Genomic DNA, 69,964 nt, shown 5'->3' with positions numbered 1-69,964 from the left:
TTGGAACTATATAACTGTCATCTTCTGGCCCACAAGGAAATGTGTCTCAGAGATCGTTAAACTAAGATGAGGACAGGCCAGCTCTGGAGTAGCAAAAACAATTCCAGAAAAATCTTACGGAGTTAGAGATGAGAAAGGACTGTAGAAATGCAATTAGATCCCTATCTCACACCATACATTTTACGAGTACCCCAGAGGGATTATAGACCTAAACACGAAAAAATACACTTCAAAAACTGTTAAAAAATAAAGGAGTAGAAAAAATATCTAAAATAAATAAACAAATAAAGCCCGAACCATAAAGAAAAAGGCATATCTATATATATTCCATTGCCTTAAATTTTAAAATTCTACAGAAACGCTTCTTTTACTGCTGTACAGTAAAAACTGCTGTTGGTGAAAGATTGAAAAACACGGGAAACACATGTAATAGACCAGGAATTAGTATGAAAAATACATAATGAGACAAATAAAAGTAGAAAAAAACATGAATTAATTGTCCGAAGAGGAAATCTGAATGGCCAACAAACAAGCAAACAAACCAACAAAAAGATACTCGCGCTCAGAGAGGGCAAATAAAAAGAAGAAGAAAGATGACTTCCCACCCATCATATTCATAAAATTCAGTCGTCGGGCTATCCTGACCTATCGGCCAGGTTGTAGGGGAAATGGTACTTTCACAAAAAAGTTGCTGGACATGTGAACTGGTAAAAGCATCTTAGAGAGAAATTCGGTGGCGTTCGGGAAAACATGCCTACCCTGTGTCCTAGAAATCACGCCAGACAACCTCCCATATAGTTGGATGAGGTTCCTGTACACAACCATGCCTGTCAAACGCTATTTGTAATAACAAAAGAAAGGGACATGACTGCAACTTCCTTCCCTACAGAAATAAATAAACAAGATGTGGTTTTCTCCTATAATGAAATGTCACATAACGATTAAAGAGTATAAGTAAAACTGATATGTGTCAGTGATCATAGATCTTCAAAACGAACGGTCGAATGTAAAAAGCAGATGCAGACTGATGGGATGTAGACGGGTGATGTACTCGTATATGTTGAAAACAAACCCAAGCTCTGCATGTGTTTTAATCAATGCCATATGTATCTAGGAAAAAAAAAAAAAAAGTTTAGAAATGGAATGATACGCGATCATTTTCATCCCTAGAGAGAGATGGAGAGGAACGGGCAAGGGCTTAGTGGTTTCGGGGTCATTCCTTAGCTAATGTCCCTCCTTGACTCCCCCTTCCCCTTTTCATTTCCTTCTTGAAATGCCGTGTGAGGGGCGGCTTCTCCCAGCGCCAGCGACTGGCCCCCACTGTCCTGAAGCAAGTGCTTCCACCGTTGGCGGCAGCTCGTTTGAAAAGAACCGTGTTCTCCTAGACACCACCTCTCGATGGAGCCACAGAGATTAAATCTAGGGTTCCTCGAGTAGGACTCTCCTTCGAAATGCCAAGATGGCTATCCTCTGTGTATAAGCTTTTATATCGAACAAACGTAGATGACTTTTGTGGAAATGCAAAAGCATGTGAACATCAGGAACTATCAAGAGGGAGGAGACATTACTTTTAAAATGCTCTTTGATAACGTAGAAGAAACTCACCACAGAGCGTTAGGCCCATCTCAGGTACCGAAGTTTTCTCTGGGCCTGGAGGCAAAGGAGCCCGTCCTGGGAAGGAGAGGTACATAATTGATGAACAATCCTTATCAGACTTGAAAAGACAAAGACACAAAGGGGAACCGGATGCCCGGTTAAGAACTGATACCTCAGCAGACACAAGAGGAAGCTACATTATCTCCTTATTAATGACACTATATATTTTATAAGGGAGTAGCAATGCCTTGCCAATTTCAATGACAATGTGGGCTAACAAAAGGACCCAAAGGCTGTTATGGGTAAGTTTATCCGAAAGGTAAAGACCTCTGGTGACTGCCTCCGCGGACATTGATGTTCGTGGGTTGGTTTCTTTTTCACCTGCTTGAAAAATGACCAACAGACAGGAAAGGCTGCTGGCATTCGGTTGGAGAGGATCGATGTAGCTGAGTTACCTGAGATGTTGGGTGTCATTGTGGGTCAGAGGAAAGGGGAAGGGAGCAAACCCAAGCTCAAGTTCCCACTGTTAGCCGTGGAACACGGCTTTGAACTCGACTTCCTAGAACGCAAATGTTTTCCATTGCTTGTTTTCAGCTTCACTGCCCTCAAAAAGACAACAGCACTAAAAATAGCTCATGACTGGTATCGATCGATCGAAATGGACGAGGGTTGCGATGCCTTATGGGTATATCCTGGAGGATACCTGCCCCTCCCATGGCTCTAACCAATCAGGCTCCGAGAAACATTTTGGAAGGTGACTTGACAAAACTCGCTCCTTCGGAAAGGTCTTTGGGTGTCCAGAGTTAACGGAGGGGCTGTAATCATCCTTGGAGTCTCTCCTCACAGCACCCCATCCTGTGGTCCCATCTTTGGAGAGTGTTCTCTTCTGAGAACCCCATTTCCCAACTCCACCAGGGGCTGTCTTACCCCAAAGCCGTTTCTCGTATGGCTTTCCTCTTCCTCTCACCAGCTTCCTGACCACCTGCCCCTCGTTTCAGCTGTGAGTCCATTTCCGAATGCCGACATCTCCCCAGTGGGTAAATAAATCTTCACGTGGTGGTTCCCAGAGAACGTCCTCAAATTTGGGGGTGTTGACCACCTACAGTGGGAAACAAATGATTTCACAACCTTTCCCTCATCACCCCCCACCCCAATTGCTGGATGTTTTATTTGTTTTCAACTAGAGTGAATTAAAATCAGTTTTGTTTAGAGGATTTCACAACACTCCTTGACATTTTTTGGAGATAGGATAGAGAAAGGCGGAAAACCCGAGGAAACCCTAAGGGCTAGGCAGCGTCTCTCGAGTTCCTGGGGCCTTTCCGCGGCGTTGTGCAAACGCGGTCCAGGGGGATAGAGACAGGGGTGCGGCAGGGTGGCGTTTTCTGTTTGTTGAACGGCTTGAGAAACCACAGAATTACATTTCTCCACTCGGGGATGGAAAAAAAAAAGTGTAAAGGGAAAACGTACTACCAACTCGCCTCGCCTGGGTACCCTATAGCCAGAAGAAAAGAAGTTCCAGCCGAGTCGCTGATAACGAGCCCCACGTGAGTGTTTTCCTGGGTCTTCGCGCAGTCTTGGGATTCCACCGCGTCCTTGCCTAAGTGAGCCCGTGGAGATTGCTTGGCTCCTCAGCTCTCGGGCTGCTCCCCCTTGAACTTGCATCTTCCAGATTAAGGAGAGACGAAGGTGCGCAGGAAGGTTCTGGATTAGAATCACAGTGGATACAACCTCTAGTGTCAGCCCTAGCTCTGACCCCAGCATTTCAGGTACATGAGGACTGGCTGGTTTCTCAAGAAGTTCCGTGGTCTGAGGCCCGCTGGAGAAGTTTGCTCTCCAAAACCCATACCTCAGTAATTATAAAAACTTATTGGAAATGTTTTCAGTATTCTCAAGCTGCAGATATGCCCGTATATTTTAAACAGCCCCAAAGGGATCCAGAACGGGGAAATGGCAGAGCTGGGGAAGAGGCGGCCTCGCGCCGAAGGCCCAGGTGGGAGCGTGCCAATGTCGAGTTATTGGACGAGATTTCTGAGCAAGAATCAAATATTTTTATCCTCCAACGTTTGTGGAAATTATTTTAGCAGGGAGCAGCGGTGGCAAGAAGACAATAATTTGTTTTCTCAAAGTCCAAATTAAGAAATCGTATTGCTCCATCTATGTTTACTGTCTAATGAAGAACTGAACCTTTTCTTTCAAATGTCCTGCCCCAAATATGAGAGCCCAAGAGATGGAGCTCTGTATTTTTAATGGCAGGGGCTTGAATACCCAAAGAATTGCTTAGTAATAATAGATCCGTGATCTCCAGCCTCAAATGACTTCCACATCTATAAACTCCAAGCCAAAAGGAGACACTCAGGAGGAGAACAGAAGGGTTTGTTTGGAGAGTACCGCAAATAATTAAAAGTTATGGGAACAGAGAAGAAAATAAGGCACGTTGATGAGAAACATCGGGATGAATTGGCATTGATTGTGCTGTATAATAGAAAATTTGCCTCAAATTTTCTTCCAACAGATGCATTGCAGGGTGAGTGAGGAATTAAATTTTATTCCAGGTTCAAATTTAAGTTTGGAAACGAAATTTGGGAAGGTATGCCTCATTTCACAGAAACGAAGCGACTCTCTGAATACTCTTACCTAAGGCATCCAGGAGGGCTGATTTAATTACCTAGTATCTGTAGGCTCAGAAAAATTGTTCTATTGGTTTCCAGTGTCAGTGTACGTTCAGCCTTTTTTTGTTCGCCGGCTGATGTGTTCTAATATTCTTCTCTGTGAATCTTTGCGTGTTCTGTTACAGTCTGGTTCTAACTGCTCAGCTCTTGAAAAAAAAAAAAAAAAACAGGCGTTTCAACAAAGCCCTTGCTTGTTCTACAGCTACAGAATATTAAAGCAGACATTCTGCTCATTTACGTTGCAACTACTAATCTTCCTTCAGGTCCTTAATAATTGGAATAAACACAGAGGCGACAGGAAGGTTTTATGTCTCCTTTTAAATGAAGAATCAGTTCGCATCGTCAATGCGGTACCGTTTTCTTAAAGCATGGTTTGGCTGCTTCGGAGCTAACGTTTTTCTCAGAAGTTCAGGCCCATGTTACCTTGCGACGAGGTGCACCATAGGTCAGTGAGCCGAGGGGCGCAGGCGCAGTGCTGGGCTGTGGCCGAGCTGACAGATGGGCAAGGCTCTGAGAGAGAGAGTCAGTCAGAGTGGTTTCCCCAGGCCTCCTGTGAGGGACCCGGGTCCCAGAGCATCTGCCCCCACCCTGGGCTCCACCAGCCTTCTCCTGCAGCCATATCATCCGAAGGCCACGCGTACCTCACGCCGTTGGCCTTCCTCTGCCCGAAAGTTCGACCCAGGATCCTGTTAATGTGTCCCGGTGTCCCTGCTCCAAGCCTCAGAGGGCCTGCTCAGGGGTGCCTGCTTGCAAAGTCATGCTCAGGAATCTCCGAAGGGCTGAAGATCAACTCCAGAGAGTGCCCGACCCACTGCCCACGGGGGTTACTCCTGTCCCGGGGCTCCCCTGGGCCCTCAGTGCCCTCACAACCTCCCATCTCGTGCTCAGCACCTACCTGGGCTCCATTCGAAGACAGAGCAACCCCGCGGAAGATAAGCGTCACAAAGGACGGTGATGGGGCATGCCGATGGCCCCCGTCCTGGAAGAGGGCCCGAACGATGCCCGGCTCATCATCTGTGCTCAACAAAGCTTCGTTTCGCATTGGACCAACCCTCCTGCGTTCTGTTTTCCTCTTCCCTTCCCCATCATCGGGAAAGAAAGATGTCCTCCCTCCTAGTCATGGGTGACCTCTGCCAGCCTAGTCATTCTTCTTTCCCTAAAACCTTGGTTTCCTTCCCAGAACCATCATCTTCTTCCTCTTGCCCTCAGCATAGTCCCTCTCGAAATGACAGACCAGTTCTCACCTTCTCCCCACCCATCCCATACCAAAGTTGGAACAGTTGTTTTTAATCGGGGTAAATAAAAGCGTTAGCACTTAAAGAAGGGACAGGTGCTCTCCTAAAGGAATAAGGGAAAATTTTATGGAAGGAATGACATCGGACAATGGCTTCGAAGTGTTCTTAAAATGTTTGGAATGCTTGCCGACATTAAAAAAATAATAGATTTCAGAAAAAAAAAAATCAAGATTTTTGCAGGCCGCTTATTAAAAATTAGAAGGTCTGGTGTATCTGCATCTCGATGGGTATCTGCTATTCCTCTTAAGAAGGCTTTATACCAAAGACAGGTGCAACGCATGTCACATCCTGCATACTCTTCCGTACCATGGCCTTGCCACTCTGCTGGCAAGGGACGGGTTCTAAATCCTCTCCCCTTGAATCAAGTGGCTTTTGTGTTTGTTTGTAAGCAACGGAATGGAGAGGAAGAGACGTTGCATGACTTTTGGAGCTGAGAACGGCACGGCCGCAGGGTGTCCACCAGTTCTCTTGGAACCCTCATTGTCTGGACACTCCTCTCAGCTACTTTCTCTTGGATCCCAACCGCCATGCTGTGAGGAAGCCCGGACTGCACGGAGAAGCCACGTGTAGGTGCTCTGGTCGCCAGTTCCAGCTAAGCCTTGGCCCTGAGTTAACCCAGTCCAGGTGTGAGAATACCTCGAGGTGATTCCTGCCTCCTGCTGAAGCTCAGGACATCACAGATCAGAGCCAGACCACCATTGCTGGGCCCTGTCCTAATTTTTGACCCACGGAATCCAGAAGATAATAAAATCGTTGTTGTAGATCACTGAGTTTTTAGGTAGATAGATAGATAACTGGAACATTATGTCCTTACATACCCACCAGCAGAATAGTTACTCATTACTTCTAATTATTTGGATCTTAGAGGTAGAAGGCACTAAAAGGGTTCGCCTATTTTATTTCTCCTTCGCCTAAAACATCTTTTCTAGAAGGATATCCTGGGATCCAAAAAGGTGACGATCGACTAGAGAAGGGAACTATTTCCATGGCTGGCATGCAGAAGTAATGCTTTGAAATTTTCTTTACAAAGATACTACCGGCTACGTAATCCTTATGGACAGACACGCACGCTGGTCCCTGTTTGTGCAGCTGAAGTTTATATTTATGCTGAACGCGGTTGTGGGTTGTTCACATCACCAACAGAGAGAAGAAGACAATGAGCCTGTACTGAACTCTGACTCCATCCTTCCATCAAATGCAACTGTCTCAGCTACTCTCACCCTCCCCCATAAAAACATCCCCACCATCTGGACAAATCCCACCTAAATTTTTCCAACATCCATTAACGCCATACTCCAGAACATTCAGACCCAGTCAGTGACGAAAGACCCTTTGTCGATGAAGTATTTACTGACGTATTTCTGAGAGATTAATCGACATTGGAATATAAAGAGGGGTCGGGCGCAAAATACCCTCTATCAAAATATATTTGAAAACATGACTACAAACGTTGTGCACATCCATTGCAGAAAACACAGAGATAGCATCGTAAATATTTAGGCCACATTCTTCTACTTTATTTTTTATTCATATAAATAGAACAAAAAAATTTCTAACACTCAGATCTTATTGTAATCCCCCATTCTACATTACCATGTTGTCCACATTTTCCACATTGCTAAATAATCATCCGTAGTTGTTTTATACATCATATTTTGTCGTATAGATGTATCATGATGTATGTAATCATCTCCTATTGTTTGAAATTTAGCTTGTTTCCAATTTTCTCCTATCATCCATAAACAGCAATGAGTATCCACCCTTGCCTACATATCTTTTCCCTTGCCCATGGTTATTTCCCAGATAAATGCTGAGATATGGGTTTACCGAGTCAAAGGTACTATGTTTTGAAGGTTATGAATACTTACTGTCAAATTGTCTTCTAGAATCACGTTCTCGCCCATAGTGGATAGGAACGTTCATTTCACCAACCCACACCAACTGCAAAACATTTTCTATGGTTTGATAAGTCAACAGTTGTGGTTCTTCGAATCCAACAATAATATGCCACTAGGAAACCGCAAAGCGCTGAAAATGGTCACGAGAGCAGAAGAAATCTCAGAACGCGGAATGGCTCCTTAAACGGAGGAGCGAAGTGAGACCCAGAAAAGTGAGCGATTTGCCCAAAGTTATGGAGATGATCGGTGGGCGTCTCATGGACACTGGCCTTGAGTGTAGGGGGCACCGGCGTGCAGCACAGTGACCAGGACTGGTTGCAGCGTTGGGTCAGTGGGTAATGACGATCCCAGGCTTACCTGACCCCCCCTCGCTCCTTTCATTTGAGAGCATTGCATTGGGCAGCTGCCCTTACCATTCTTGATGGACCTTGACAGCTAGAAGTTCTCTAGGGCCAGTTCTACTTCCTGTTTGCTTTTCAATATATATTCTGAGTCTGGTCATCCTTGCTGACAATGAGCCTCGTTTCAGGCTCAAAGAAAGGCTAAATTGTCCGTGAGCCAGAGCAACAGTCTTCCTGCAGGAGAGTGTGTCTCCTCAAGTCCACGCTGCATGACAGGCTGCAGACAGAGGCGGCCAGCAAAGGCCCGAGAGGCACTGTGGGTGTGGCCTCCGTCCCTTGACAGCCCACTGCCTCTTCTCTCAGGGCAAACCCCTGGGAATCAGCCCTGGCTCTTCGGGCATTGGTGCTTCACGCCACCACCCACAATCTGTGGACCGGTGTTCTCCCCTGATTTCTGTGACTCCCATCGTTCCCCCTCTTGGGGGTTTTTGCCTTACCGTCTATTTCGGTGTCTCTACTTTTCCTTTTAGCCTTGACTATGTGGCACCAATTTCAGATCATGAACTCAGAAACGTCCATTATTTTAGTTTTTGAAAGCGCCGGTTTTACATTCTGTTTCAAGCGCTCGCTTTGCCAGGTGCTGGGACCGGAGACGTGCATGAACGCGGGCTCATCTGCAGCCCTCCCCCGCTGCCCTGCTCTTCCCCCCCCGCCCCGGGGGCATGGGGCTGCCATCTGGTCACCACTCATCATTTTCCATGCACACGGGTACACCTAGAGGCTTCCGCCATCCCTGTCAGATTCCCGTCCTCAGCGGCGTATGGCACCACGGTGTCCTCCGGGGTCGCTCTGAGCTCCTGTCACAGCTGGCTCTCTCTGTTACTTCTCTGAGCTACTCTGAGGCACGTGAGAAACATCTAGCCACTCTCAGAACTGATGCGGGTGAAGGGAAACTGTGATATATCACTGCACCGTCTGCCTGGGGACATGCCACCCAGCTTCTCGTCTTCAGTACGCATGCCTGGCATGCAGACACCCTCTAGGCTCATCCCTTTCAGGAATCCTCATGAGAATTAATTTTTCCTGAAAAAAGAGCAGCGCCTCGCTCGTGGACTCCCCACACCCCTTCCCGTTTCTACTCCACACCCCGCTCCCATCGCATATCTACATCCCCCCACCCCCACCCCACCCTCGACCCCGCCCCCAACCTTGGCTGGATCAGACAAAACATGCTAACTTCGGAATGCCCCAATTTATAGAATGTGAGACGAAGCCGGTGAGCAGAAAAGGACTGTCTGGCACTAAACACGCCGTAGATACGTCGCACTATGATTGAGCCATCGGAGGATTGATTTTCAGCTCTCAACACAGAAATTCTTTCTGAGATTGCCCTCACCCAGCTCTGGTCTGAATCCCCTCTGAGCGTTCTGCTCTCAGCAGACCCCCGGGTGCCTCACGCGTAACACGGGTGAACAGAAATTAATTTCTACCTCTCTCGTTACGTTGTTCACCCCGACAGAATACGAATACATCCCCCACCTTCATCCCCTTGAATCTAAGGGCTACTCTGCCGCCTGTTGCTTCTTTCACGGAACTTTCTCTGACATTCTCTCTCAGCGACGGCTTCCTTCTCAAGTGTTAAGCACTTATTGCCACTAAGGCACATCTCACTGAGGACGAGCTGTGAGATATTGACTAGATCATGGCCTTCTAAGGGGTGGAGACTCTGCCTCTTCCACTGCTGTATCCCCAGGACCTAGCGCCATGCTGGGCACATAGTAGGAACCCATCAGATATTTCCTTAATAGACGGATTCTGTTTACAAGGCTTGAACCATCTCAAGAAAAGAGGGTGCACCTTACACCTGAAAATGCCTTGGCTCTGAGTGGGTCTTTGTGCATGATGGTGACAGTGAGGTGGGACAAGGGTATGGTGACCTTCCTAACATTGAGAAAGTGTTGATAACTTGTGGGAGTCCTGGTACGGCAACCCCATTACCAAAATACCCCTGATCTTCGAAGGAGGCCATATGAAGGGCCTCTATGTTAACGCCTTCCTTGACACAAACTCTGATTGCATTTACTGGGGACGCTGTAGTGTAACAGATTCATTCTACACATGTCTCAATCCACCAACCAAATAATGAGCGTGGGTTGAGTACCTAAGATGCGTCTAGCGTTGCCTTGGAGAAAGGGAGGATGGAAAAGAAATGGAGCTTGTTTCCGGTGAGGTGCTTGTCTCTCAAAGAGTGGACAGTCTAATTGGGGAACCGAGGCATACATACTCCAGATCATGGGAGGCCAAGAGCTAGGTCATGCAGTAGAGACCCAAACAGAGGGTGTAGCAGCTAAACAATTAGGAGCTGAGAGAACCCCAGAGGGGTCAATGAGAGCCTCCCAGACATGAGGGAGTTTGGGGTGACTCCTATGTTACTGGGTCCGTATTGCCTTGAGAAAGCCCTTGCGAGTGTCCGAACACTCCAAGCCTTCATAAGAGCAGCACTCAGCACGAGGTGTGCTTAGTCTAATTCACAACTTATCCATCTCATAAGCCTATCAAATACCGTTCTTCTTCAAACACCACTTACCGACGACATGGAAGTTAGGAATTTACAAATTTAAAAACATTGATCACAAACTTCTTTAATCACGTTTTCCTGATTATTCAATTAAAATTGCAAGTCTACTATATTGGATTCTTTCACGTGCTTCAAAATTTTGGATATTATCACATTGATAATGAAACTTTGTTACTATTACACTTAAAACAATGGCCAAATTACTGGTATCATAGACCTAAGTTTTTTCTTTATTATCTTGCCACTTATTTTTACTTTCATCCATTCCTGAGATTATAATGACTATACAAGGTAGTAATTTCTATGCCTTTGTAGGGTTATGATAATTTCTCAGACCCAAAATCGAAGTGTCACCTCAGCCTAGTCGAGGAAGCCGATTCTAGGTTCTATGGCAGTTGACTCTTCTGGGGATGTGGGGTGTGGTTACAACATCCAGGAAAATTCAATTCTGAACCTGGGTTTGTTTTAGAATTGAATTTTGGTGGCTATGGTTTCAGAATATCTTCTCTTTACCCTGGGACATCCACTCTTCACCACCTCCCACCCTGCTCTCCACCCTGGGGCCCTGATCAGTATGGGTTCATGGGTGGGATCCTGGGGGTTCTGCCTTCTGGTTGGGTTCAGCTAGCGGGGCGCCCAGCCTGAGACCAGAGGCAGGCAGTAGGGTGCACCACGGTCTGATTCTCCTGGATCAGTCCTGTCAAGCGGTCTTGGCCGGTTCCGTCACAGCTCCTCTCAAGATGGCCTGCTCCGTATGACCCTCACATTCCATGTTCTGGGGACCTGTCCTTCCCTGATGTAGTCGGGTCGATGGAAGGGCTGTGACAGCGCCAACCCCCACTGACCCTGGACTCCCGCACCGCCCCCGGGGTTCTGCTCAGCTGCCTACACCTTTGTAATTAGTTTCGGCTTGAATGAGCCCATTTTTTGTGCCCCCTGTTTCCTGTTGGGGTCCTCACTGGGGCTTTGGTAGAGAGCGAGATGCGTGTGGATTCCCGAGGGGGTTATCTTTGCCTGGAGGGCCAAAAGCAGGGACAGGAAGGCTGTCTCAGAGAAAGTGTGCTGGCTGATTCAAGACGGTGTTCAGTTTGGGCAACACGGCCCAGGTGGCTGACCTCATGGACCATCTTGTGGTGGACAGCCGCAGCAGTGAGCGTCAGGGGATCGAGGACAAGCTTGGTTCAGGGATCCCAATCATCCTTAAGGAGGGAATTACACCTTCCAGAATTATTGTGGACAATTAGTAATAAAAATATTTAATGAACCCACTGCCAAAGGAAGTCCTTAAATGCCAGGCTGCCGCTGGAGCTGTTGCTCGGTGGAGCCTAGTTCTTATGAAGTCGGCATCGTTAGCATCATTGCCCGGCTTTCGACGTGCTCCCTTAGGTGAGCTGGTGATCTGCAAGGTCATATCCGCATGGGCAAACTGGAGGACCAAGGCAATTGTGCAGATAATTCAAGCAAGAGCCTGGCTTAGCTTAAGTTCTGTAATCACCTGCAGAGCCTGTTTTTTTCAGAGTATCTCCAATGGCCCATTCTGACAAAAACAATTCTGTTTTCTGGATGATTGCCTCACTCTTTTGGCCGTGTGACTTCAGCCCCAGTGGAAAAGTGATATTTATCATGCTCTGGTCCTGGAGCCTGTGGAATCAATAAACAAGACATTGCAGTTGGGACTGGTAATAGCTCCCGCTATGCATGGCCAATGAATGAATGAATGAATGTGTGTGTGAGGGGGGATCCAGAATGTTCATGCTCCCTCTGCACGGCTCACCTGTTACCTGCTCCCCTCCCCACGGCCAGAATTCATGCAAGGCTTAGCAAGCCAGCCTGGGCTGGGCCCAGCCCCTCCCTCGTGGCTTCTCTCGGGTGATGGTCACCACTGCAGAGGTAACCTTTCTGAGTTCATTTAAGCAGCACAGGAACCTACCCCTGCACATATCTGCTTAATGAAGACCTTGAGCCAATCAATGGTGAGGAGAGGCGATTAGCCCACTTCGTGCCAGCCTGCTTGGCGACTATTACTTGGGCCATTAGCATGGTCAGGACACATGGGCAGCTGCCTTGGAGAGTATGATTTGAAAGGTGCGAGGAGAGACCCTTGGCTTTGCAGGTCGCCTGGAATTCTCCTGTTAGAGATGTATGTCTTTAGCTCATCCAATGTTTCAAGAGCCTCGTATTGAAATACTACCTCTAAGAGAAGGGATATTTGCTTAGGACCACGTGAGCGCAAATAATGAGGTCACGTCCTCCTCACACCTCCATGAGAAGGAGGTGCCGGAAGCCTCTCCATCTTACAGATGCGGCAGTCAAGGCACAGAGAGGTTCAGTAATTCGCCCCAAGCCACACGGCGAATCAGCACAGGAGCCAGGATCAAACCTGGGCAGTCCACTTGGGAGTCTGTGGCATACCTGGTCCTCTCTTCTGCCTCCTGGGGACAAAGTCCAGGCCCCTTCCGGTGGCGACAACGCAGGAGAAGCGGGTGCAGCACAGCTGGCTTGGGGCAGAGGAGAAATGAGGATGGAGCACAAGCCAGGAGGGAGAGCGAGGGGCCAGGGGCCTCGGGCACAAGTGTCAAGGTCGTCTCCGGACTGCTCGAGGAGACCCTGGACAAGCCCAGTTTATCCTCTCTGCGCCTCAGGTTCCTCGCCGTGACGTGGGAACGAGGACCTGTCCCTCTGGCTCGTCGTGAGGACGGCAGGACTGACCGACAGCAGGGTCCGCAGTTAGTATTCGTCGGTGCTCGGCGGTGCCGTGGGGCGGTGCAGAGCCGGCCGCCGGGGTCTCCGATGCGTGGAAAGGCGCTGTGTGTGTGTGGTGGGGGGGAGGTGTTGCCTAGACTGGGAGAAGGGTGGGGGACACTTCTCCGAGGAGATGGGAGATGGGCGATGGGAACTGGCACATTTGGGGTGGGGCGACGTGGGGTGGCAGAAGCCATTGGTCGTAGACGGGGAAAGGAGGTGACACCTTCGAGCGAGCTGGGCGTCTGAGCCCCCCAGGGCCATCTGAAGTGCCTGGAAGTTCGCTGTGTGTGACGGTCATTTTTGCACGAGAAAGAGTGTCTCGGCCAGGCCTGGCCACACATCATCCTGCTGGTGGCATCGAGCTTGTCACAGTAATCCAAGTGGCAAACATAATACGATTTCTTGTGTGTGTAATATAAGAATTTAAAAGTTGTATTTCTCTCTGTTGCTACTGTCTCAGCGGTCTGTGTGTGTGTGACCCAGATAATGCAAACCCCCAAAAAATGTCTTAGCTCCCCGAAGTGTGCAAGATAAACAGACCCCCGTGCGGCCGGCCGATAAGACACCGAAGACGTCATCATGGAGTATAAAGCGAAAGGGACTCTAACACGGACTTCGAGAGCGCGCTCCCCATCCTCCCGGGATTACGGCCCTCTGTCTCTTGGTTCCTGACTGCTCTGCTTTGAAGAAGAGGCCTCCGCTGATCAACCCTCACAGATCGACAGCGTCCAAGCCGGCACGGACCGGTCGCCGCTTAATACGTGTCTTGTCTCCGCCGGCACCGCCGGGTGGTCCGCTAGGACCGAAATCCGTCAGGATCTGGTATGATTAAACTTGTGTGACGCTCCGGCAACTATTTGTGTGTGTGTCGTCCTTGCTTAGTTGGTTTCTCACTGGACTCGTTACATACACGTATCTCGGACGATGTGCTCTGAGATGCTCATCCTGGCTGGGCCTTAGGGAGCGAGCTGAGCCACCTGTGCACACGTCCACGGAGAAGCTGGACAGAGCTGCTTCCGCTTCCCTCCCAGAGAGGAAGTTTCCCCAGGGGCTCAGTCCTCAGCCCTGGGGCTGGGAGTTTTGTCTGGTTGGTGGTGGCAAGGCAGTCAGACTACAGACTGCACAGCAAGCAAGTCGCTGCGGGATGCGGTGAGTGAGAACTTGGTGATGAAGATTCTTGGTGTGAAGAAAATGTGACACACACACACACACACACACACACACACAATGGGATGTTATTCGGCCACGAGAAAGAAGGACATCCTGCCGTTTGTGACAACATGGACAGACCTCGAGAGTCTTATGCTAAATGAAATAAGTCAGACCTAAAAATACAAATACCACATGGTCTCTCCTATCGGTAGAATCTAGAAAAGCCAAACTCTTAAAAACAGAGGGGAGAATGGTGGTTACCAAGGGCTAGGGCTGGGGGGAACTGGGGAGACATTGTTTAAGGGTACAGATTTACCACTAGTAGATAAATAAGTCGTGGAGCTCTGACGCACAGTGGAGCGATTCAGACAACAGTACTGCATCGTAAAGTTCAAAGTTGCTAAGAGACTTCATCTTAATTGTTCTCCCCACACACACAAAAAAGATAATTATATGACATGATTAAGGTGTTAGCTACACTACAATGGTAACCGTTTTACATTATAAAAATGTATTAAATAGACATGTCGTAAACCTTAACCTTACACAATGTTATCTGTCAATTATATCTCAATAAAAACAAAATTTTTTTAAAAAGAGATTGTTAGCTGGGGAAGATGGTTTTGTAATGTCATAAGGAGGCCTTGAAAGGTGACAAAGGCTGTTCCTTTGAAGTGAGGGTGTCAGATGCTGCACACGAGTTCAGGCCGATGTCCTGAGGCCGGCGGAAGGCAGAGGTGTCAGACACAGGCGCAGTTATCACGGACGGCGACTGACGGTCGGCGTGAACGAAGACAACTCGCTCCCCGTGCCCGCAGCCTTCTCCGCAGTCCTGGCGATGAGGCGATCCGCCGGGAATGAGGGAACATAGGTCGAAAACCGGCAATGCAGCCTAAGCCCGCGCATTTACGACTGGCGTTGCAGTTTACCGAGGATCTGTCGTACCCTATCTCATTTAAATAGAGACGAAAAATAGCCTCGGCGGGGAGCCAACGTTGCAGGGCCCGAGTGTTTACAGAAAGGTCTGTGTGAAAGGAGAAGCCCAGGCGGAGGAGAGTCTGCGGCCGCCAGACACCGGGGCCCTTTCATTCAGAGACGGTAGTAGAGAAATGGTATGTAGCCGGGCTCCAGGCCAAGGTTGGCTGGGACAGCCCTGAGCGAGGCCGATTTATCGGATCGGAGGTTTAAGTTCAGACGTGGTCAAAGTCCAGTATTTTCAAGGACAAGCAAACTGAACGTGGCCCAATGGCCGGGGCCACTGAGGTAGGATGTAACCCACCATTACGTGTGGTCACTGTGTCCCCAGAAACCCTACCGCATAAAAAAAAAGGCTCAGTGTGTGAGCCTCACTCATGTAGCATGGCACGTGGGGCACGTACGAAGGAAGACAGAGTTGCCAGCACGTCGAGGGAAATTCTTTCTTTAGGGAAAGAAAACAGATTATCTCAGGGCAAAATCGTGCCGGACCGATTTATTAGATTCCGACGCGATGATGAGTAGCCTTGTGGATGTAATTTATATAGAATTCAACAGAGCTTTTTGTCCCGTCAGGGGCTGCTATGAAATCCTACCTTTCCGGGACATCGGTGGGGATGTAAAGTCATGAAGAGAGAATTTAACTGATTTAGGGGACACAAGGACGGTGAGGACGCTCCCTGGAGCTGTGTAACACAGACGGCCCAGGGAGGGCTGCTAAGAACAGGGAGTCCCTTGGTACCGCGTCATCAAACCAACAGAGAGAGGGTCAAGGACGACGCCGGGCGAGGACCCGCAAGCGACAAACACACACTGACTGGTGTCTAGCGCTCGCAGCGCCTTCGGCGTGGACGGCCGCGTAGCGAGGCCCCGTGTCGCGTCAGACCCTGCTCCGGGGGCCTTGCCGCCAGCAACCTCGGCCCCCTCGAGATTCCCGATTTACACAGGAGGAACGGAAGCTGGGAGGGGGCTCCAGGGCCTCTGCTCTTTGCACCGTGAATTAAATTGCTAGGGTTCCGTGCAAAACACCCCAGACTGGGGGCGGGGCTCAAGCATCAGAAATTTACTTCCTCGCAGTCCTAGAGGCCGGAAGTCCAAGACCAAGGTGCCGGCAGGTGCGTTCTTGTCTAGGGTCCCTGCCGTGGCTGCGCTCTGTGCTCTTCACCCCTGATGAGTCTCCGTGTGTCCAAATTTCCTTCTTCTTATGAGGACACTGGTCGGATAGGATTGGGGCCCACCCTACCGGCCTCGTGTTAACTTACTCAGCTTTTTAAAGGCCCCGTCTCCGAATACAGTCAGATTTTGAGGCATTAGAGGTTAGGGCTTCGACATATAACTTTGGTGGTGGTTTGGCGGGGGGCACCATCTGGCCCAAAGCTGACAGCAAGTGGGGTGAGCTAAGGGGAAAACGAGAAGAGTACGGTCGGTCGTGGAGTCTAGTTAGACCCTGTCCCCGAAGCAGGAAGGGTGTATTTTCCCTGGAGGGTGGGGGTCGGGCCATGGGGCCTTCCACAGGAAGCAACAGGAAGAGCGAGGGGGTGCTCCTTCCTACGCCCCTCCCTGTCATTCTCAAGTGAAATCCTGAGTCTTTCCTACAGGCCGAAAGTGCCCAGTGGCTCTATTCAGGTCCCCTCGCCCTAGGGTCTAAAATACAGAGATAATGACAGCACCCTCCCCCTCACCCCTCCGCCCCCTCGGCCAGAGCGAGGCCCAGGAGAGCTCCAAACACGTCATTCCACAGCGCATAGTTGAGGTGGGGTGTGTGGCATGGGCTGAGGCCACTCGAATTCTTCTGGAGGCTGACATCCATGCCACCAGAGGCACGAAAAGCCTCTCTCCGAATTCAGTTCGTAGCAAAGTAAACAATTCCTCGCAAGTAAACAAGGTACCCATTGTGTGCATGGCCTGTAGGCCGGGGCTTCAAAGAGGCCTTTTGTTCTGAAGGATATTTTTAAAGTCTTCATTAGCTATAAACAGTTAAGTGAAAAACGCCTTCCCAAACACACAAATACCTCTCATAAAAAATAAAAAATAAAAACACCCACAAAATTTACGAATAACAAGAAATGTTCATCTGTGGCCCTGGCTTGTCGCCCGTCCGGTGGGTGGAGTTTAGGGAACATTCTGGGGTGTCCAGTCCTGGGTGAGGTTTGGATGTCCAGAGGGAGGGGAGCGACCGACGGAATTGTCTGCGGGGCCGTAGAACTCTCCCAGGCGACGATCCTGCCGGAGGAAGCTTCGAAGAAGTCAGGGCCGCGGCCTTGCACGGATCCAAGGGGCACCCTTCCCCCTGGCAAAGCCGGGCCCTTAGTCTGCAGTGCAGTGTGGCTGGTACCCCTGCAGGGGAGTGAGAGCGAGGCATGCTCTGTCGCTGGGCGCCCCCTCCCAGGGACACGGGAGACGTGGGAGAAGTCCCAGCATGTGTATTATCAAACCGGGGACATGACCCTCCCCCCCCCGCCTCCCCCAAAAGCTCTCACGGGTACCATGAAAACGACGGCTTGCACCTTGTCCCCGGGGCCCCGGCAGACCCCATGGTCCACCTGTCTGGAGGCTGCAGCAGGCATGACGCTGCTCAGGACGGGAGAAGCAGACGCTAGTGATGGACCTGCCACATCTCCATAAGCATCGCTGATGACTTCTCTGGGGCTTAGGAGAAGCTTCCGCTGCCCAGCTGCCCGTGGGCCGGTCAAGATGAAAGGAGCAGAAGTCACAGCCCTCCTTACAGAGGAGGCGAAGCTGAGGTCAAGAGAAGGAGGCCAATGCCCCGGGCCCTGCAAGCAGGGACAGGCAGAGCTGGGCGAGCGTCCCTCCTCCCTCCCGCCATTCCCCGTTGGAGGTGTCCCTGTGACTCCTGCCTCCTGCTGCTCTGGGCCAAGGTCTCCTCTTCTGCAGTGAGAATTTTAACTCTTCGCCTGAAAGCATTTACTCCAATTAGAGCGTAAACACATTAATACTGGACCTGGGATCAGAATTGTATTGGATCCCTTCCTAGGGGCAGATTTTGGCAGGGAGGAAGGGAAGACCCTGAGTTGTTCTCGGTGATGGGGGGAGGGAGAGGGGCTGGGGACCGGCAGAAGGTGGGCAGAGAGGCACCTCACACAAGTTTGCACACGTCACAATATTGCCTCCATCTGGCCTGGCTCGGATGGTCTGAATGACTCTGATATTATCCAGAAAGCTCAGGATGCTGACCAAAGACTTCTCCAGATGCTTAGAAGTTGTACTTCCAAGCATAATTCTTGGCTCTCCGAGAACCACAAGTAATTGACGACACCCCCTGCCTTTTGCACATCTTATCCTTTCCAGCTCCTGGACAGATAGATTTTCCTGTCTGTAGACGCGTTCATTCCAGGCGTTGTCATAATCCCGGGTTCGAGGAGCGCCAACGCAGTGTGGTCGCATTCACGCGGTCACCTGGCCCTCATTAGGGCCGTCGGAAGGCGCCAGCGCCTGGTTCGGCAGTGGGCGGGGTTCGCGGCTCCCCCGGCTCCCCCGCACGGGTGCCCGAGAGCTCTCGGCAGCCTTCCGTTGTTTGCGCGAAGGCCTCGGAGGACTCTTCCCAGCTCAGCCTCAACGTTTTCCATATGACAACGATGCCACTCAAAGCTCCGAGGTCCCAACAGGCAAATTTCATGACCGGCTTTGTTTCTCATTGGTTCAGGCGAAATAATAAGGCTTTTTGGGTTTTTTTGTTTGTTTGTTTGTTTGTTTTCTGCCAGGAATGTCAGTGTGTGTTTGGGACGTTGGCATTTTTTTTTTTTTACAAGGAGGCAGGGAAGCTAATTGGTAAGCGCCTGGGTGCCTGGGTGCCTGGAACCAGCAGTCAGAAAGGGCGCTTCAGTATTTCTCGTTCCCAGTGAGACAGGGATGGTGTGCCGTAGGGCGGGGTGCGGTGGGCCAACCGCAGGAGTCTTCCTGGGGGCTCCGCAAATGCCTCAAGCTACCAGCCAGGCTGGCAGGAAGCCCTGCTGGGTGACAGCACGTGGGGCCCGGGCTCGGGGTGGGGTGGAGGGTGCTATGGAATTCACCTTGCATTTCCGCAGCTGTGAGAACGTCTCGGCCTCTGCCAAAGCCTCTTGTCCCATTTTTCTCTTGCTTCATTGGGACATTTCCGGAACCAAATATATTTAACTAGTCCTCAGCCTCGGGAGGTAATTGAATATCCAAAAGCTGGTTCTTCCGTTGACTGATGACCGGGACCAGCTGAAAGACCCAATTTTGTAAAACACTATGCTCTAGCCATTTCTCTCATTATCTCCCCCTTTTATAATGTCTTCTTACTGAGATGTTTGAGGCAACGCGGATTCTGAGAATTTTTAGGATGCGTTCCAGTTTTTATCCGTCAGCGTCGTTAGGTTAAAATGGCTTTCCCTTAGGGCGTTTTGTTCTACTGTCCTTCGTCGTGGATTCTAAATTCTGCATCTCACTGAAGATGGCTGTTGTAATTGTTATTTTGAAATGGACACATTGCTGAGCTCCTGGATCTGAGCCTGAAGATAAACATGGGTACCCAGGGGCCTTGAAATCCACACCCGCAGCCTGCAGAGCCTCGCAGGCCGGTCAGAGCAGTGCCAGACTAAACAGAGAGCTGGCACTCCCTCCCTGGGCCGGCGCTTGGGGGGTTTTGTCCACTGGGCAGGAGTGCAAATCCTTGATACTCTCTGTTTCTTTATGTCCTTTGGCTTGGACCTCGGCTGTTGTTGGCGGCCTGGCGTCGTGCTGCCCTGGGATGCCGTGACATTTCTCCAGTTGGGCCTCAAGGGTCTTGTTCTGACTCAGCTGCATACTTCAGGGAGCAAGAAGGAAGGGCGACCCATGCTCTTGTTTCTTGGCGTCTGGAGTTGAGAAGAAGTGTCCTGGTCAGGAAGAGTCCCAAGCCCCAGGCCTTGGTCAGCGTTTGACCAGCCCAGTGGAGGGAGAATCAGAGAGGTAGGCTTTGGAATGGCAAGGAATGGAAACGCAGACAGTGGGTGTCTGTTACCCTGTGCTAACGGGTGTATGTGTCACTCAGAGTCATCGAGCATCTGAGAAACCGTACCTCTTCCCCTAGCTGGGCGCCCCAGACATGCAAACGTGTTAGCTCTGCGGCCATACACAGTGATTGGAAACCCGGCTTCTTCCAACACGGCAAAGTTCTCGCCTCACTGAGTGTGGCGTGCAGGCCTCCAGCACTGTCCCCTGGCAGATCCTGGCGCTGCGGGTCAGTCTTCTGGCCGGTGGCCGTCCGCGATGCCTCCCGCAGAGGCCGCCTCTTCACTCTTCCCTGCTCCTGCCGCCTTCCCTGAGAGCTTTTCATGTCCTTGTCGCTCTCTCCTTACCAGAAAGGCATCAGAGAGGGAGAGAGGGGAACCGTCTTATGCAGGGAGCTTCTTCTTTGAGTTCTTTCTTTGGTTCTTAACCTCAAGCAGTCCCTTGTCCCACCCAAGTGACACTGCCTCAGGGTGGCCTGCCTTTGGGGAACTGTTTTTCCACCGTCTTTGGAAAGCAAGCCCGAGAGGTGAGTCCATGTTCAAATGTAGAACGCACTCCTGAAAACAAGGGGAACCCCACACACGTGACCGGGATGATACGGGGGGACAAATGTGAAGGGTGGGTGCAAAGAGAGAAGAAAGGAGCTGGGATGGATGGGGTAGGGGGAGCCAAGTCATCATCTTGTCTTCGAAGAACCTCAGCTGGCTCGCGGGAAATGCCATCTTGGAGTCGTCATGGAAACTACAGGGCTATCATGTCAAGCCATCTTTGTTTGAGGGGGGCCCAAGGCAGGCTAATGGAATGTGCATGATCTTTTATGATAGTATCACCTCGCCAAGAATCGGCAAAGAACCTTATTCCAATGAAGCAAATTCAGTTCACTCCCAACTTTTGCTCCCTGAGGGCAGGAACCATGCCTACTCATCTTTGCATCTCAATGTCACGTACAGTTCCCGGCCCCAAGTAAAGGCATGAGAAGTGGTTGCTGGTCTGAAGGAGCTCAGGCTTGCCAGGGCCCAGGTGGGAGCGGCAGGGCCAAACACCAGGACAATCAGGCGTTGGGGCCAGGCCCATACGCGTCTTGAGATGCTGGGCTAAGAGGGTCCACAGACAAATAGGAGTCATTAGATGGTATTAAAATATTTTTCTTTGTCAACTTTAAATGAGAACTCATTTTTACAGATGAAACAATGCAAAGATGTAATGAGAAAAAGTTGCGTCTCCCTTTATTATACCTCTTCTTTCTTTCTGATCTTGGTAAGCAAGTTCCTTTTTCCTTAGAATTCCAAGATTTTACCAAGTTATATCTAGGTATGTGTCTTTAAAAAATAATTTTGTCTAGGATTTGGGACTTTCAATCTCTAGTCTTAAATCTTGTGTCAGGCCACAGAAATTTTCTTCTGTTATTTGTTTCAATATTACTTCTCCATCGTCTATTCTCTCTCTCTCTCTCTCTCTCTCTCTCTCTCTCTCTCTCTCTCTCTCTCTCCCCCCCCCCCCCCTCCCTCCCTCTCTTTTTATCTGTCTCCTCTTCTGGAACTTCTGGAACTCCTATTATCTGAATGTCACATCTCCTGTTTTGTTCTCTATGTCTCTCACTGTTCCCTCCTGTTTTCCATTTGTTTATATTTTCATATTATGAGCTGTTTCACTTGATCTAGACCTCTAAATCACTGCTCAGCAGGAAAGGCCCTATTTTCAGCTTATTTCCCAAATTTTTAAAATAAAAAAAATAGTTTTCTTTTAGTTTCAGGAAGTCTTTTTCTCAGACTCTACTTACATTCTCTTGCGCATGCTCAGTGCTTATTTCATTCAAGCATTTTCATCAGTCCTGTTCCAATTGGAGCCTCTTGGGTTAGAGGCTTGGTCTTTCCTTCCTCATCACAGAGACCCTTACATGCTCCTGATTTCATGGTCTGCTGGCAGGCATATCAGGAGAGGAACATTCATCAAGCAAAGGCAAAAATCAGCAGGCAACAGAAAGTTCAGCATTTTCTGCTCATAGGAGCCAGCAATAAACCAACTGGTCAACCACTTCTTTGTAGATCTGAGCAGGGCACCCTCTCTTTGAGCTTTTGGGATCAAGTTCTATATCTTAAAGAAGATGGAGGGATGAAAATTATGAGCACAGGTGAGAGAATTAATTTCAAGGAGGAGGGGAATATACCTACTTCTGACCCACAAGACTGGTAGGAAGGAGTTATAAATATAGATCCTGTATATCTGTCAGTTTGTGGGCAGTAAGTTAGAGGAGTTTATGTCAATGATAAAGATGGGCTTGGGGTGGCCATTTGAATGTCCCCTCTAATTCAAAAAGAAATAGCCACTAAGCTGTTGCCTTCAGCCTTCCAAGGCTTTTTCAATCTCATGGTCAACTTGAGCAATTAATAGTTAAGCATCTCCTCATTGTCAAAGACTGTGTCAGGTGCTGTGAGGAGCAAACGAGACTCAGAAGGCAGAGTTCCCACAGCTAGATGCTTCCCCTCTCCTTCAAGGACCAGTTTGGTCGCCACCTCCTCTGGGCCACGAGGATGCTATTGCTCCCCCTGCTCCCTCTTTGGGTCTCTGGAAAGATGCTGCAGCTGCCCTGGGGTCACCTCATCCATGCAAACATTGTGGTACAGGGTGGTTTGGCAGGAAAGGCCCATGGCTTTAGCTTTCCGGAGCTGTCCTTGGTTTACCTGTGGTGCAAGTGAGACTCAGGAGAAACCAAAGTCTCACTGGGGTAAGGAGAGATCTCTGTGAGGAAGGCCCAGGGAAAGTCGCGGGGGAGGCTGAGTCACCAGGAGTCACCACCATTGGCCTCTGACAGAAGGAGAAGACTGACCACATGTTCGCAGCCTTTGCCCACCGCTTCCAGCCTGGCGAGGCTCAACCAGCAGACAAGGGACATGGCCGAGGAGTCCAGAGGAGGCAGAAGTCACTGCGCCAAGGATGCCGTGATGTGTCCTCCACCTTGAGGTTCCAAAACCAGCACCACCCCGTACTCTCAGAGGCCATGACCACCTTGGGGCCAGGAAAGAGAAAGCTCAGAGACTATGAATTTTGGTTTCGTTTGGTTTGTTTCCTAGAAAGGCAGCATAATTGCGAGGGCTGTTTAAAATTTTACGATCTAAGTTATAAAGCAGAGCAGATTAAGAAATAATATTTTTTTCCTACTAATCAGCAGTGAAGACCCAGACAGAAGACCAATAAGTTTTAGATAAAATGAAGAAACTAGTTTTATTCCCTGCACATCCAGTTTATACGGGGAGTTTGAAAACACACACACACACACACACACACACACGCACTTTTTCGTCTCTTTTCCTGACCTCATTGGTTAGAAAATGACCTAAAATTCATCGGTGAAACCACAAAAAGACAAACAATCCAATTTTAAAAAAACGACTAAAGGACGTGAATAGACGTTTATTTCTCCAAGAAGATATACAAATGGCCCAACAAGCACATGAAGATGCTCAATGTCATTCGTCACCAGGGAAGTGCAAATCGAAACTACGAGACGCCACTTCGAACCCACTAGGATGGCAAGAATAAGAGAAAGGAGCTGGGGGGGATGGGAAGCGTTGGCGAGAATGTGGAAAAATTAGAGCCGTCATACACTGGGGGTGCAAAGTGTTGGAGTCGACATGGAAAACACTTCGCTCTTTCTCAGCAAGTTAAGCGTAGAATTACCGCATGACGCAAAAATTTCACGCCTAGGTATGTACCTCCTCCGATCCCCCAAATTGAAAACGAACGTTCACATGAAAACACGTTCACCAATGTTCATGGCACCTATTTCACAGCAGCCGAAAGCTTGAAAGAACCGAAACGTCCATCGACAGATGAACAGAACAGCAAGACGTGGTCTAGTCACACAATGGAATATTATGCAGCCGTGAAAAGCATTGAGTACTGATATATATTACGACGTGGACGACCCTTGAAAACATCATGCCGAGTGAGAGAAGCCAGGCGCAAAGGACCATGTAGTGTATGATTCTGTTGTTTTGAAACATCCGGAATGGACAAATCCACAGACACGGAGAGCAGACTGGAGGCTGCCAAGGGCCAGCGGGGAGGGAGGAAAAAGGATACGGAGTCTCCGAGTGCGGTGATGAACAGTTCTGGGACTAGCTCGTGGTGATGGCTGTGCATCGTGAAGATACTTAATGCCGCTGAATCGCACGCTCCAAAAGAATAAATTCCATGTTGTGCGTATTTTATCGCAAGTTTTAGAAATCCATAGGAGAAATGTCGTAGCTGAAATACCTACCCCGTATTAATAATAGCCTGCCTCCATGGGGTGCTTACTGCGTGCGAGGCATTTCGTGTGGCAATCCTAGGAGGTGGCATCATTATCCCCATTTGGCTGGCGAGGAGGCAGACTTAGAGAACTACGGTGACAGCCCGAATCCCAGGGAGTGTGGCTCAGGAACCCAAGCAACGAGATGAGAGGGAGGGAGGGGCTGCCAAGGTCTCCCTGCTTCTCGGGGCAGTAGATAAGAGCTCAGGACACAGCGCCCAGCTCACGATGGCAGAGGAAGCTGCTTCCTGGTGTCACTGTTGGGCTGAGCGGTAGGAGGTGCTATTCTGTTTGCTTCCTGCTTGGACTCTAATGTATGGGAAAACAGAGGTGGGAAAGGGAACCCAGCAGGAGAATCCCCCCCTCCTGAAGCCCATTGGAAGAAGCCCAAGGTCACAAGGACAAGCATCTAGGAAGGAATAGTTGGCGTCGCTCAGAGCATGCACAAAAAGCCTTCTCCTCCCCGGAGAGTGTGGGCCTGACCCCCAAAGAAGCCACTTCTCCAACGTTTCCCAGCCCTGGAGGCAGGAGTCCTCCCGCACGGGCACTATTCATTAGTTTCCTGTGAAAAAGGACCCAAGCAGGCCTGCTGAGAAAGAGCGATGGGAGACAGTGACGGCAGGGGTCCGCTGTGGGTGGATGGGACAGCTGTCTTCCAGAAAAGACCTCATGATGGCAGCCAGCTCTGTCCCTGCGAAAGCAGACTGGTGGCAAAAAAACTCCAGTTGAAGGACAAGCTTCCAGTGCAGGTGTGATGAGCAGAGAGGACGTGCCCTTGGCATTGGCGTGCCAGCCATGGGCCACCGTGCCTGGGTCCCCACTGAAACCCCGTTGGGCTCCCCTCCCGGGCGTCATCGTCAGAGCCTGCTCTTTGGAGAGCAGTGGAAGGGATTCTCCGTTTGGCGGTAATTGGTATCCAAGCCGCAGTTCCGTCGTAGGACGTCGCTTGACGCCTATCTTTGCAGACGCTTTCTGATGAGATTGTAACTTCAACCCCTTCTGGGTTACTAAACCAGAAGTGGCAAGGACTTGCCCGCTCTCGTGCCAACCCCTGCTAGTCCGTCATGCCTTCCTGGGGTACAGCGTTGAGAAGGATTCTGTGTGCATGTCTCAGGCTCAGTGGATAAGATAAGCACGGTCGACTCGTGATGCCTGCAACGGGCAAATCACAGAAGCACAGCCGTGGAGTCGGCTGATTCCCGTGCCGTTAGGTAGCAGACGCTGTCAGATGGTGGCTGAGCTGTGAGCTGAGAACATCCCATTCTTACAGGTGTCCGTGTGAAGGAGGACAGGGTGCTCACGCCCTGGAAAATCCCTGGAGGTGATGATCACTCCCTTCTGTCACAAAAGGGGAAAACAAAAAAAAAAAAACAAAAAAAACCACAATCCTATTTCTTCTCCATTATCTGGTGCTCCCGGGAAGGGCAGCAGTCAAGGGCAGTTTCCTCCCCTCTCACAAGGAGCAAACCGATTGTCGGCCGGAGGGGGCCTCCTCCTCCAAGGCCGCGCTGGAGCCCGGGGCAGCCGCCTCCACTCCGTCTGTTTCTCGTCATGGAAAGCTGAAGCTTCTCCGAGCCCAAGCTAAATACTGGCTGCGGCAGAATGTCCAGTGTTTTCCTTTCATGAGCCCCTGGTGAATTCAAGCCAGCGACCCACCTGCCAATTATTACAGTTCATTCCGTGCAGGCTTGACTCAGGAACGGAGACAGAGAGTTCTGTCTGCGGCCGGGGGCGCAGGGGGCGGGTGCGCGGGGCTGTGGCCGCCGGGCTGTGAATGCCCCCTGTGTGCGCCCGAGCTGGTCCTGGAGGCCACGGTGCCCTCCCTTGCACCGTGAGTCTGGCATCCAAGTGTGACTTCAGCGGGGCCTCCTGCTCTTTGTGTCTGCATCTGAGATCAGAGAGGTGGACGGTCCAGAAGTTTCCTTCCTCCTGCTACATCCACAGCCAGCCGCGTCCCCCTTAAAAACTCAGTGAGGAACCCCTGTGTTGATTTTTTTTTTATTTTCCAGAGAAAAAGAGAAAACGGCATTCAGCTTGTAACTGTGGGTTTTTTTTCTGTGGCCTGCTCTCCTACTGATTCGCGTAGAGAACAGTCACCCTTTGTTCCCTAGAAGCATCTTTTGCAGTGGCCACCGTCAGTCCCAGCATGGTCCTGCCTCCAGGTGACCTTGAGTCTGGTCGCTCCAGGCTCTCCTTCTAAATTCCTCCAGGCCTCCCTCGGTTGATTGGTTAGTTCATCCATTCATTAGTTCACTCGTTGCAACTGGGCTGGGCATCGGGGAGACAGTGGAGAGGGAGATGGATTTGCCTGCCCTCCGAAGGGGAGTAGACATTGAGCAAAGAATTCTATGATAATCAGGCCCCCTCATGGTGAGTGCTAGCGGTGAATGTCCGGGAAGCCACAGCCAGACGCCGGCCATAAATCCCAGCTCTGCGCCTCCACGGTGCTGTGAGTGCGCGGAAGACACCGTAGGGGCCCCGGGCACATGGTGCCCACATGCAGCGTGCAGCGAGCGAGGAGACTAGATCCGGACCGGAGGACCTGCTCTCCAGGAAGGGATCCCTCACTTCCTTGCCATTTAACCAAGAACGACCATCCTCCCTGCTCCCGCTCTTGCCCTCTGGCCCCTGAACGTTGTCCTCCCGTGACGGAGAAGGGCAAGCCACGTGCTACTGTGCCTGCCCACGGCGGACGCTCCACCAGGGCCGAGGATGGTGTAAATACAAAGGCGGTGAGACGCAGACCCTGCCTCCGAGGCGCTCCCCTGTGAGCAGGGTGGATGGGCCCAGGCACCAGTGAGCGCAGCGCCTGGACCAGGAGGGGCCGTGACCTCGTCCAGGCGGAGAGGAGGGGAGAGGAAATGGGGCGCACTGCGCCGCGTCTTGAAGACTGAGTTTTGTGAAGGAAGGGCATTTCGGTCACCAGGCCAGGGGGTCCGGAGGTACAAAGGGCACGAGTAGGTTTGGAGGGGATGTTTTGTCAGGTCGTAGTCTCCTGACTCTAGAACATTCGAACCTTCTTATTGACCCAAGCAGTGCGTGGGTGGCTGATTGGAACCATATGTTGGAACGAGCCTTCTGATGGGGTGAAAATGGCTGAGAGGAGCTGGCTGGGAGGAGACGGTGCCAGGCTGGTCCCCCTTAGACGAAAAGCTCTGTCCTCTGTGACTGACAGAAACAAAGGAGGCGGCCAGGCTGTGACTCCCGTGGCTCTCCCGTGCCCCTGAGACGTGCCTACCCTGTGATGTTTCTGGACCGGAAAACGAGTCTAAAACTTCATACCTGCCCAAGGTCCCAGGGGATCCTGTGCCCTGGCAACCCTCTGGCCTCAACTGCAGCAAATGTCTCCCCGCGGTGGTCCAGCTCCCAGTAGCCACCTTAATCACACAGTATAAATGTCTATTTTAGTTACATAAATAGAATTGTCTGCATTTGGATTCCGGGGCTGGCTGCAAGAATTTGTAAACAGCGTGGTGTATGTGTTTCACAAAAAGTTGCCAGGACACGCTCCTTTCCCACCGCCCGTTGTCCAGTTTTCCCTTTTATAGAGTCTGGCTGGGAAGGAGAGACAGAGCTTATTTGGGAATAGAAGACAATCTCTCGGGCAAATTCCTCTCCCTCATTCCTGCAACCACTACCTCTGCTTCTGAAATGTTGAGGTCTGGTGCAAAATTAAGACTGCTCCTGAGTTATGAGTCTCTCCTAAATGCTAGCTTCTCATAAATAGAAACCTCACGAAACACAAATCTGGGGAGATTTTATTCCCAGAAGGGTAACGGGGAATTTTGAAATTTGAGGCAGGTCTAGAAACTGTCGCCGTCAGAGCCAAGGTCCCATGTTGGCATCACGACCTCCCCTTTGCTACACCTTCCTAAGAGCAGCTTTTCTTTTTAGTCTTTCTTTCTTTTTCTTTTTTTTTTTTTTTTTAGCTTCAAGCAGGGGCTTCTATGGTTCTAGACTGAAGACTTGGAATCACAGACAAGTGGTAGATTCAAGGGGGAGAGAGGTATCCATTCCTTTCTTTCATTTAAGAACCATTAATGAAGCATCTATTTGAACTGGATGCTGTGTTTGGCACTGCGGGCCTTGGGAGATGTGTAATAGAAGCTTTCAGCGTCAAAAACTGCAGTGAAAGGTACAAACACTAAGAGTCACTTAGATGGATTTGGGATGGCAGAGGGAACTGAGTTTACTTAATATATGCTTGCTGAATGAATGAATAAATAAATAATAGGTCTGTGGTTGAGAAGGAAGCCTGCTACAGTGGTTGAAGTTGGATATTAATCTTACCTTGATTGCAAATTCACTTTTACTCGACTTAAAGCTAAAAAGTCACAAACTGTACCTCTTCGCCTGAGACTTAAGGGGCCTCCGAGTGAGCAGGATGGGGAAAATATTCCTAGGAAAAGTAGCACAAGTTGGTTGTCCTACTTGGAGAGTCGAAGAAAAGAACTTCAAAAGAGCTCGGAAGAATAAAAGTTTTTATATAGGAAATAGCAGAATTAGGAAAATGAGAAGCCATCGGAACAGGAAGCATATGTGAAACGCTCGTCTTTCTCCTTTCATGTTTTATATGGGAGAACAAAGAAGCAGAAAATGGTTTATCCTCACAGAAAGAAATAGGGGAGTCAGGTTATGAGGCACTGGGCATTAGCGAGCAAAACAAGAGAACTTCAGCTCTTAAACGATCCTCAGACAAACTCAATAGTAGACAAAGCTATGGGAATGTTTTAACTTCATTTCCACAGAGGACTGCAAAGAAATTCATGGTTTTTCATCACTCAAAATGCTGGAAGGGTCTGGAACAGTTATCAGTGCTTCAGGAGCAACTACACATGGAAAAGTCGAAGTCAGAATGAGCGGCAACATAAAACAATTGATGTTTAGTGGAAAGGTTCTATGTTCTACCTAGATGCTATATATTTCTGTGCTTTTTACTGTTAAGTATCACCCTTTTAGAAAAATGTGCAGCTGTTAATATTTAGTGATGTGACTTTTAAGAAAGCAGGAATGTCTGCTATTCTAATAAAGAGCTTCGTGTGCTGGAAATGCTGTACGTGACCTGGAAGCGTGTGCCGTGGTGTGTGTGAGATTCAGCCCATGGCTTCTGCGAAAAGTCTAGCGGGCCCACGGTTTGGAAAAAGCTCAGCTTTGGCACCACCTGGTACTGGCTACCCAAGCGTCAGGTATAAAACCCTTGAAGAGAGAGGGACACAGCACCGTGCAAGCTCAGAAAATGACAGGAAAGTCCACGTTAGTCACCAAAACCAAGATTTTAGGCATTGTGTACCGTGGTCAGTTGTGCAAAAGAATGACCTAGATCCGATTCTTCTGTTCTACATCTTTTGAGTCTGAGATTATGACGCTTTGTAGCCGTGGTTTCTCACCTGTCAGATGGGGCTGGCTCACAGTGCCGGCCTTGCAGGTCGGCATAAGTAAGAGAAACGTGGTGCGTAAAGTGCCTTGCACATTGCCTGGCACACAGTAGGTGCTCAATATATGGGAGTGGCTGAGCTAGTAGCAATGGCTGTTGGCATTATTGACAGGCAGGGGGCAGGGTGAACCTGGGAAAACCGGCAGGAAGTAGGCTGTAACTTCAGACCGTACTTGAACTTTGATGCTGTTAGTAATTTCCTGAGAGGAGACATTGCAGTGGTGCATTAAGAGCCATGGGAGACTCCCAAAGTGCAACTGGAGCCTTATTTCTTCAGCGGCAGTGAAGCTCAAGGTCAAAATTCCTGGGCAAGGCTTTCCCCCGGGGCTTGAACCAGGCTCTCAGGTTCTGCCCAACCTTTGAAAAGTTTCCAGAAATGTCACAGGGAAGAGACAGCTCTGCCTGAGAGTGGGCAGGCAGGAGAGGTAATAATAGTTGGGGAGCTGGATAAAGGGAGACACGACAGTCAGCTCTCTTCTGAGCATCTTGGCTCCTCCCTGTGTAGAATCCACGGGCTGGACTACAAGGCACCACATAGTTCGAATGTTCTAGGGTCCTCGGGCTTCATAACTGTGACGCAGAGCTCTGCTGGGGACAGCACGAGGCAACCAGAGTTTTTGCTCACTGCTAGTAGGAATATAAACTGGTACAGCAGCCCTGGAAATGAATTCAACAGTTCCTTATCAAACCGAACGTCCATCTGCACGGGGCCAGGCAATTGCAGTCTTGAGCGTTTATCCCAGGAAAAAAAACGAAAACGTATGTTTACGCCAAAACCTGTATATAAATGTTCACAGCCGCTCTATTCACAATAGCAAAAAATTGAGAACCCAAATGTCCTTCAGCTGGTAAAAGGTCAAACATGGCAGAGCGGAGCCGGGCTCGGCCATAAAAAGAAACCAGCTGTTGACTCAAAAACCTGGATGGATCTCTCCGCACTGTGCTGAGCGGAAAAGAGCCAGTCTCACGTGATTATATACTGTAGAGTCCCATCTAGAGAACATTCTCAAAATGACAGGGACCCTTCTGCACCTTGAATGCGGTGGTGGTTCCTCAAATCTACGTATGATAAAATTGCATCGAACCACACACACACACACACACACACACACACGCAGGTCAAAACGCTGAAATCTGAATAAGATCGTCTCTGGTCTAGTTACCAGCTCCGCCTGGAAGTCAGTTTCCCGGTCTTGATATGATTCTGTGGTGCCATAGATGTCGGGCATTGGAGGGGAGCTGGGGGAAGGGTACAGGGGAGTCAACATTTTTGTAACTCCCTGAATCTAAAATGATTTCAAAATAAAAATGATAATAGTAAAAAGAAAAGCATGGAACAATTGTGTCCATTGCACTCTGAAATAAAAATGAAAAAAGGAAATCAGCCGGAATCCTCGCGGGGGGCTGCTGGCAGTGTGACCCGGCAGCGGGGGCGGGGGCTCACCCCGCAGCCCTGGAGCCCCCTCCTCCGACCCCCGAACCCCGGACCGCGGACGCAGAGCTGGGCGCCTCGCGCTTCCCGGCTTTGTGAGCCGAGCGCGCTTGGCAGCGCTGTGGGGACACCGCGTGGTCGTCGTGAACAGCGCAGCCTCTGGGGTAGATTTTTTTTTTTTCTGTGACCGGGGCAGATGGGAAGCTGATTATCAACACCCTGCAGGGTCAGGCTGGAAAGCCACAGACACTAAAGTGGTGGCCGGGAGCGCTCCAGGAGTGGAGGGCAGGTCCCCCTGGACGCTCAGGAAAGCTGTGCGCTCTGCTGGAGATCGCTCATCTGAACCGAACTTCTTCGTTTTTAATTTTATTTCATGTGGGGTGTCGTGGACCGCGGCCGTAGCGCTGTAGGACAGATCCCTACAGCGTTTTCACCTAGAAACACCCCGTGTCCACCTCCCTCAGCTCCCAGCGACCTCATTCCATGCTCCGAGTCTCTGCGTCTGACGATTTGAGATCTCTCCTGTCAGTGGAATCATGAAACATTTGTCTTTCTGAGACTGGCTTATTTCAGTCAGCATTAGGGCCTCCAGGTTGTCACATATCACCGAATTTCCTTCTTTTTTAAAGGCCGAATAATATTCCACTGTATGTATATGCCCTGTTTTCTTTATCCGTTCGGCCGCTGACCGACACTTACATCGTTCCCACGTCTTGGTGTGTGTGAACGGTGCTGTAATGAACATGGGAATCCGGAGATCTCTTCCAGCTCCGGGTTTCAATTCTTTTGCATGAGTGCCGAGGACTGAGATTGTCGGAGCCTGATGTAGTTCCACTTTTAATTTTTTGAGAAACCTCCATACTTTTTTCCGTAGTGACTCATCATTTTGCATTTCTACCAACACAACAGTGAGCAAGGGTTCCGGTTTCTCCACATCTTTATCACCAGTGGGTGTTTTTTCTTTTCCTTTATTTTCTTCTCCTTCTCCCCCTCCCCCTCCCTCCCTTCCTTCCTTCCTTCCTTCCTTCCTTCCTTCCTTCCTTCCTTCCTTCCTTCTTCCCTTCCCTTCCCTTCCCTTCCCTTCCCTTCCTCCTCCTCCTCCTTTTCCTCCTCCTCATCCTCTTTCTTCTCCTCCTCTTCCTTCTTCAATAGCCATCCTGACAGGTATGAAGTGAAGCAAATTCTTAAAGCTACCACACTTTGGAACCCAGGAGAGGCCCGGAGAGATTTTTCTCCAAGATGAGGAAAGGAACCTTGGGTTTGTTCTAAATTTTCAAGGAGAGGGAAATCTTAGAAAAGACTTCCTGAGGGAGCAGGTGGGTGCTTGGGTTTGGCGGGTGTCTCCCACTGAGGCCAAGCCTGAGTGTGCCAGGTGTCAGGAGGGCCAGGAGTCTGCGGCGATGGGGTGATGGGTGATGGGCTAGGGGCGGTGTGTGTTCCTGGGGAGTACATGGGGGGGGGGGGCTCTTCCTGCCCTGGATACTCTCTGTCCTGGCTTCTATTTCTGAATCAGACACAAAGTTCCGCAGGAGCCACTCCACCATCTACTTAAATGCAGGGCCTGGGGACGATGACAGATTTTGCCAAGTTCACTGGATGCACTCACCGGAGCCTGGGTTCTCAGCAGAGACCAAACGGCAGGCCTGGTTCTTGCTAAAACTGGAAAGTAGACAAAGTTGTCTCGTGAGACCCCCCATCCTGCTCGCCTGTCTGGGTTGACCTGCTTTTCCCTACGGGAGCCCATGGGCCTCCCACAGCTCCGGGGGAGGTGGGGATGAAGCCCCCATGGCTGTTCCTCAAGCTCCAGCCCTCCCTACTCGCCTGCCTGTCCACTTAGAACCGCCTCCCCCCCTCCACCCCGCACCTGTGGACTGCAAACTGAGGATTCTTTTTTGTTTTAGATTCTGAAGGCGATGAGGAGCCAGGGGAGAGTTTTAAGCAGGGGAATAGCGTGTTCCGATTTATGTCGCTGGAAGATCATGCTGGGTGCTCTTAGACGTGGATGAATGGGGCCAACGAGTGGGAAGCGGGTGGGGGGGGGGCGTGGCGCTGGAGGGCCGCGAGCAAGTCACGACCCCGTTAGCCGTTAGCCGCGAGCCAGGGGGGTCCGAAGAGCGCAGGCTGAGTTGCGATGTGTTCTGAAGTGTCGAAATAAACACGAAGCCACCGGCGCAGTCAGAAACAAAGCTGAACCTGCTGCTCGGCAAGCGAAGGAGACACGTTCGAGGGCGCGGGAAGAACGAGGGTTCGGGCGACAGAGCGAAAGTACCGCAAAGAGAGGGAAGGTTCTGAGAACGGGCGCCCGCTCCGCTCGTGAGATGCGCCGCACGTAGCTCTTCTCTGCAACTGGCTGCGATGCTAGTGTGTGACCCCGAAACCCAGGCAGTTTTCAGAGAGGTCGGGACGGGTTTCTGTGGTTCTGGCCGGGCTCCGCACCAGAGGGCAAATTCACGCACCTGTCCTCAAGACATGGAGAGGATTCTCTTTGATGAGAGGCAGTCAGTGGTGTTTGCTAGTGGTCTGGATGTGAAAGGTGAGGAAAAGAATCAAAGCTAAGTCCTGGGTTTCCGGCCTAAGAAACTGGGAGGGTGGTGGGGTCTGTGATTGGCTATTGGGGAGCAGCAGATTCGGTGAGAGACTCGAGAGTGCTTTTGGACCTTTGAAGGTGAGCAGTCCATTAGACGTCCAAATAGAAATGTCACGTATGTGTTTGGACGTTTGAGTCGGAAACTTGGAGGAGGGGCGGGCTGGAAACTACAATGTATAACTCAGCTACATAAACACGGAGTTATCAGAAGTCAAGTTAATTGGGGTATAGTTTACATTAAATTACATGTACCCATTTTTAAGCATACGTTTCAAAGAGTTTTGACAAACAAACACACCCACCACAATCAAGATATTAAAAGATTCAGCTACTCCAAAAGTTCTCTCTCTCCCGGCCCCGCCCCCAGGAAACAGCCGATTTGCTTTCCATCACCACAGATTTTGAGTACTTCTGCACTTTTTTGGGAATTTCTAGAAGTGGAATCATATAGTACAACCTCTCTTGTGCCTGACTTCTTTTGCTCAGATATTGTTTTTGAGATTCATCCACGTTTGTTCCTTTTTATTGTCAAGGAATTTTCCATTGAATAGATATACCACAATTTGTTTACCAATTTATCTCTTGAGGGCTTTTTTGGGTTATTCTCAGTTTTTAGTTATTATAAATAAAGCTGCTACGAACATTTACATGTAAGTCTTCGTGTGAAGATATTTTTTCATTTATCTTGGGTAAATACCTAGAAGTGGGATTGTTGGGGCCTCATGAGAACTTTCCAAGTCACTGCCCAACTGTTTCCAATTGGCCATCCCATTTTACATTCCCAGCAGGAGTGTATGAGAGTTCCAGTTACTCCACATCCTCATCAGCACTTGGCATTGTCAGTCTTTTTGAAATGTAGCCATTCTAGCAGGTGCGTAGTGGTATCTCATTGTGATTGCGAGTTACATTTTTCTGATGACTAATGATATTGAGCCATCGAGGGTTATTGGAAGGAGTTCAAAGATAGCTTAAAAAAGATGGGGAAAAAAGAAATAATTATTAACTCCAAGAAAAAAGAACAACTTTTTATGTAGAAGAAATGTACTGATAGCTCACTGCTTGGGTCAGCTTGGGTCATTGAAGGACAAAATTTCTATCATCATAACAGCGCAGGCTCTGAAGTTGGATTTAACTCTCAACAGTGATGTAATTATGCTGGGGGTGGGGGGGTGGAGGTAGAAAGAGGATGCAGAGGTGGTTACCTAGGCAACAGGAGGTCAACAGATAAAGCCTGTGCAGGATGTCTCCTAGCAGGACTGGCTTGAGGCAGAGGGACACTCACTGACCTAAAGATCTCCAGAGACAATGACCCCACTTTCTGCGCTCCCCATTATCTGCCACTAGCAGCTGTGTTCTACTTAAGGAGTCCCCAGCTGGTCGGTTTGTGTCCGTACTGGTGTTTTAAGACCAGTAGTAGCTCAAAAGGCAGATTCGATTCTAAACTGTCTTTCACAGCTCTTCTCTTTTGAAGAAATTTGGGGTTTCACTCGGGCTGGATATCCAGTTTTAAATCCAACAGTAGATTCATCTTCCCTGGGCTTTAAAAACATATCCATATGTAGGTAGAGGCGCTCCGGAAGGGTGTGGGCTGCGAGGTGGTTTTCGAAGAGAACATTTGCTTTGGCGCACCTCGCTTCCCGGGTGGACATACCATTTCACTCCTTTGTTGGGGACCATGCAGAGTGACCCTATTGAGAGCCCTCTGCAGAGGTCAAGGATATGGACAGCACGACACAGCACTGACCGCCTTCCATTTTCTTCTCCTGCCTGTAACTGAGACTTGGTTCTTATTTACACTCTGCTCCTGCATTGCCACCTCATTCCGGTCATGTGACTTCTGTATCAGGGCACGGAGAAGAGCTATCTGAAACCGAGCCATTAAGGAGCTACCTGAACCAGGTGCTAGAATGTTCTTTTCCTTGGCGAGGTCAGGTGAAGCTCTCTTTCTCACTGCCGTAACCTCTCTCTTGTTTCTCTTAAAAGTAATGGCAAAAGAGAATATGTATCGGGCACTCGCTCTCTTAGCATAGAGCAGATTCTCAGTGCTCCCTGGCCACCGTCTCCTCTAGTTTTTATGACAACACAACGAGGTAGGAACTCGTGTCCTCTCGGCCTTACAGACGAAGGAAGCAAGGATCAGGACCCCCGAGTAATATCCCCGCTGGTTTGTCAGCCTCCAGAACCAAGCTCTCAGCCTCCAGGACCCGTCGCCTTCCCGCTCTGCCCCTAATTAGCAAAGCGCAGACTTGCCCGCTGTTCTGACGCCCCTGGTCTTTGCAGGAGGAGAATGCAAGCGAGACGTGAGGCTCAGCAGCCCAGGGCTGCTGGGGAAGTGAGGGAGACTCGCTCCATTCCCTGTTTCCACCAGCAGGTGGCACAGTCGCCCCAGTTTCCCAGGGAGCCGACCCAATGACTGACTGGCTTCAGTTTCTTTGGAGGCATTTTGGGCCCAGCTGGACCACCAAACTGTTCCTTTCTGGCGGGTTTGCCTGATCTTGTTCAGCGACGGCCATCAACCAGGACAAACGAGGCCACGAGAAGCTGGAGCCGAGTTCTAGAGACCCTTGTATGTCCTTAGATCACACCTAATACGGTAACTACTACACTTTGCAGACAGTTTCAAATCCTAGCCATGTTCCTCTTGCCACCCAGTGCACTTAAACGCACATTGCTCAGAGCACCATCTCAAGAGGAAATCTGACTGTAGAACGTGGTCTACTTCACACAGCGACACGCTGGGTCGGTGGCCAGCCCTGCGACCGTCAGGTGACGTCGGTGGAGGTAACGCCTGCCGCCGCCGTCCAGACTCGAACCCTGGCTCTGCCTCCGTGCCATACTCTTGATCCCGCTTCGCCTGGATTTCTCGGCTGCCAGGGCCACGGTACCTTCTACGTCGGGTTGTGGCGATGATTACGTGACGCTGATCAAAGCATTTGAGAAGAAGCTGCCGCGTAGTAAGTAGTCAGTAAGTGTCAGCTCGTGTTAAGCTCCACCGTGGCCAGTCGCAAGGCCCCCCACTATGATAGACAGGGACCTTTCGGTAGAGTTTACTGCCCTCTTTGGAGATCTTTGCACACGTTGCCGGATTTGCTTCCAACTCTTCCATATAGCACTTTTCTTGTGACTAGTTTCTATTTTACAGGATGATGATGCTGTTATAAACTCTTTTGGCAATTGTCGCAGAGAGGGGTAGTTAATGAAATTTGAGGAGGTGGTCAGAATAGGGTCACCGGCCTTGAATCACGTTGGCCTTCTCCTTAGCCCACAGCAACCCCCGCCCCCCTGGGATGGCCATGTTCACCTCAGCTCTCTGCGACACTTTCTCTCCACACAGGTTCTGTAGGGGATGGGGCTGTCCATGAGCCTCTTCCTGGAGAGGGTGGCTCTCTGTGCCCAGGCAGGGTCCTGGCTGGAGCTGGCATCGTGGGGCCTGAAGAGAGAACTTGGGCCACTTCTGCTCAATGCCGGACTCCAAACAGGCACACCCCATCGGGGGCCAAGGTTAGTTCTCAACTGCTGGTCAGTATTTAACTTTCCACGTAAGATTAGATTAAACATTAGGGTCATTAAAAGCCCAGGATTGCAGATTGCGGTTGGCAAGGGCTTAGCTGGCTGCAGACTGAAGGTACCCTGGCAGCTGAGGCGAATGCGCAGCTCTGAAGGGAAGGTCCGAAGCCTGGCTTTATAGCAGGGAACGTCACACTGCTCACGCTCTGCATTGGTAAGTTTCTGTTGCAAATTCTTAATTTTTTGAGGAATTAAGTAATGAATCTATCTAGTTCCTTTTCCAGATAATTATAAAATGAATTATTTTCCTGGTATGAGACCTGGCCTTCCCTCCTTCCCTCCTTCTCTTCTTTCCTTCCTCTCTCTCTCTCTCTCTCTCTCTCTCCCTCTCTCTCCCTCCCTCCTCCTCCTCTTTCTTCTTTTTTTGGTAGCATTTTCCTTACTCGTTTCTTTAGCAATTGACTTTGGATGAAGATTTTGAAAGTTTTGTATCAGAGTTTAATAGTAAATGTAGATAATCATTTTTCTCTCCCCTTTATGTATGAATGAAAGACTCTGCTGCCTTTTGCAAGACGGGGTGGTGCTGGTGATTCACCATCTTTCAAATAAAGAGAACTTTGGATGTGGGGATCAAGTGGGCACTGTTCTTATAATCACAGCTAAAACTAGGGGGGTCATTATGTGTCCTGTAGATGGTCTTGGTCTCATTTCTTTTCCCCAGTAGAGCCAACCAGCCACTGGCGACAGACACGGAGAGTTATAGGAATGTGTGACCTCTGGTAGAACAGAGTGGATTATGGGCACTAGGCTGGCGGCTTGGGTTTCTTGGTCCAGCACTGTGACCGGCGTGTAAGCCCTGTGGCCTTGGACAGGTGATTTAAGCCCTGTGGGCTATAGTTATTTCACTGTCATATGAGCAGGCCAACTTCACGTTTTTTTTGAGCAAGGACTAGTTATTGAAAATGCCTGAAATATTTAGAGCCCCATGTATTACACCGAACCATATGAAATTGTCAACATTCCACCATCTTTCACCAATACAAATGGCAATTTCAAATGGTCCAACAGAACCTAAATGATGGTTGCCTTCACATTGCTAGAGTAAACACCTGTTCTACTTAGAGGAGGGATAGGCGTGTGTTCCGAATATGCTCGGTGTCCCTCAGCCGATTCGTTATTCTGGGTGTCAGAGCCGTCAACCCATCCGAATGTGTTTCGGCATTCCCACCAGCGAGATCGCTTTCACGCGCTGTGGTTTGGTTACGTCCTTTGGTTTTGGAACAGGTAACAGACTGCTCAGCTATGGCTCAGGTGACAGTGTTCAGAAAGGGAGTTCACCCTGGACTGGACGTTTCCAGCCTGGCTGGGCGCAGCACTCAGGCACTTAATCCCTGCAGGCCGCGGTCACTCCACGGTTAAGTCTTATCAGAAAAGCGTCTCCTGATCTGCTCGGCAGCCGGCTTTTGCCCCCATTAGAAGAGCTGAACAAACAAGCAGTGATATTAGCTCTCGCAGCCCGTGCACGCTGCCATGCCCACACCTTCAAGCGAACCCAGCGACTCCTGTGGAATTCGCCGCCGAGGTCCTTCGGCTCTCGGATACTCTGTTGCAGAGATTTTGGGGTGGGCAGAGGTCTTAGGAGTTCCCTAAAGTGAATGAGAGCTTTGTACCTGCCTATGTACACTTTTCTGGGGAGAAATCAAATCGTTTTATTTTATCTTTCAAGGGATCTGTGAGCCCCCTTCCCTTCCCCACCCTGCTCCAGTAAGAGTCACTGTTCCAGTAGTTTCCAGTTGAATCCCACAGTTCACAGGAGAGGAACATTTATTCGTTCACCACTTAAAAGGTCTGCCAAGATCCAAGATGCGTAAAGCAACCCCTGCTGCGGCGCACGCTCGCCTGTAACTGTGATTCAGATGACTTCCGCTCTCGGCATCGGCTTCCTGACGACGACAGAAGCAGTGTCAGAGCAGTTTCCCACGCCGCGTGAATGAGCACGCGGGAAATGGGGAATCGATGACAAGCAAGCGAGCGAACAAGGCCGTTTGCAGAAGAAGCGCAGAAAAGGGCTCTCCCACCCAGACGGGGAGGTCGAGGAAAAGCTGGTGGATGAGGTGTCCCCCTGACCTGGGGCTCCGAGGTGACAGGGACATGCCACCATTTCTATGCACGAGTCAGGAGATACTCAGAGGCTTCGTTCTGCAGAAGTTGCGTTTCGTTCCCCTTTTGCAGGACAACTCAGGGAAAGTCATGCAGAGGGCGGAGGTGGCTTCGGTGCTCTGTCCCCTCTCGGGGCCCATCCCCCTCCCATGCAGTACCTAAAGCGCTCCATCCCCCTCCCAGCTGTGGAACATTGAGGCTTCCCTTGAGGTGCCCTGTCCTGGATGACCTCGCTGAGCGCCAAAACATGCTTCTCCTGTGTCCTTGTTCTTACAGAGTCCCGCAGGGACAGGAGACTAGTGACTGAGCACTCCTCGCGAGTCAGGCACTGGCCTGGCTCTTTTGCAGGTGGCGAGAAGTGAGCCAGTCGCTTCGACGGCGACGTTCACAGAACGATGCTGATGGTGAGCGTGGCTCGTCCTACGCTCGTTCCAGATAACACTGGGACCTTCGCGTCCTCCTCTCAGAGGAGCCGCTGGTGGGATCGCGAGCACAGGGGCCCGGCCGGCGCAGGAGCTGTCCATCCAGTGGGCAGGTGCACGGAGGAACTCACGGCACTTGGCAATCTTCAATGCCACCGCCTCTCTGAGGGAGCCTGGATCCAAGGCAGGGCCCAACGCATACCATAATTGCTTCGACAAAGCGCTGTCAGATAGGCAAAAATAAGTAGAATAATTCCAATCCTGACAGCATGTCAGAAAGAACACCACAGTGGTCTACTTCTCCCCCTGGAAGAGGTTCGCCACTTCCTCCTCTTAGTTCCTCCGGCTCGACAGCGGGGCCCCTGCCCCGGGCCAGCTCTCCTCAGCACCCATGCCTGTGACCCTTCTCCACCTCGCCGCCAGCCCTTTATTTTGTAAACTTAGCTCTCTGGTTCTTTTTTTTAGCCATTTCTATGTTCTGTCCATTTTTTTGATTTGGCTTCACAAAAGGAAACTGAATTCTCTCTAGAGGGTACAGCAAGGGGAATAGGTAAGCTGGCAACATGGCAGTTTTCTTTATGGGATGAAGATGTGGAGAAGGGTTGGGAGAGACAGAGAGAGCGAGAACCCTGGCAGGTGACGTGATCCTGCCCCACCACATCTCAAGACTAGCCCTGGCAGTGCAGAGGCTGGGGGCTGGTTGTCTTTTGAAAAATGGAACAAATATAAACTCCCCCACGAATGAGTAGATCTTGTCTCTTCAAGGCTTAAGGAGCCGGTGGTCAAGTCTTGAGTCAAATTGAAACCAGCCCAGCTATACTCTTTCGCTGTGGACTGTATCGTGTTAAGGGGGAAAAGCACGTCTCTGTTACATTGCTTAGAAAATGTGCTTGGCATGTCCTTTGGGACAATCTTGTCTAGTTTTTAAGTTTCTTTTCAACCCACTAGGCTTTGTGTGGAGGGGAGAGGGAGAGGAAGATCTTCGAATAATAGAACTTAAAACATCAGATTGAGAAACGTATATTATCCTAGTTACGGCAATGCTCAATGAGGGCAATGTGGGGAAGGCGTGTTCCGTGGGAGGAAGCCCTGGAAGTGGATTCGTGCCCCTTTCCCAGGTGGGAAGACCTGAAACCTCTCTTTCCGCAGGAGGGAAGGAAAGACTCACGCTAACGAGAGGGGACGCTGCTTTCAGAAGGGTGCTGAGCAAACCCACTCCGGTCGTTTGGGCTTTTAGTGGCCGGGTGGACCCGCAGGTCGCCGCCGGGCACGGGCTTGCATCCTGCCTGTATTCCTCCCAGGTCTGCTCACACCTGCCTGCCGTCTGCGAACCACACTCACTCCATCCACCTCGCTCCCTTAACGCTCTGCTCCTACCTGGAACGCCGCCTTGCGCTTGTTCGCGTCTCTGCCGTCTCTGCCGCTGCGCTGGGCTCCCTTCCACACGCGGAATTCTCCTGTCCGTCATCTCTGCGTTCTCAGGGCCCAGCCTGTGGCTGGCACATTAATTTATTCAGTAGACTCCCATGGCGTGACTACTGTGTCTCAGGCTCAGTGCCAGACATTCGCTATATCGAGGCAGACAACGGTGACGTGAACCTTGCTCATACAGACAGACATGGCAGTTGGGGAAGAGATGAGACCATCTACCAATAATCACACACATGCACACACACAACCAGCGATATATACGCATAATTATTACGTATTTGTCCCAGAGCGGGAGGACATGACCGACCCGGAGGAAGGACAGTGTGACCACGTGGTCCTGAGGGGGGAGTCATGGGGGAAGGGGTCAGAGGCCAGGCCAGGTAAACCTGCTAAGGAATTAAAATTTTATTCTGAGAACAACAGGAATGTAGTACCTCATTTTCAAAAAGGGGCGGGGGGAGGGGAATGGTATGATCCCAGTTTCCTCTTTAAAAAGAGCACGTTGACTTGTGCAGGCCAGGGAGGGACAGATGTGACCCCAAGGAGCTGGTTTTGGGGAGGGCTGTATCGCAGTGCATGGTATCCTCCAGGTGAGGGAGGCTGGCGGGCCGTGACAGCGAGGAGGGAGAGGAGAGCTGGATTTGAGCCACAGGAATCACCTCTCCGGTGGTTTCTTTGTATCACTCGCCTAACAGGCTTCTTTCAGCTGTGGGTGTACACACTCATCTCCTGGAGATACTTGGGAAGAAGAGCCCCGCCTGGGCATGGGAGATGGCACCACCTGCCAAGGCTGTCCACACCCTCCTGCCATCTTCTACCCCAGCACTCTCTAAACACAAGGCACAGGCACCAGTCATCACTTCATTCAACTGACGTTCGCTGAATGCCTGCTATAGACAAGACGTTATACTAGCTATTGTGAGGTTACTGTTGCATCTAAATACAAAGTAATGCATGATGAGTGATGAAACTTTAGAACATGAGAAAAGTATAAAAAAGAAAAAAATTCTTCATTAAGCTACCACCCACTATTAACGTTTTGAACTGTTTATTTCATTCTATTTCCAGCCTTTTTTCCCCCTATTTTCATATGCATGTATACATTGATACATTTATATATATGTAAATTGGGATCATGCCATATGTAGTTTTATATCCTCTGTTAAACTTAATTATCAGATATCACACATATAAAAATGCACTTGAGACGTTTAAAGGATCACGAAATGTTCACTCAATCAATCACTAGCCAGGTTAAGAAGAAACAATACTATTTCCCCCCTCACATGCTCCTCCCTCTACCCCTTAAAGATCACGTCTAAAAGAAATTCTTGTTCAACTGTTTTCCTATTTAATTTGCAGCGGGAGAGAAATATGCTTGCTTTATCCAACCTGACGCAGACACTGGAAGATGTCTTCCAAAGGATTTTTATTACTTATATGAACGATTGGCGCAGGAACACGACGGAGGAGCAAGAGGCCCTGCAGGCCAAAGTCGACGCCGAGAACTTCTACTACGTCATCTTGTACCTTATGGTGATGATCGGGATGTTCTCGTTCATCATCGTCGCCATCCTGGTGAGCACGGTGAAATCCAAGAGACAAGAACACTCCGATGACCCCTACCACCAGTACATTGTGGATGACTGGCAAGAGAAGTACAAGAGTCAAATTCTGAATCTACAAGAGCCCAAGGCCACTATCCACGAGAACACTGGCGCGGCAGCGTTCAAAATCTCTCCTTGATAAGCGAGAAAGGCACGAAGCCAACCTCTGACATCCCAGTATGAAGAGATGCCAGTGCCGTGAGCAGATCCCGATTGTCGCTGCTTGGAAGACACTAAGTTCCTCGCTCTCTGCTGAGAATTTTCATGGAGATCATGTGGTTGGTTGGTCAATTAAGACAGGCAACATTTCAATCTGAGTGATTTACGCTTGCTCGTCGGAACAATATTTTATGCTGAAGGCTTCTTTTATTTTCCGTGCAATGTAGTTGTCATTTTATTCAATATCGATAGTGAAAATACGGCCAAATTTGAAGTGATGGTGGCAGTCAGGGTAGAGAGGGATTTAAAAAGCACTAAATCTTCTTTCTTATGAAACATTATTTTGTATGTGACTAAATTTATAAATCACCCAGATGTATAACTCAGAAGCTTAGGTTCAAAATCTATCCTTTGCTCACTAGACTGATATAGGGGCATTTATTGATTGATTCATGAATTTAGAGTCTAAAGTGACAATGAACAGAACAACAGGATTACCTTATGTATATTGTTATCCTGGCATTTAATTTATTTGGAAGTCTGAAGACAGAACAAACATTTCGCAGGGGCAACCAGTCTACACAAGAGAAGTAGAACCTACCCAGTGCAAACATTTTTAGACGAGATTGGGCATGTTCTGGGTGGTATGGCTGTAGAGACTGCAAACATTTTTAAAAGAGCATTTCAAGTTTTACAGAAAACTAACTTTTAAAAGTTCTTGTTGCTATAGAAAAAATAATAAAAAGTTATAACATTACTTTCTAAACGACTTACTCTTTTCGATTTTATTTTCTCTTTACAATTACTTAAATTTGAAGAGACTAAAGGTACAGAAAGTGTCTGAATTGCTAATGTTTGTTGAAAATCTAGACAGTAATTGCTTAATAATTTGCACCATGGGGTTCACAATATCATAGAATGTCAGGTCTGGAAGGCACCTTGGAGATCATGACCTTGTCAGATCATTTCATTTATAGATAATGAATCTGCAGTCCACAGACTAGGTGACTTCATTGGTTAATTTAATAAGCAACATTTAATATCTATGCCTTGAGTCCCTAACCTAGACCTGAGTTGTACAGGGATGGATGAGACTCCCTGAGCCGGAGAAACCTACTCGGCAGAGAGGAAGTCAGATACGTAAACGACATGATGCTGTACTGTGACAAGGTTATAACAGAGATCAACTCAAAATGGGCAGAGCTAGAGGAGGGACAGGAGGGCAGGCCTAAGTCACAGTCTACTCTCTCCGAGGAGCCGAGAGTAAGAAGTCAATGGCAAGAAAGATGTACAAGGATGTAGCTTCATGCCTCCTAGTTTATCCTTTTCTCCTCCTCCATCTCCCCATCTATTCAGCCCAAGCCGAGCAATTGTGAGCTAAGCCTCAAGTCTCAGGGCACTAAGACAAAATCGAAAAAAGGAGCCCTTCTTCAGGCATGCTTGTAGGATGTCTTATATCTACTGCGAGGTTCACCTCTTTAGCGTGAGATATATACAAGGTATCTATTTCCTAATAACAAGCATGAACTTATGCTAAGAGAAGCATTGAATGCAATGTTAAGGAAAGCCATTCATATTCCAAGAACAGATGTAGCAAGAGTGGCTTCCTTCTTCAGATCAGACACCCGGAAATGCTGCTGCACACAGAACATTCATCTCAATGTGCCCAAAGCAGCGACCCAGGCTACAAAATCTGTGCCTTGGGTCTGCATCCAGACAGGGACCCAAAGTTTCCACCAGGTGACAAAGATTATCTCCTTAACCAAAGTCTGGTCACGCTCCTCTGAGCCCTCAGAGAGCCTTCTCAACTAGGACTCAACCTTGGCCTTGTAAACACTGCAGGCTCTTGGCACAAAGTATTTCACCCTCCTCCCCACGCTAAGAGACTTAAAACAAACACCAACATTGTTTCTAACAACTCAAAACTGCAACCCTAAGATGACTCCAGCCCCCTTTAAAGTGTTTGCTCAACCTGCCAGGGGAATTTACTATGTGTTCCAGCCAAAACCTGGTGATAGGCAAATCAGCACCCCCTCAATCCCCTCGTAGAGCAGTTACTTTAGAAAGTTTGCGATTATACATCCTTTCCTTCCACTTTTGAGATGTCAATCTCTTACTACCTAGAAATGTCTTCCCTCTGCAACACCAACGTTCAAGGAAGTAAACTCACCCTAGCCTGTGGGTACCTTGGGGCAGGGCCTGAGTGTTCTCACACTCTGCACGGTGTGCTAAGCGTTTGCTAAATGAAGGAATCTGGGAGCCCCGCACCGGGGCACCCTGCCGCCAGCTCAAAGGAAACAGCATGCATTTAGTCAGAGATGGGTGCTAAATTTGCAAATTTCTTCTGGGGACCCTCAGTTGCAGACTGCACGAGCACCCAAGGAAGGCGGGACAGCCGAGGGGAAGGGGTAAGGGCCCCGCGACACCCCGCCCAGATCAGATGTATTCTGAATGAGGCCATGCCCTGAGCTTATACCACGGAAGACCGGCGGGCGCACTGCGCCGGCGCGCGGAGCGGTGCATTTCGGGACATGTAGTTCCCCCGCTGCATTGTGGGAGTCGTGGTTTGCGTTCCCGCCGGCGCCGGATCCTCCGCGGCTTGGAGTTGTACGTGGGTGACGTCTGGGTCAAGGTGATCCTTGGACTGGAATCTTGACGGTTTAGGGGACGCTGGGGTGTCAGGCGGCTGGGCCCGCGTTCGCGTTTTCTGTCCAGGATGCACGGCCACCGCGGCCCTGAGCCGCGGAGCGTGCGCGCCTGGTCAGCTCGTTCAGGCACCGCGCAATCCGCGGACCCAACGCCGGGGGCGGTGTGTTCAGCTGCACGCAGTCGGGGCGGGGCCCAGAGTTGGTTCCGGCCTGGTGGTCTCCGAGGAGTTTGGGGCGACGAACGAATGTTCTGGACGCCCCGTTCTATAGAAGGGTGGAGGAAGCAGTGGCCCTTATCCTCGGCTCTGAGCGTGACAGGTGGTGCTCCGCAAGCGTCCGGGCCAGAGAGGACCTGGCCTGGCCCTCCCCGTTACCGAGGACCTGAGGCCTAGCCCCTCTGCCCCAGGGACTTGGTTCGGGAAACTCCGGCTGACCCGAACCAGGGCTCAGAGGTTGACCAAGTGATGCTCAAGGTTCAAGTGGAGTTCCCCCTCCTCGCACCTACCCCTACTTCAGACGACTGAGTGAAGGAAGGGTTTAGGTGGAAGGGGTAGAGACTGGGAATGAGAACAGCTTCGGAAAGCACGTACTAAGGACACAGCCTGATGAGTGGCTGGAATAAGCTTAAGACACCAAGAGAAAGAGGCCACCCTTGAGTTTGCTAGGTGCGCCAAGAAGAAAAGGTAGATTGTGGACAAGACATTATCCATTTTGCATTAATTGGCCTGACCCAAATAAGCCAATAGTGTTTCTGTTTTCAAAGAGAAATGTGGCAAAGGAAAAATCAAGATATTTTTGCAGTAAAGGAAATAGAAGTATTTCTATCTAAGCCATTATTATTTTTGAGTTCTAAGCTAAGATTGTGGATAGTTCCAGAAGTTTAAAATTTCCTGCACATTGTAGAGTTTATGCCTCTCAAAACTATTCTCGTTTTGTTGGCTTTTGCTTCAGCCCTCAGATACCCGTTGCCTTCTCTTTCAAATATTGCACAGGGTGTACCTATGGCAGCGGAGCAGACAGCCAGCCTGCTGATAGCCTTAGTTTTCGCAGTTGTACTCATTTGCTGAAGCCCTGCAGGGTGCTATACAAAAATGGCAGAGTTGGAGCATGTAATTAAGGGAGATGGGGAACAATGATAACTTGGAGGCGGTGGCTGGGGATGAGCTAGATTGATAGGCGCTCTCATCTCCCATCCTCACTGCGCCCTTCCCACGACTTTGCAGGTTGTCTCGAAATGTTTCTTTCCTAAAGAGCTTGAATTTTATCACTCTAGGTATGAAGTCGAGATAGCTGCCAGTGTATTTTTACAGTCAGCTTCTGTGGCATCAGAGAGAACGGTGACTTACAAATTCCAGGGCTGCAGTTCTTCGGATTCTGATTTTAAAAATGAGAACACATTGGTTCGAAGAGGTTAACGACTTGCGCCAGGTCACGTGGCCTGCCGTAGGTGCCACCAAGAATAGAGTCCAGATCTCCAGTGTTCCCGGTCCTCTGGTTGTTGCTTTTCATGCCGTGCCCTGCTGTCCCGCAGGGACTGCATTTTGCCCTGGATGCCGCTCATTTATGTTCTTTACCTTGGCATGTCCATTGGGGGAAGGAGAGGTATTTATCATAACGGTAATGGGTACCATTTATTTAGTGCTTTCCATGTGCTGAGCATCACGCTTTACCGCCCAGTCTCTGAAGGAGACTTTACAGATGAAGCTGAGGCTTAGAGAGGCCGAGTGACTTGTCCAAGGTCATACCACTAGTAAATGTCGTACAGCGGGTCCTCCAATAACGGGGTTTCATTCAAAGTCTTTTCATTATAATATTGAGATGTCGTAGGAACTTAACTCCTGTTTATATCAATTAGCCTGCGGTAAATTGATTTTATTATAAGTTGCAGAACCTATTGACCACGTTAAGTGGAAACTTAATGTATGTGTTTGCCAGAGGGCCAGGCTGTTGCATGTTCTTTTTAGTGTCTTTCCTCCTGTAAGCTTTTTGGACCTGTTTGTTATCCTTGATTTGAGAATCAGTATCTTATATCAGTTCATTAGGAATATAATGTGGCTTCAGAAAATTAGTGGGGAATAGCCAAACTGACCTGCTATATTTGTACACAAGAAATAAAGGAGTTGTAAAAATTAAACTTAAACAACCTTAAAAGTCTTATTTTAAAACATGGCTAATTCCTGAGATGATTAGAGATTACTCAAAGTGAAAATTCTAGCAACAGGTTATGACATGTTAGGAATGTATTTCTTCAGTGCAGATCAGAATCTGCTCTTGGACAAACAGGCCATTTACACAGGGGTAAGGAGCACCTTCACCCGCTGTCGTCACATTTAAACAGAATTTATGGTGTAAATTCCTATCTTTACCTTATCTGACTTTGAAAAAGTCCTGGAAAAAACTTGGCTATCTTGCGCCAACTGCCAGCTTGTTTTCAAGATACTGTGACCTTGAATAGATGAGGTATGAACTTTTTGTATTTAGATACTATTATAAATGAAAAGTGTTTATAAAACATTTTCCCCGAAGTTCATTTTATTATCATTCGAATGGCCTGTGAAATTTCCTGCTGCTTTTCTTAATTCTGATTGTAAGTACATTTAAAGAAAAACATCCCCATGATTTTTGAGTGTGAAGCTCTCTGCTTGCGTCAGGATAAGACCCTAGAGCCAGATCAGAGGGGTCGGATCCCAGTTCCCCACTGTGTGCCCCCGGACCCCTCATGTAAACTATTCTCTTGTCTTCGAAGTGGAGACAGTGAGCTATACCCCGCAGAACTGGGGTGAAGACTAAATGAGTTAGCGCATCAAATGCACCGCAGCCTAGCTGGGTCAATAAAGTGAAGTTATGATTAGAATGCTGTAAGTCTCCAAATTTCAGAAAAACTAGGGCTTCTGAGCCCATCTAGTTGCCACTGCCTTTCTTCATTTACAGAGGGGACCCAGGTCCCAAGAAGGACGTCATTAGAGGGTGTAGGTTCTTCATCCAAAGCTCAAGTCGTCTGTTTCTTGGGGCGTGCGTGTCATAGTCTAAACGTAGTGACCTAGGACGCCTCAGAGCAAATCCCGTGCTCCCGACATGTCCCTTCCTGCCTCACCTTCCCCTCAGTCTCCCTCACGTTTTAGAGGGAATTCTAGATATGAATTGCTTTCCTAGGACAAATTTTTCCCTATCATGTCCTCTCTTCCCTCCAGATATTTTTTTTAAACCAAGATTTGCTTAACACTCAGAGGCCCTGAGAAACAGTCAGTCACCCACAGACCGGCTCCTGTCCGGGGCAGGAGACGGTAGAGGAACCGGTTTTGGAACCGGGCTCTTACACCCCCAGATGAGCGGAGTGGAGCACGTGTCCCCTTAGCAGCAGCACTGCCACCTCTGCTTGGGGCTGAACTCCCGCCCTGGGCAAAGATCCTTCGAAGGGATCATTCTGCTCAACAGGAGCCACGCCTGTCTCGAGCCACCCTCACTCAGGCCCTCTGCTGCCCACCAGGCTCTGGGTCACCTTGCGGCAAACACTTAACCCTCCACTCTGCAAAGCTTGCCCTCTTTCCCCCTGCGCCCTCCCTCTCCATCAAAGAGAAGTCTTCCTGAGGCGGGCTGCTCCAGAAACGCAAGCTGACGTGTTTCTTCCCTTCCCCGCCAGGCCCACGAGACCCGACTCTCCGGCTCCTTCCCTCGCGTGTGTGTCTGATTGGGCCTGCGTCCTCCGGGAGTGAGTTCACAGTCGATCCAGCATGAACTGGAAGGTAAGGACAATTTTAACTATTTATGGCTTGGGTTTTTTCTTTTCCCGATTGTAAAAATTCAGAAATAAGTAGATTAAACCAGGAGTCATAATAATATTAATATTTTATTTTACGTTAAAACCTATAAGGGCACGTTTACTCACCAGACTTCTGGAGGAAGGCTAGGCTTTTCGGTGGGCATCAGCTGACCTCAGATCTGCCTCGCTTTTCTTGCAAAACCATTCCTTTAAAGTTTTACCTACAGTTTCACATTTTGGTATCTTTAAAGTGGATTAAGATCTTATGAAGCAATCTACATGTGACATCTTTCTAAATTTTCATGCTCTTCTTCCCTAATCTTTTACATTTGGTGTTGCCAACAAGCTTTTTTTTTTCTTTCCCAACTCGAATTAGAAAATGCATCGAAAGCATTCAACTTAGTTTTCAGGGAAAAATCTTCTTTCCATAGTCACACTTCCTAAGTGTTGTGTTTAAATAAATTATCTACTATAACACCGAGTACAGCTTACAGAGGGGACCCAGGTCCCAGCTTAGCTCGGCTGGGGAATACACACGACCGAGCCTGGTAGAACGTTAGCTTCAGCTGCTGGGAGCAGACGCTCAAGGGCAGCTGAAGAGTAGCCCGCGAGCCGCGTGCCCTCAGTGGGCTGCCGGCACCCGCCGGCTGGCTCCCCGGAGCGAGAGCGATCGCGGCAAGTCCCTGAAGTAGGTGGGCTGAGGTGGAGGTGACCGAGAGAGCCGCCACGGACGTCTGCTTTATTGTCGGTACTCCGAAAAGCATAAAACCAAATAAAAATTACGCATGATCATACCATCCAGAGAGAGCAACTGTGAACAATTTTGGTGTATTTTTTGTGTATATATAAGTGTCGTGTGATTATTTTCAGATTTAGGATCACGTATGTAGTTTTTCGATTGTAAGCATTTCTTTGTTCAGAACATCTCCTGGGTTTCTGTTGCAAGGAGAACTGGACCGGTCTGGAAGCAGCATCAGTGAGCTAGGAGAGCACAGACCCCTCCTTCCCCAGCTCTCTGGGCCGCAGGGCTTGGGGGCCCTGCAGGCGGGCCGTGGGGACCGTTCTCCAGGAGAGAACCGTTCTGGTTAAGGAGGCAGAGTGAGGGTTCTGTGCAGAGGCTGAACGTGTAGGGGTGTTTCTTAGCCTGTCTTCGGGTTCCGGGCTCACAGTGGAAAGGCTGGGAGGAAAGACAGGGCCGCGAGGGCGGGTGCGGGGCAGGAGCAGAGAGCGGTGTGGGGGGAGGGCTAGGGAGGGACTTTTACCCTGTGCAGTGCTAAGGTCGGCAGGCCCTGGCAGCGGGAGTCCGAGCCCACGCCTGGCGCCCTGAGGCCGTGCTTCCCACACTTAAGAGTGTAAAGCCACTGTGAGGACTGGTTAAGGCCCGGATGTGGCCCCACCCCAGAGTCTGATGGGCCAGGTCTGGGGTTCACAGTTCACGAGCGCCCGGGCAGTGCACAGAGGGCGTTTCCTCTTCCGTTGTAGAGGACCCACTTGACCACGCAGGTAAGCCCTGCTTATGACAGAAGGAGCCCTTCCGGGGTCAGGAACAAAATTTGCGTGGACCTCCCAGCTTTGAGCAGACACACACACCTACCCACCCCACCCCCTGGCTGCCAGCCCGCAACCTCATGTTTGAAAGGGGGAGCCCTTCCCTGTAGCATCAGAAAGGAACGGCCTCTCCTTACAGCCTGACCGCGCGGAGCCCCGGGAGGCTGAAGGCTTGTGCGGCCCCGTGCAGCCTGTGGCCCTTCCTGTGGTCGTGGGTCAGCAGCAGTCAAGAACACCTGTGCGTCGGCAACAGCGTGAAAAGGCAAACGTTTGCTCAAAAGAGTCAGGTGACTGGCCCAGGCCGTACAGTCAGTCAGTGGCAGAGAGTGGACCTATAACCCAGGCCCCTGGCTCTGGCTCCTCTTGCTGGGCTCACTGCCGCCTCAAGCAGAGGCCTGGGCATTCGGTGAAGTGCCCAGTCAGGCAGTGAGAGACCAGGCTCAGTACATCTGCAGTCCACCATGAAGCCTGCAGCCAGGGAGATGGGAAGGACAGAGCTAAAGTAGACTGTCATCGATATGGGGACAGGGACCTTGTTCTAGCCTAGTGCCTTTTACATAATAGTTGCACAGTAAATGTTGAAGGAAGAAACAAACATTTCCTATCAATTACAGAACGTACAGAATCATTTCTTCTTTCAGGTCCTTGAACACGTGCCTCTGCTGCTGTATGTATTGGCAGCGAAAACGTTAATTCTCTGCCTGGCATTCGCTGGAGTCAAAATGTATCAAAGGAAAAGACTGGAAGCAAAACAGCAAAAACTGGAAGTAGAAAAGAAGAAGCAATCAGAGAAGAAAAATAACTAAACGGAATTCAAAGGTACTGGGACTTTGCAAGTGTGAAGTTACATGTGGGTTAGGACGGGCCGTCAAGGGACGTGACAGTTCAGAGTTCCACATGCCTGAGCCCTGAAGGTTGTGTGAGGGCACATGGCCCGCCTGTCAGCCAACAGGTCTGGGCAGATTCTGACCCCCGAACCCCGTCTGCCGGCGAGTCAGGGAACACGTGGGTTAGTCCACGCCTCTGCCCAAAGCCTGCGTGGCCCTTTTCGGGAGCAGTGGTGCTTCGTAGGTATGAGGTCACAGGACTCTTGAGAACGTAATAAAAGCTGCAAGCCTTCTCCTTGGACAAACACACATACTAGAAACACCTACAGTCATGTTTAAATCTGAGACGGGGCCGGGGAGGAGGCGGGGTCACACGTCGTTTGAAACCCTCACCTGTACCCAAGACTAAGAAATCCCGCGGTCTGCCTCCAGGGCAAAGTCAGCTCCTTGGCACAGCGTAAACCCCTCCCCAGCGTGTCCTTGCCCCGGTCGCATTGCCCCTCTGCAGCCACTGCCCCCACTCCCACAGGCCGTTTCTTGACCACGATAGACTCTGATGTGTCTTGGCCTTTGCCTGTCAGCCCCCTGGCGCAGGGGGCCATTCCCAGGGACTTTCTGCCAGGCCAGAAGTCTTATTCCTCGTGGAAGCCCGGTGCCTGTGGCAGCACACGCGAGGGGCCCCCAGAAGCGCGTGCTGGGTGGAGGCGCCGGAGAGTTGTTTTCGGCCCCCATCGCAGGTCGAACGCAGCGAGCAGTTCCCTTAGCTGTGGCGTGCTGCCCCAGCTGCTTCGTTTATCAAGGCGAGTCCCGTGCTCGCCTGAAAATCAGCCTCCAGCTGTGGCGGCAGGGGCTTCTGGATCGGTGGATCCCCAGCTCGGCTGCTGCTGAGAATTGCCTGATCAGGGCGCTTGTTAAAATGCAGACGCCCAGGCGCTGGGAGATTCCATTGTGTCTGTGAGTGTGTCTGGGTGCTGGTCCTTTGAAAACCTGTTCTCCGAACAGCTAAACGGAACCCCTGGGCCGGTGCCCTCCACACCCCTTCCATCCTGAGGGGTGTGAGTCCCTGTCATGGTGCCTTCACCGAGGTTCCAGGCAAACTCGCTAGCGACGTAGCAGCTCTCACTCAGCGACTGTCACGCGCTGGCATTTCGCTCAGCATTTCGTATGCAGCGGTGTAAGTCCCCCTGATGGCTCTGTGACGTCCATTCAGGTGGGAAGAGTGGCCCCCACCATGCGTGGCGCGGAGCCAACTGGCACCTGTCAAAACGTGCAGCCCACGGGCCCTCCTGCTGCGGCCTGGGTGCGGGAGGGCGCGCCAGGGTGCTCTGTCAGCCCGCCGAGGCGTTTGTCCAGCAAGAGGACTTCCTGTCGTGCACCTTGCCTTTAAAAACACACAAAAAATGTGTTATCGACTGAAACTCAGGTAGGCACTTGGGTGAGGGAAGGGCGCACGTCGACAGTTAAAAGGGTGAGGGAATTCGGTTTTCCCTGAAATGCCGATTTCCTCTCCGTTCCAGACATCGTCTCGTGCAGCATCGCTGTGTGTGAAGCCGCGGCGAGGAGGAAAAGATGAGGTGTGAGATTGTAAACACTCCTTCCCCCCACGGACATCAGGGGGCCGGTCCGCGAAGTGGGGTGCGTGGCTTAGCGCTGAGCTCGGAACTGGTTAGGGGTCCGTTCCCCTCCTAGGCCGGCAGCTCGTCAAAGCCTGCAGCCTCGTTTGGAACCAAAGGGATTTTTCAATGGAAGGGAAATTATGATGCTAAAAGTACATCGATGGATAGATACGCTTTGGTGGCTTCTGTTCGTTGAGCGAGCGTCTGAGCGTACGTGTTTATGCCGCGCACGTCGACTGTTTGCCGTTAGCTTAGCGGACATTTCCTGCTCGTCCCTGCGGTTCTTCTTTTCTGGATTTTGCTCTTTAATTGTCAGCTCGCGAGGACTCCAGCCAAGAAGAAAGAGAAGAAAGACTTAAGCACTGCTGTGTCAGAGGATAAATCTCCAGCCTATGGCTTTAACTTAAAATGACGTGAATTTTAATATGCTTTTGAAAGAACTAGTATTTTCTTTAGTAAAACAAAATACTTTAAAAAAAGAGTGTCTCTAGTCTTTGGAGTAGGCCACGTGGCGTGTGTGTGTGTGTGTGTGCACGCACACATGCACATGCGTGTGCATGAGACACACACACTTGTGAGAGGAGGGAGTTCCGCAGACCCCGCCCCTTCCAGCTCTTCCTAGCGACAGGCCCCAGATCGCGGGTGCAGCCCACAGAGGACAGGGCCGTGGAAGTGGCGTCTGCTGGGGGAGGACGCCTCGGCCGGCCGCCCTCACGCCCCCCGCGTGCCGTTTCTGCTGCCCTCCCGTGCACGCCTCCCGGCCCCCCCCGCCCCCACCGTCCCTCCTGCAAGCACCGTCGCCCCCTCGGTGTGTTCGCGGAGGCGCAGGGAGGCTGCGCACTCGTCCGGGGGCAGCGGCTCGCTCAGCAGCCGGTTCGGTTCGCACTGGGAAGTGACGGAGGATGGAGCCGACTAAGGGGAGTAAGAAGAGAGGTCCCGGGTTTCTGGTGATCATGGATCCATCATATCAGCCCTAGACTGCCCCCTTGGTCCTTCTCGTTTTGTGGGGGGTGGGGAGGCGGGGGGGATGCCTTCTGTGTCATGTAACCCCGTGGTCAGGCCTCTACTCTCGTAGCCTGACGTCTCACCGTCAGCCTTGTCATTCATAACACGAGCTCAGCGATCACGGCCGCACCTCAGACAGGCGCTTGCCTGAGCCGAATGAGGGCGAGTATGTGGAAACGGTGTGTATACGGGAAATGGCGGGGGCGTGGCTCCTGCGGATCACTGTGGCGGGCACACCACTTCACGTCAACTTTTCGTTCAGTGACCGCACACTGGTTCTCTTTCTGATCTCAGACCTGAACTTTGACCCCACCACCCTTAGCTTTGCTCACCCCTGCTCGCCACCGCGCTCCTTGGAGCCGTACCAGCCCCCCGATCCACCGACGCAGCCCTCCGGTCACCTTAACAGGATGGAGTCGGGATCCCGACTTTACCAAGAAGTTTTAATGAAACCTGTAGTGAACCCGAAGCGCTTCGCCCACGCCCTCAGGAGCTGACGTCCTCGCAGCATCCTCGTGAGGCCGCTGCTGGAGCGGCTTCGGCCGCCGTGGTCCAGAGTCAAGCCCAGGGCAGGTGGTAAAGACCAGGCCGGTCGCGCGGTCTTCCTGCTTGTTGGACGAATCACCTTTAAGAAAATTTACCAAGATAGTAGTTCTCCCATCTTCGCACTTTGTCGATTAGTGTTCTCCATTTGCTTGGGTTGATCCTTTCAATCCCTTTGCTAATTAAACAGCTGAAAAGTATGTACTGGTAAGAATAGACACTGTCAATGGACTGCAAACAAAACTCCTTTCTGTTATTGATGATGAACCACTTCAGGGACGACCAGGCCGAGTCCAAAGGGTTCAGGTAGCTGTAAGGGGAAGGCAGGGAGAGTAGCTCGTGGCCGTAGGACTTGGCCACCTCAGGGCAACACACGATGCTCGTCAGGCTCACGGCCGATGGGACGTGGGCCCAGGCCTCCGACCCCTTGTCCTCCTTGGGCTGCACCTCATCCTTCCGCCTTCTGTCCTTCACCACGATGGCGCACTTCCCGTAGGCCTTCTTCGCCACGTCGCAGAACTCGAAGAAGAGGCGGTCCGCTCGCCTGGCGCTTAGCTCGTCTCTCAGGAATATCCGGTATTTCCAGGGCACCCACCCTTGACTGCCACCGGCATGCACGACACACCACGTTGGAGTCTGAATGAAATACTCATCGCTGAAATCTTCCCCGATGACAAGACTTTCGTGGATATTGGTTTCCCCCAAGTACACAGTGTTAAATCCGTCATACTGCAGCGTCCTCAGGGTTTGCAAATACTGGAGGCATTGCTTCCTCTTGATGCTATCAAACGGACGTTTGATGATGATGTTCCTTAAGAGAGGGTTTGCGAAGTGAGGCATGGTGGTTCCTCCCGGGTTTTAAGAGCTGGCATGTCTCCATCTGTGGGACGATGATGTCATAAAGGGCTTTCTTACAGCTGGGCCAGTCCCATGGATGCACTTGGGACACGTGCTCGGAGCAGTTCCCTCCCAGCTTGTGTGATATGAGAATAAGGAATGCTATCCCAACACAATTCTTCTTGGATGCCACTTCTGCCTGGGACAGTGATGGGCAATTGCGTTAGTTTGCTAAGGCCGGTTGACTCAAATGACAGAGATTAATTTTTCCACAGTCCTGGAGGCTGGAAGCTCAAGCTCAAGTTGTTGGCGGGTCAGGTGTCTCCTGGGGCCTGTCTCCTTGGCTCGCAGGTGGCCGGCCGCCTTCTCCCCATGTCCTCGCTCGGTCTTTCCTCGGTGTGAGCACACGTTTCTGTTCTAATGTCCTCTCCTTGTCAGGATACCTGCCAGGCCTTGGAGGTGACTGAGGGTGGGGTCCCAGAGCCTAAGAGGGACAGATAGAGAGGACTCAGTGCCAAGCCAGCAGCCAGCCCTGCGGAGACCCCTTCCACACTGGGCGGGACCAGGAGGCAGCCTGCCCTGGCCACGCAGTGGGCTGGCCTCAAGCAAACCATCGCACCACGATGGCCAGAGGACCTCAGAGTGCCTCGCCCCTTCCCGGCCCCTGCCCCTGGACGCTGTGCCTTGTTGGCCTCTCCCCCCTCGGCTGTGGGCTCTGTTGGGGGCTAATGAGGGCCTGGGAGAGAGAACGAGGCTTCACCAGAGTCCCCCTCACCTCCCGCCCCGCCCTGGAGGCTTTAGAAAGAGGAGTGGCGGAGGAACTTAGGGGCAGTGTGGATGTCTCCATGGTGACTGGAGGGCCACTCCTACCTCCCAGGACAGCCCGGGAAGCAGCCCTGGCCCCACACCCCTGCTCAGGGACAGCCTTCTCTCTCGGCCCTCGGAGGGACCACGCTCTGCTTTCCTAGAAAACGCGTCTGTACTCCTTTCTTCTCTACTGCCCTGATAACTGACATGCCGAGGTGGGACAGTAACGTGTTTAATGCGTTCAGGTTAATTTTGCATCCTTGGGAGATCGAGTTTGTTCCATTCAGAGACAGAAAGTGACAGAAATCTTAGCTCGGTGCGTAAGGGTGGCTGCCGTCTCCTGCCCGCACAGAGCATGCTCGTCAGGAAAGGGCAGGGACGTTTGGAGACTCGTGGCATCAACACCGGCCCCAGCAAAATGAGTAAGTAAATAAAGCCCCCAAACTGAAACGGTTGGCACACGTATGAAAAGGTGTGTGTGTGTGCACATGTGCCGGTTTGGGGCATTCCGTGGGGAACGTCACAGTCCTTTTAATCGCTCACAGTGGCCTCGGGCGCTGTCGGGCTCCTTACCGACTGCCCAGGCCCGGGCATTGGCTGGGCTCCGGGTTCCTTACCGACTTGCCCAGGCCTGGGCATTGGCTGGGCTCCGAGGCCGCCCTTCCCCGCCGCCCATTGCAGGTGCCTGTGCAGGTCTCGTCACCGACTGGAGCCTCCTGGGGCTAAGAACCTGAGGCCAAGGTCCAGCCCGCCTGGGTGTGCTCCAAAGCCACTGTCTCGGGAGGCCCTGTCACCTTGTCGGGGACCTAGAGTGAGTGAGCCAAGGACCCCTCAGATCTCCGACCTGAGAGCCTCTGCGTGGCCCTCGACTTGGGGGCAGCTCTGCCCCCCCTCTCTCCTCGGTGGCCTCGTCCATCTGCAGGACGAATAGCACAATCTCACCACACACGGGCGAGGGTCTGGCCTCAGGCGTCCTGCCTGGTGCCTTGAACCTCCTCCAGGTCACGGTCGCAGCGCCCGGCACCCAGCTACAGAAGACAGGACGGGAGGGCAACACCGCCCCGAACCAGCCCAGACGCACGGCTCAGCCAGCGGCGCTGCCCTCGCCTGGGACGAGAACCGCCCACGAGCTCAACGCCTCCTCCGGGGTCTGCCTGGAACAGCGGCGGGTCCCCAAGGAGACCCGGAGGGACTGCCTGGGGAGCCCTACGGATCCGCCTACGTCCGGGCCCCACACTCAGAGGTTCTGACCGAACTGATCCAGGCTGAGGCCTGGGCCTCGCTGAGGTTTTCACGAGCTTCTTCGTGGTTCTAAGGTCAAGCCGAGGTGAGAACCGCGTCTTAGAGCCAGGCCCAGGCGGCCCGGTGGGGGCGCAGACTGTTGGTTAGGGCGGGCAGGGGCCCCTGGGTTCGCCGTTTCCCCTCATGTCGACACGCACGCACATACACATGTTTTCATACAGAAACACTCGGGTTCTACATACACGAGAGAGAGAGCAGGGGATCTCCGTGCAACGTGGCTTCTCAGTCCATCTGGCTGCGGTGACCAGTTCCCGCAGACTTGGGGTGGGGAGAGGCGGGGAGGTGCTTAACAGCAGACACTTACTTCCCACGGGACGGGACGCTGGGAAGTCCCCGATCCAGTCGCCAGGGGACCCGGGGCCGGCGAGGGCCGCTCCCGGTTTGCAGACGGCCTGCAGCCGCGCCCTCACACAGCGGAGCCAGAGACAGGAGACATGGTGTGTGTCTCGTCTCCTGAGGGTGCTCGAGGCCACCACCTCGTGACCTAATTGCCCCCGAACGCCCTCGCTCCTAACACCATCACAGCAGAGGTTAGGATTTTAACATGTTTGAGTAGGCGGGGGCGGGGGGGGGGATATCGTTTGAGAACCTCGGATCTGGTTCAACTCTGTGGTAGCCATTAGTGTGTTCCCCAGATTTTCTGACCCTCCACCTTCCAGACACACGGTAGGTGGGATGGCCTTTCCCTGCCCCTTGTGGTGGTGGTCACCGTGGACTAATTGTAGCCAGTGAGCAGCAGGCGGAAGTGATGCTTCCAGGTGGGGTGTTTGGTGAATCGTCCCCGTGAGACCGTCCCGAGCTCTCCCCGGCAGCCCTGAGACCAGCAATGTTTCAGAGAGCGGCTGCCCCAGAGACCCGGGTCTCAGAGCCAGGGCAGCGGTGGCACAGAGCCCAGCCCCGGCCAAGCTTCTGTGCGCATGTGGCGTGACGGAGAGAGAGAGAGACCCGGCCCTGACTCGTAGCCTTCCCGACGCTCACCTTGAATGAGAATTAAAGTATGCTTTGGACAAAGACTTACTGGAACCTCACGTGGACTTCGGAATCTGATAGACCTGGCTTGGAACTTCTTGCCCCTGCGTGACAGATTTCTTAGCTCCTCTGAGCCTCAATTCCCTAAGGGTACCTACCTCATGAAGTTTATGAGGGGGTCGCCTGGGCTGGTATAAGTCAAAACGCCCAGCATTTAATTAAGTTTAGTTTTCTTCTCTTCCTGTTGCATCTTTAATGGACACATACGTGGTTGCCGACCCTGCTTCCACTTTCCCTGCACCTGGAGTGTGGTGTGGTTCAGGGGTTCGCCCATCTCCCAGGAAGCTCAGGTCCTTTCGGCGGAAGCCACACCCCCTCCTGCCCAGATTTTGCACATTTCACCCCCCTCCCCCATCATGTGGTTATGGGATGTGTTGTGACTGAAGCAGCCCCCGGTAAATCTCAAGATTCTTGCTTTGACTTCTTGGCACTCAGACTCCAAGGCGGCGGGGAGCCAGGCTTGTTTCCCTGTATCTCTCTTTTCCCAGGAGCAGGTCTGCCCTCTGTCCTTTGTGCAGAAAGCCTCGCCAATGCTTGTTCAGACACATCTGACCCCAGTGGGGGACGTGGTGTGGGCGCCAGCTGGAACCCCCACTGATCTGGTTTCTACTAATTAAATTTCCTAACATAACTTCGTGCCCAGTGGGTTTACAAGGCAGGGGGTATGGGATAAAGGGCCCTGCCGAGCATAGAGAGACGGCAGCTCCCCACCGCATCTCATACTAATAAAGACACGTGTGTGCGTAAGTCCTTGTCTGGGCCCTGGCGGCAGCTTAGGGCAGAAGACACGAGATAATCAGGGTTTCAGACAATCCAGGAAGAACGTGGCGGGGTGCAGACAGCTCAGCATCTCCCCGGCAAATGACAGTACTGCTCCCCAAAGAACTTCGGGGTTTCCGTGCACGTGAGAAATCCATGGCATCGAGGGGCCGTGGCTTACTTTGACATGTACAGCTTTTACTGAGACGCATCTGCATAGTCCTGCTGGTTGGTCTCACGTCCCTTAACATTTCCGGCGTGTCAAGCCACGTTAGATGCTGAGGGCGGACGGCATAAATCCCTTTTTCTGCCCTGACCTGACATTTACGCATCAATTTTTTTTCAGTTCTGTCATCACATACTGCCCCAAATTACCAAGACTTTTCTTACAAAGAGTTCATATACATCCTGCGGAAGAGCCTCCTCCTGTCACACACCGATGTGGACTCCCTGCCAGGTTTGGGGGGAGGAGTTTAATTGGGGGGATCGTCCATGGCTGTGCAGAACCTAAAAGGGGCCATGACTTCTTACGAAAGTGACCCCCCCCCTGAATTTCTCCCTCTGTAGGAGGCGTTTATTACATGCAAGTTCCCTGATGGGCCATTCTTCTCCCGGAGCCTCCCTTAAGTCTCCCCTGACTCGACCCCACCGTCCCCGACATATTATGTTTGACTAGGGTTACCTGCCAACTCCCCTGCTCCCACGAAACCCCAGCTCGCCTCCAGCTTTGCTCATACTGCCTTGCCCTATAAGTGGTCCCTTGACCCTGTCTGCTCCGGGAGACTGTGTTTCTCTGTATTTCTGAGTCTAGTACAGTGCCTGAGCCTTTTCATGTCTCTGATATAAGAAACATATATTTAGTCTTTGTCTCCAGTTCCTAGCTTGAGCTTCTAAAACACTTGGAATTTCCTGAGTGATAGAAGTATTCTTTATTATTCTTAACAAGGTGCTTTCAGCCATACCTGAGTTTATGCTAATTAAGTGACTCTTGGTGGGCCCCTACATGGCTGCAGGGTGGATGGAGGCGGGTTGCCGGAGGAAGAACCTGTGATTAAAGGGTTGGAACTTTCGGCCCCATCCCCCAACCTCTGGGGAGGGGAGAGAGGCTGGTGATTGAATTAATCGCCAATGGCTAATGATTTAATCCACCATGCCCACATAATGAAGCTTGCATAAAAACCCCTAAAAAGCAGGATTCGGAAAGCGTCTGGCTGGTGAACATACATAGGGAGGTGGGGGGAGGGTGGCCCACCCAGAGAGGGCGTGGAGGCTCCGAACGCCTCCCCACGTACTCTGCCCCACCTGGCTGTTCCTGAGTTGTGTCCTCTGCAATAAGCTGGTAATCTAGTAGGTAAAGTGTTTTCCACGAGTTCTGTGAGCTGTTCAAGAAAATTATTGAAACTGAGGAGGAGGTCTTGGGAACCCCTGATTTGTAGTCGGTTGGTCAGAAGTACAGGCGACAGCCCATGACTTGAGACTGGCATCTGAAGTGGGGACAGTCTCATGGGACTGAGCGCTTAGCCTGTGGGGTCCGAGCTAACTCCGGGCAGTTGGTGTCGGGACAGCTCTCTTGGGGCCTGGAGAGTTGGAGAACCAGTGGTTGGTGTGGCAAACCCACACGCTCGGTGTCACAGATACCGTGAGTAAAACCAGCTTAGAATGCCCCTCAACAGCGTCTGAGGAATCACGTGACCTCAGATTACGTGCACTGCGCCAGTGTAAAAGGTTACTTCCATGGGGCTGCTGCTAAAAGATGTCCTGGCTATGTAAACAAACCGACACTTTGGTTGGAGAACCTGTGAGATGGTGATGTGGAAAATATGGGAAAAAGAAAAAAGAAAAATACTTGCAAGTTTCACTTGCCCTGCAAACACGAAAGCCTGGGATTTAATTCTGTCCCTTACATAATCGTGGGGCTGATTGTACATCACTGTCTGCAGATGGGGAAAAAATATTTCCTTGTCAGACCAGGGGACACCTCCAAAAGCAAAAGCGGATGGAATTCACGGAAGTCGGTACAAGCTATGATTTTTCTCTTTGCTCGCTGAAAGCCCCTTGTAGAAATTCAGCCTATCAAAGTCTTTCTAAAGTAATCAGTCATCTGGACAAGATCTCATTTCTTTCGTAGGCAGAGACAAGTGTCTAAGTACCAGACCTTTGTAAAATATTGGGATGAATCATACAATGTCTAAAGTAGCAAAACCTAAAAGTGACCACAGGTCAAGCTTGAATCTCATGGACCTGATTTGGAGGACAAAGCATCAGCTGTTAGGCCGACGGGTCCTTCTGTAGAACAAGGTCATGCGGCCGTCGGTTAGAGACTGCCAGCGGACTAGTCGCTCCCTGTTCCACAGAAGCAACACCGCCTCCACCACCACCGCCACCATCAGCCACCACCGCCACCATCAGCATCACCAGTATCAAGCACGACCATCACCACCCACACCCACGTCACCACCAGCACCGACATCGTTATCATCACCACCACCGTGAGGCTTATATTTACAGATTTATTTTACTTTTCAGAATACATTTGTACACACGATCCCATTAACTCTTACCTACTTTGTAAGGTAGGTGGAACTGGTATTATTATCCTCATTTTATCTGTAAGAAAATTAAGGTCCAAAGAGGTGGAGTGGGGTGTGCAGAGACACCAAAGTGGTTGATAATGAAACCCAAACTAGAGTTTGATTCTTCTGGCTCCAAAACGAACGCTTTTCTCCAATGGACCCCACTCTCTCAATGAAGATGAAGAACCGCCGACTAGTGTCTGATATTAACTCAGTTCTATATTCCAGTCAGAGTCTTTAGAATGAGTGGCCCTTTGGGACCATATATTTCAACCTCCATGTGTCCTAGGCAAGCCGCTAACCACCCGAAGGTCATGTGACCACTAAGAGGTGAATATTCATCCTGGGCATTTGACTCCAAATTTAACCTCCTTTCAATGACAAGAGGCCACCTTCCTGTAGACCCCAGGGGTCTCCCAGATTCCTCTGCGGACAGTGGATGTCCTAGATCCTTCCCCGGGGCACAGCGTTTCCAGTGAAGGAAGAGTATGGTTGGAGCCCACTGGCCCTGCTTTCTCATCCCAAAGCATCAGAGAGCCCGAGAAGGAAACAGGATGCTGGCTTTGGCCACACCATAGTCTACCAGAAGTGCCCATGGCCCAGTGATGCTCTTCCAGCCCTACTCAAGGGCTTGGCTCCTGTCTCAAGGTTCCAGGTAAACACAAAGCCACTCCCCTCACTCCCACAAGAAAGTCAGGCCTCTCCTGTGGAGGCCTCCTCGCCTTGACTTTCAAGGGACCCCTTGGGTTTCGGTTGGGCGTCCACTGTTTCCACACTTGGGCCCCAGGCTGTCCTGGTCGGGCTGCAAGACAGCTCTGTTGCTAATGGTCAATGCGGAGCATTTGGCTACCTTGCTCCAGACCCCTTTCTTTTTCAGTTCAGAGGTGAAGTTTGAGTAATAAATATCTTCCGAGGACTTATCGTTCTTCCTGAGGATGTTGCTGGCCAGCCGGAAGAGGAACACCACTCCAAAGATGCCGATGATGGTGAGGATGTACCAGGCGGCGCTGGTCCCATCTGCCAGCCTCAGGGCCCCGGTGCCGTTCCTGCCCTCCATGTCGTCCCTCGGCAGGAGCCCCAGGATAGTGCTGGCCTGGGTCCGGTTGGGGCCTCCCTGAGGAGTCCACTTGGTCACTGAGGAACAGAAAGATCGAGATGAGCCCCAGCATCCCACGCTGAGCTGCCTGGCCAAGCCCGCCAACGGCGGTGTGGGCCTCACATCGGCGGGAACGTGGGGCTGTGGCAGGGGCTTTCTCTGTTGAATGAGCATGAGCTTAGCAACACACACATAAACATGTTGTTAAAAATCAAAAGAGTTTGAAACACCAAGTTCTTGAATGGGAGACACAACGTCCTAAAGATGTCAATTATCCCTAAAATAATCTATACAACTGACATACTTGCAATAAAAATATCAGCAGAATTTCTTTGCGAAATAGATAAACTATGCATAATGAAAAATCACGCCTCAAGACTGATTAGGAAGAATGTGGAAGAAAGAGCGATGAATGGAAATTAGCCTAGCCAGAAATTCAGCCAGCCACAGAAAAATCATTTACATTTTTTGGAACGAATGAATATTTTACTTCACCGACTGTGGCTTAACTGGACTTTGCACAAGGTGTGGGAGACTCTTCAGAACCAGGTACAACTTTGCCTGAAAGATTCCCCTGTAAAACTACAGTAACTAAAACAGTGTGATATATAGAAAGGTCGACCAAAGGAACAGAGTAAAACACCATCAACAGGTTAGAAATTAGAATTTGGTAGACAATAAAGGAACATTCCTGCTCAGTAAGGAAAAAATGGATGCATTGGGTCCGTATCTCACACCCTATGTCCAAAAAAAAAAGGGCAGGGAAATCCAAGATTTTAACATTAAAAAAAGAAACAATTTAAACTACTATAAAAAAGCATAGTAGATTTTTCCCTTTATCATCTCAGAGTGGGATATCTCTTTCTAAGGATAACACAGAAATTTGGGGTGGAGGAAACAAGAAAGTATTAAATTGAACTACATAGAAAATGTTAGTTATTGCACCCCATGAAACCAAAAGACAAATGAGAAAATTACAATTTATATCACTAAAGTTCTTAATAGCTTTCAATTCTATAAGAAAAGGTCCAAAACTCTAATAAAAAAATATGCTAAGGATATGTACGATTAGAATAAACAAAAAGAAATGGACCTTGAACGTGAAGAAACCTTCTCAATAGTACTCAAAATAAGAAAACACAAATGGAAACTATAACAAGGAAACATTTTGTTATCTATCATTTCCACAAATTCATGATGTTTCAGAATACACTGTGGACAGATTCGCAGCATCATCGGGCTTTTGTTAAATTGTTGGTGAGAGTGTAAATTCATACAACCAATATGGAGGGCACATTGATATTACAGATGGACTTACTTTGATCCAGCAATTCTACCTGTAGGAATTTATTTTATAGATATACTGGAATATGCTTGAAACAATGCATGCTTAAGGCTAGTGATTGCAGCATGATGATTAATGCCTAAGACATGGCTGAATAACATCAACTTAGGGGATGGTTAATGCAAGCTGTGAAATACTACGCAGCCATAAAAATCAATTGTTTTTGAAAAAGTAGCCCAATCGTGATATGGCGTGCAATCACATATGTAAAGAACGGAGGGATGCATTATCTGCTTGAAGCAAATATATGATATCTCTGGAGAATACAGAAGAAGCTGGTAACCATGGTTGCTCGCTGGGAAGAGACTTGTGGGAAGGAGACATGTTTTTCACTGATGCCCTTTTGTACGTTTTGTGCCACGTGTATTTATTTTCGAAAAGAAATTAATTTTAAAATAGAAGAGTAGGTACTTTCTTGGTCTCCTTGGTGAATTGCCCTTGGGTAAAGACTCTGTGTGCCCTTCCAAGACCAGACGATTAAGATCTTAATTGCTGTTTAATTCAAAACTGTTTAGGGGAGAGAGTGAGAATGAACGCCATGAGAGCCAAGAAGTCGCACATAGAACTGGGAGACGTTTTCCCATGGAGCTTTACTGGTTCCAATCCCCATTTCTTGCTCTACGCGAACGCAAATGTTTTTGGGCATATGCCATAGGATAAATCACACAGCCTGCTTCTGGGTAGACCAAAGGCACTCCATAAATGCTTTCTATTTGATGTTGGTTCGTTGCTAATTAATTTTGCTAATGCAAGATTCAGAGAGACCGGCAATTTTTTTTTTTTTATGACAGTTAATTGTCAGAATGAGTCAATAATCTCATTACTTTCAGAAGAAGGGAGAAACCATTTAAAAATAGGTCTACGAAGCACATGTGGACAAAGCCCAAATTAACAGATTTAATCATCTTAACTTGGTCACTCATAAGAAACAATACGACGATCAGGAATTTTACACCACAGCTGGAGGAATGTTTGAGAACTTTAAGTAAATAAGGGGGAAGAATTCCCTCAATTATTAGAAAACATATCAACCCAACAAAAACATCATAAACATAATTAGGGCAAGAGAACTCGTTTAAACTCAGAACACATGTGTCAACTCATAGACCTTTCCATGAAGTATTCTAGAATGATGTTATATGTTCGAACACATATAAAATATACCCAACTAAAAACTACAGAACATTAAATTATTTTAAAAACCAGTCCATTTTTCACACATTAATTATTAAAACACTCGGTCCTTTATTTTTCTTTTCTTAAAAAAATGAGGGTGGGTTAGGTTTATCTTAATGGATAAAGCACATCCTGTAGAAGAGACAAACTTTTTTGTCCATGCCATTTTGCACTTGTAGTGATGTAAAATGCGGAAGTAATTCTAGAGTTGCCCGTCCTTGCATCATAGCAGAATACTCACATTCCATGAGGAGGTCTTTTCTCTGACTCTCGGGGAGGCAAGTTTAAGCGGCTGCCGTGGAAAGAGAAGATGATCGAATGGAACTGCTCCTTGCAAGTGGTCACAGTCCCACTGCAGTCGGGCTGCTCTGACGTTCCTGAGCTGGAAGTAACATGATACCCCACGAATTTTAGGGCAGTTCCAAATAGAAGAGAGGAATTGGGGAATTGCCTCTCAGTCCATTAATCAGAAGATCTAAGTTGATCCGTCTTCTGTTGGCTCAGAATAAAAACGTAATTCCTGGCTTTGGCTTGTTGAGGTCTAAAGCAAAAGAATTGTTTAAAAGCCTGCTGGTACCAAGGATTCTCCGGCCCTGCCAGGTCCCAGCCAGTCCTAAAGAGGCGGGAAGCTCTTCCTGAAGCCGGCTCAGCAGCTTATATCCTGATGGTCCTGAATGCCCGTTTCGCACCTGTTGGGTCAGGTGTGGCAGAGGCCCATTGTCGTAGGGCCAGGAAACTCCACGGGCGAGAGTCACCAACTTCCTCTTGGGTTATCTCCTGGATGGGGAAACCCAGACAGGAAGGAGCAGGTGCAGAGGGCCCAGCTGAGTTCCCTCAGGTGACCCCAGGGCTCTGGGCCAGGCAGTGAGGAGGGGCGCTTCTCCTTCCCACACTCCCGAGTCACAGACCACGTCGGAAGTGAAGCAGATTCCTTCTAGCACTGGGAAGCGCCAGAATAAGAGTCTGAGAGAGAAAGAAACGAAGGCAGGAAAGATTGGAAGATTTTGGTAGTTTCTGCGATGCGGCCGTTGTTCCCGGCCTCATATTTTTTTTCTGATGACCATGACCTGCCAAAGTTTGAGGGCTGTTGGTTTTTTAAGATAGAATTTGATCAGATTTTTTATTAATAGGGAACTAGATAAGGAAATTATAAAATAGGCCAAATATGATCCAGCAATTCTACTCCAAGATATATACCCAGGAAAAATAAAAACGTACATCCAGACAAAACCAATATACTGATGTTCGTAACAGCATTATTCACAATAACTAAAAAATGGAAACAGACTAAATGTCCATCACAGATGGGTGAACAAATAAAATATGGCTTTTCCATGCAATGGAATGTTCTCTGGCAGTAAAAGGAAATGCAGTACTGATATATGTTACGACATCGATGAACCTCGAAAACACTGCTCAGTGAAAAAAGCCCGTTATAAAAGACAACATATTACCTGCTTCCATTTACATGACAAATCCATAGGGGTGGAAAGTAGATTAGTTGTTGCCTAGGGCTGAGGCGGGGGAATGGGGGTGATCACTAAGCGGTCCCGAGTTTCTTTTGGGGATCACGGAAGTGTTCTGCAATCGATTCCGGCACTGGTTGTGCAGCTTCGTGAATGTGCTAAAAGGCACTGACTTGTACACTCTAAGTGAGTGAATGTTATGGTGTGTGAATTACTGTTTAATAATATAATACAAGTATGCCAATGGAATACTATGCAACCGTGAAAAAGAACGAGGAAGTTATTTGCAGACTGATGCGTAAAGATTACCGAGACGTACTGTCGAATGAAAACAACGAAGAGGGTGTGTTACCACCTAGGGAGAAAAGTAGGGAGGAAAGCAGGGAGGTCCGGTTTTGCTCGTGTAGGCATTGCAAAGCCACTTTAAGGATGGCCGAGGAAGTAAGAGCAGGAGTGACTCGGGGAGGAGAGAACTGGGGACGCGGAGGGCCAGAGTGGGAGGGGGCGTCCTCACCGCGTATTCGTCATGCTTTAAAGAATTCCGGCCGAGTGTGGTGTTACCTCTTCGATAGCGAGTACACCCATCGATCACACGTCTTCGTTAAAGTTCTGTGTAGGCTCTTGCCGTCTTCCGGCTCTGCCACACAGACAGGAAGTGCAGCCCTGGCTGTGTGAGGGGCACAGGGGCAGAATGGAGGCCCTGGATGATAAAGGGCAAACGGCAACGACAAGGCTCGGGGTCAGGGCTCCTCTGGTCCCAGCCGTGCCCTTGCCGTGTGGCCCTGGGCAAGTCCCCTGCCCTCTGCACTGCAGTTTCCTCATCCGTAAGGTGGAGGAGCCGCAGATCCAGATGGGACAGTCACGGGCCCAGAAAGGCAGGAAGGGAGCCTGGGGCCTGGGGAAGGGCGGCTCCTTGTGGAGGCGTCGAGGTGGCCAGCTGCCTGTACAGGTGCCTCCGGAGAGGAAGGACACGCCCCGGCAGCTGGTGCCCGCGAGGCGGAGGCCTCCGAGAGTGGGTCATCTGTGGTTTTTGGCATTCAGCTCAGCAGGGCATGGGGAGCGATCAGCTCGGGAACACTCGAGGAGACTAGGAAAGCCGGCCTTCCGTCTCACCCCCACTGCGGGGGCCGCTAACTGTGCGTCAGGCTCTCCCCGCCGGGTGTCTGCCTCTAGAATCCCTGCAAGGCAGGGACATTGTTCCCACTTGAAACCAGGGTCACCCAGGCTCAGGGGAGTGACAGGCCCAATGTCACACAGCTTCTCCTGATGCCAAAGGCATTCATTCTCCCTCCACACCCTGAATGTCACCTTTAAGCTGGACTCAGGGGCCTGCGAATGCTCCTGATTGCTTGCCCTACAGGTGGAATCGTAGACTGTCACCGCCGCGGCATAGCTATGACCTTGAAACACCCCTCGTTGGTCAAAATTATGCTCTGATGTGAAAAGTCAGGGTATCCTTCAGCTGAGAGCACGTGACTAGAGGGGCACGGAGGAGCCGGTGGGGTGCCGGTCACGTTCTGTTTGGGGTTTGCTCAGTGTGGGGCACCTCACAGAACTGTACACTTACGCCAGGGGCACATTTCTGTGTGCATGTCAGACTTCGATGCAAACCTCGTCCTGTTCTTTCTTTAACACAGAGACCCTGATAGGCAGTGGGAAAATCAAGTTTAAGGGTTTATACAGAAAAATACAAATGCTTGTTTTAAAAAAGGATTTTCTACTCTGTCGCGGCTGTGGCCACGTGACACCTTTCATGAAAAACGCCCCGCCCCTGGGAGTGTGTGTGTGTGTGGTGTGGTGGGGTCAAGACCACAGTCGCCGGACTGGGAGGCGGTGGACGGGGTAAACTATTTGCCATTCCTGAATGCTTACATCACAGTGACAGGGAACAGCTTGTACCACCACGAGGGCCAAGAAGTTCCTTCCTCCTTGTGTATGTCTCCCTAGGCCTTCTGGTTCAGTCTAGACAAATATTGACCTAAACACAATCACGCAGAGCCACTCGCCCAGTAAATATTTGTCCGAGCTACAGTTCTGGTAGAGCTGACCCCAGTCCCCATCAACTCCTGTGACATTAGAGACTGAATCCGCACCACCCGCCCCCCCCCCCCCCGGAGGGCCACAGCGTTTTTATTTTTGGTTCATTCTAGAGCTAGTCAGCTTTGAAGATGTCTAAATCTGGAGCAAGAGGGAAATCATGTGGATTTGACTCTTTAAAAAAAAGAAGAAAAAAAGAAACAGGTGCTTTCGAATTTCAATATGCCAGAGCCGGCATTAAATAAATGTCGATAAATAAATGCTCATACTATACGACTGGCATTTTTTTCTAAGGAGTATTTTCTAGGGAGGGGACAGATTTCACCACCAATTCTGA

At 50.3% G+C, this 69,964-nt stretch overlaps 4 protein-coding genes across 7 annotated transcripts; 2 read left to right on the top strand and 2 right to left on the bottom strand.

Moving 5' to 3' along the window:
• Positions 1–37,569: 37,569 nt before the first annotated feature.
• Positions 37,570–43,928, top strand: KCNE2 (potassium voltage-gated channel subfamily E regulatory subunit 2). Its single transcript, XM_016164099.2, has 2 exons — positions 37,570–37,688; positions 42,850–43,928. Exon 2 carries the CDS (start codon positions 42,862–42,864, stop codon positions 43,231–43,233), a length of 372 nt encoding a protein of 123 aa, XP_016019585.1. The 5' UTR covers positions 37,570–37,688; positions 42,850–42,861; the 3' UTR covers positions 43,234–43,928.
• A 1,857-nt stretch (positions 43,929–45,785) lies between these two features.
• Positions 45,786–54,124, top strand: SMIM11A (small integral membrane protein 11A). Of its 4 annotated transcripts, XM_016164102.2 has the most exons (4): positions 45,786–45,885; positions 49,542–49,644; positions 51,851–52,028; positions 53,554–54,124. In XM_016164102.2, the coding sequence occupies exons 2-3, from the start codon at positions 49,633–49,635 to the stop codon at positions 52,013–52,015; spliced, it is 177 nt and encodes a 58-aa protein (XP_016019588.1). In that variant the 5' UTR covers positions 45,786–45,885; positions 49,542–49,632; the 3' UTR covers positions 52,016–52,028; positions 53,554–54,124. The 4 variants fall into 4 exon arrangements, with proteins under 4 accessions (XP_016019588.1, XP_036075403.1, XP_036075402.1 ...); XM_036219510.1 differs by lacking the exon at positions 45,786–45,885 and adding an exon at positions 45,910–46,584 and having other exon boundaries at positions 51,851–54,124; XM_036219509.1 differs by lacking the exon at positions 45,786–45,885 and adding an exon at positions 45,910–47,503 and having other exon boundaries at positions 51,851–54,124.
• Positions 54,125–55,186: 1,062 nt separating this feature from the next.
• FAM243A (family with sequence similarity 243 member A) lies at positions 55,187–56,106 on the bottom strand. The gene has a single exon (XM_036219692.1). The coding sequence runs from the start codon at positions 56,038–56,040 to the stop codon at positions 55,285–55,287; it is 756 nt and encodes a 251-aa protein (XP_036075585.1). The 5' UTR covers positions 56,041–56,106; the 3' UTR covers positions 55,187–55,284.
• Positions 56,107–63,237: 7,131 nt separating this feature from the next.
• Positions 63,238–63,777, bottom strand: SMIM34A (small integral membrane protein 34A). Its single transcript, XM_016164073.2, has one exon. It carries the CDS (start codon positions 63,775–63,777, stop codon positions 63,238–63,240), a length of 540 nt encoding a protein of 179 aa, XP_016019559.2.
• Between the last annotated feature and the right edge of the window lie 6,187 nt (positions 63,778–69,964).

This window comes from Rousettus aegyptiacus, unplaced genomic scaffold (assembly GCF_014176215.1).
Source record: "Rousettus aegyptiacus isolate mRouAeg1 unplaced genomic scaffold, mRouAeg1.p scaffold_m13_p_4, whole genome shotgun sequence".
In the NCBI taxonomy this organism is placed as follows: Eukaryota; Metazoa; Chordata; class Mammalia; order Chiroptera; family Pteropodidae; genus Rousettus; species Rousettus aegyptiacus.
Note: the sequence above shows the minus strand (reverse complement) of the source record. Positions and strands in the feature narration are given on the sequence as shown.

Excerpts from the sequence above, each read along its gene's own strand:
- KCNE2 (XM_016164099.2), top strand. The coding sequence starts at position 42,862 with ATGCTTGCTTTATCCAACCTGACGCAGACACTGGAAGATGTCTTCCAA.
- FAM243A (XM_036219692.1), bottom strand. The coding sequence starts at position 56,040 with ATGCCTCACTTCGCAAACCCTCTCTTAAGGAACATCATCATCAAACGT.
- SMIM34A (XM_016164073.2), bottom strand. The coding sequence starts at position 63,777 with ATGCTCATTCAACAGAGAAAGCCCCTGCCACAGCCCCACGTTCCCGCC.